A 72,089-nucleotide genomic window follows, 5' to 3' on the forward strand; every position below is an offset into this window, starting at 1 on the left:
AAACTGAAAAAACTGAAAAAAGGTGGGAATTTAAGGAGACGGTGCCTGGATAAACTGAAAGAACCAGAGGTTGTACAGAGTTTCAGGGAGAGCATAAGGGAACAATGGACAGGAATGGGGAAAGAAATATAGTAGAAGAAGAATGGGTAGCTTTGAGAGATGAAATAGTGAAGGTAGCAGAGTATCAAGTAGGTAAAAAGACGAGGGCTAGTAGAAATCCTTGGGTAACAGAAGAGATACTGAATTTAATTGATGAAAGGAGAAAATATAAAAATGCAGTAAATGAAGCAGGCAAAAAGGAATACAAACGTCTGAAAAATGAGAAGTGCAAAATGGCTAAGCAGGGATGGCTAGAGGACAAATATAAGGATGTACAGGCTTATCTCACTAGGGGTAAGGTAGCTACTGCCTACAGGAAAATTAAAGAGACCTTTGGAGAAAAGAGAACCACTTGCATGAATATCAAGAGCTCATATGGAAACCCAGTTCTAACGAAAGAACGGAAAGCAGAAAAGTGGAAGGAGTATATAGAGGATCTATACAAGGGCGATGTTCTTGAGGACAATAATATGGAAATGGAAGAGAAGGTAGATGAAGATGAAATGGGAGATGTGATATTGGGTAAAGAGTTTGATAGAGCACTGAAAGACCTAAGTCGAAACAAGGCCCCAGGGGTGGACAACATTCCATTAGAACTACTGACAGCCTTGGGAGAGCCAGGCCTAACAAAACTCTACCATCTGGAGAGCAAGATGTATGAGACAGGCGAAATTCCTTCAGACTTCAAGAAAAATATAGTAATTCCAATCCCAAAGAAAGCAGGTGTTGACAAATGTGAAAATTACCGAACAATCAGTCTAATAAGCCACAGCTGCAAAATACTAACACGAATTCTTTACAGACGAATGGAAAAAGTAGTAGAAGCTGACCTCAGGGAAGATCAGTTTGGATTCCGTAGAAATACTGGAACACTTGAGGCAATACTGACCTTACGACTTGTCTTAGAAGAAAGATTAAGGAAAGGCAAACCTACGTTTCTAGCAATTGTAGACTTAGAGAAAGCTTTTGACAATGTTGACTGGAATACTCTCTTTCAAATTCTAAAGGTGGCAGGAGTAAAATACAGGGAGCGAAAGGCTATTTACAATTTGTACAGAAACCAGATGGCAGTTATAAGAGTCGAGGGTCATGAAAGGGAAGCATTTGTTGGGAAGGGAGTAAGACAGGGTTGTAGCCTCTCCCTGATGTTATTCAATCTGTATATTGAGCAAGCAGTAAAGGAAACAAAAGAAAACTTCGGAGTAGGTATTAAAATCCAGGGAGAAGAAATAAAAACTTTGAGGTTCGCCGATGACATTGTAATTTTGTCAGAGACAGCAAAGGACTTGGAAGAGCAGTTGAACGGAATGGACAGTGTCTTGAAAGGTGGGTATAAGATGAACATCAACAGAAGCAAAATGGGGATAATGGAATGTAGTCAAATTAAGTCGGGTGATGCTGAGGGAATTAGATTAGGAAATGAGACACTTAAAGGAGTTTTGCTATTTGGGGAGCAAAATAACTGATGATGGTCGAAGTAGAGAGGATATAAAATGTAGACTGGCAATGGCAAGGAAAGCGTTTCTGAAGAAGAGAACATCGAGTATAGATTTAAGTGTCAGGAAGTCATTTCTGAAAGTATTTGTATGAACTGTAGCCATGTATGGAAGTGAAACATGGACAATAAATAGTTTGGACAAGAAGAGAATAGAAGCTTTCGAAATGTGGTGCTACAGAAGAATGCTGAAGATTAGATGGGTAGATCACATAACTAACGAGGAGGTATTGAATAGGATTGTGAAGAAGAGAAGTTTGTGGCACAACTTGACCAGAAGAAGGGATCGGTTGGTAAGTCATGTTCTGAGGCATCAAAGGATCAGCAATTTAGTACTGGAGGGCAGCGTTTAGGGTAAAAATCGTAGAGGGAGACCAAGAGATGAATACACTAAGAAGATTCAGAAGGATGTAGGTTGCAGTAGGTACTGGGAGATGAAGATGCTTGCACAGGATAGAGTGGCATGGAGAGCTGCATCAAACCAGCCTCAGGACTGAAGACCACAACAACAACAACAACAACAACAACAACATATCCATTAGACCCAATGCAAGTATGTGGTTGAATAGGGAGACTTGATTTCAAATCGCAGACAGCATTTCTACTAGAAAGCATAACGCTGTCAGCGACTCTTGTGTGTGTCGGTAAAACTAAGAACGCTTTTTATACAGGGTGACGGTAACATAGTAGCTCTAATCGTGTTATTAATAGTGAGGTCCTTACGCGAAATGTGTGTTGACAGCCGTACAATCCTTCTGTGTTTAGCTTCAAATGACGGTTCTCAATGATGTTCCTCAGAGAGAACATCGTCTTCCCTCCAGGGATTCCTATTTGAACTACCTGCTGAATGTAGTCCAACTACTGAAAAAGAAAAATTACTCGCCTTGCAAAGTGACTCCTTTGATCAATTTAAGTAATTAGCCTATCAATTTGATGTCCGTGACATACTGCCTGTTGGGTGAAGGCGATGTCTAGGGCACCACGGAAATGATTCGGGCGTGGGAGCGGTAATGGGGCGTTCTTTTTTTTATTGCGGCGATATCTTTTAGTGATATTTCAATCTCTCATCTACACAGAGAGTGACAAAAATGGTAATAAAATCAGATCTATTAGGCCATATTTATAAAGTGATACATAATATAAATCTTAAATTTACAATTTCTCTGTGCAGGTAGCTTAAAAGACTTGGTGATTTAAAGACATTTGGTTATCTTAAGAGAGAGTTCGAAAGTGAGGGGTTGTCCTGTGATGGAGGTAGATCTCAGCACTCCATTATGATTTAGAAATGACTTTAATATTCTCGTTTTGTGATGTGTGACGTAACTGACAAGAAAAGATTTCTTCGTACCTGGTGAGAAAATGCTTAGAGGAAATTTAGCCTACGCTATACTGTTACAGGATTTTCACAACAAGTAACGATACTTGTATTGGCGTGAAGAAGCGTGTATGGCTCGATTTCTTCTGTTTTCGAAAATAGACCCTCTAAAAGGAAGAAATCTACATTTAACGTGAGAAATTCGAGGTATATAACCAACAACAGCGCTGCCTCGGATTGAGTAAAGCAGATTTTATAAACTGGTGGATCTGCATCGGCGTGGAGATGTTTATAACTATTGTAAACGTCCAAGCAGCAGCTACCCGTTTCGCAGTGCACTGCGGCATGCTGCAGCGGCAGTCACAAGGAGTCAGCTATCGGAAGCAACGCATTAGCTCAGCTTGTGACAAGTACAAGGAATGCGCCGACCTGCCTGATCTTTCCTGTGGCAGCCAGAGCTGTTGAAGTGACCAGTGTGTTGTAGAGGTTGATCCAAACGGTTACCGTTATCACAGTTCCAGTTATTCTTTGATAACTGTTATTTTTAACGGTTATCAATAACTGTCAAGTTATTTTTCGCTACTGAATAACTAATACTCCGATGGGCTTACAGTTAAATAACGATATAGTTGGTATCCATTAGTTTAGTTATCAGTAAAATTGCGAGTAATGTGAAATGGGAGAAATGTTGTATGAATTGTGTCAAAACCTTAGCTAATTAACTCTGGGTACATTTTAGTTGATGTTAGAACGATTATTATATGTGTGTAGGTTATTGTTCGCTATTAGAAATATTATCTTCGCAGCTGCAACAGAAAGTATGCGCAACTTCGCCAGAGCACTGTTTAACTAAAATGTTAACAATGTGCATTTTAAGTATGAAGTAATATGTAAATTGAATACTGTAGGTTAAATTCGAAGCTTAATTTCTTGTGCTGCTCACTTAATAGAATAAGTGTACAGCCTTGTAATACAACAAAAATATACGTAATGGGACAGATTCGTTTACTCCTGTCCTGTACTAGATGTCCTATTGGGAAAAATGTGAGTATGCTAAACCAAGTTTTATGTGAGACTTGGAAAACCGCTAGATTTCTCCAGCTACAGCATATTTATAACATATGAAGACATGCAGATCGAAAAGGGTCACAGTATACATTTCTGGGGCTACAACTCGATAATAAATTCAGTTGGGAAGGGCATACCACACAACTGATGAAGCACCTAAACAAGTCTGTATTTGCAGTGAGAATGATGTCAGATGTAGGAGACATAAATATAGAAAAGCTTACATATTTTCATTCTATTATTTCACAAGGGATCATATTCTGTGGTAACTCATCAAAATGAAGCAAAAGTTTTTCGCATGTAAAAGCATGTAATAAAAATCGATTGTGGTATAAATTCAAGAACATCATGTAGGAACCCAATTGTCGAACTTTGTATTCTAACCACTGCATCCTAGTATATTTATTCCTTAATGAAATTTGTTGCAAGTATTTTCAACCAATAGCTCATTACATAATATCAGTACTAAAAATAAGAACAGCACTCTACATAAAGACCTAAAATCACTTACCTTGGTCCAAAAGGGGTCCAATATTCAGGAACATGCTTTTCCAATAAACTGCCAGCAAGTCAGCAACCATTTAAAACTTGGTTTTAGATAAATCACGGTTTACGGAGTGTTTGAAAGACTTTTTGATACAGAAGCGTCCAATTCTACCCTCTGCTTTCACCCAGGACGGCATCAATATGCCGGAAATTGCTATTTTAAGTGTGTCTATCACACATGGCAACAGACACAAAGATACATATAAATAATACAATAACATCTCCCGCCATAAATACAATCAAACCAGGGGACAACTGCGAGAAGTTGGGAGTTTTAGGGTGAGGACAAGCTAGTAAAAAAAACAACACACACCATTATCTCAAAACACAAAATGAAGAACAAAAAGAAAAAAAATACAGCATTACGCTACACCAACAAAAAAATCTGCAGGAATCGGACACTTCCCTTGAACAATATAGGTCAACCGTAGGTGACCATACCAAAACACCAATACCCACAACTAGAAGTACGAAAATTGGAATCGGACATTTCCCTTGACCTACATAGGTCAACCTCAGATGACGATACCAAAACATCAACATGTACTACTATGAAAATGGCAATCGGTCATTTCCGGTGACCTATATAGGTCCACCACAACTACTGATGCCAAAAAACCAACACCTACAACTGCGAAAAATGAAACCAAAACCACAATCTCAAAGATCCACAAATAAAACTTCCCTGCATAAATTAAAATACATTCAATACTCCAAAAACACAGAAAACATCACAACTAGAAAAAAAAAGGTTAGTTACCACCAGCAAATTCCAGCACACACACACACACACACACACACACACACACACACAACCAACTTATAAACACTGTGCTGTAATGACATTCCCACACCACAACACCTTTACATCAAAGCAGACGGGTGGAATCGGACGCTTCCATTGACCCCTCCTTCTACTCTGGAGATGAGTATCTTAAGAGAGACTCTTAGACCAGCTTAAGTAAATTTTGACAATCTCCTGACAAATGATAAGGATAATAATTATTATATTCAAATGTATTATGTTATACTTTCTGACATGTTATTTGTCATTCAGAATGGCCAGCAGCTATTTCCGAAGCAGTACGAAAATATTTGTTTGCTCCAGTAACTATCCTCTCTGGAAATATCACCGGGGCCTACAACTGGAGTCACTGAGTCAGGAACACAGACACACAGTTATTCCATTACCAACTTCCAGGTTACCTGTAGTGGTAGCGCGATAACTGCCAGAGAACGAGAACTGTGAGCCAATAACGATAACTGCCAGAGAAAATTTTTTTTCTCTTTATTGAGTTTCGATTCCCCCCGAAGGCGACGGACTGGCAGCATCTTAGTACTCCGCTCTTCAGCCTACAGAATTTGTTTTAAAAAGGTGAAGATAATAAGTAATAAAAGCAGGCGATAAAATCGGTGACTTAAATGGTAAAATGGCGGAAAATCGTGGAACTTAAAACATAGAACAAAGTGTTTTGATAATGTTAATAACATACATATGAAGCAGACAGGTAAAAGAATAGACATACAATTAAAAAAACATGGGGACAGTTTGGTTTCTGTTCGCTAGAGATATAAAATATACACCCAGTGACAGCATGGTTTTTGTTCGCAACACTTTGGAAAGACGAACAACACTGAACATTCACTTGAACACTTCACTAATAAAAAAAGTGGCACAAATATGATATACCACAGCTGAGGGCAGATGGTGGGACCCTGGACAGGTGACGGGAAAGGAAAGGCGGGGGGAAGGAGAGGATAAAACGAAGTGGGGGGGGGAGGGGAGATATAAAATATACACCCAGTGACAGCATGGTTTTTGTTCGCAACACTTCGGAAAGACGAACAACACTGAACATTCACTTGAACACTGCACTAATAAAAAAGTGGCACAAATATGATATACCACAGCTGAGGGCAGATGGTGGGACCCTGGACTGGTGACGGGAAAGGAAAGGCGGGGGGAAGGAGAGGAAAAAACGAAGTGGGGGAGGGGGAAATGAGCTGATGGAGGACAAGGACCCATAAGTGGGGGGCGGGTGCTGGGCAGACATGACAGGGAGTGTGGAGAGGCAGAGGAGAGGTATACAAAAGGACTCTGGGGAGGGGGGAGAACAGGATGGAAAGTTGGGAAGAGGGAGCCAGGGGAAAGTACAGAGGAAAGAAGTGGGGGTGAGGAACAGAGTTGATAGGAGGGATAAATGGAGGGACCGAGGGCATCATCCAGGAGGCCACGGAAGCCACCTTGGGAAGGGAGATGAAGGGTGTAGACATGAAGGGTAGGGGGGACACAACAGTAAAGATGTGGCAGAGGGTGGGGATTGGAGTGGAGAGGAGCAACCAGGGGGTGAGGGGGATCGAGGCGGGGGGGAGGTGTGGAGGATGTGGATATGTTAGAGGAATAGGAGCAGATGGCAGGAAAGGAATGAAGTGGTGGAGGATCAACATGGGGGACAGGAGTCCTATATGGAAGGTGAGGCGGAGTGCATAGCTCTCAAGGAACTGGAAGGACTTATAGAATTTGGGGGGGGGGGGAGATATCCAGGCGGGATTGGCATAACAGTGGATAGGACAGATTAAGGATTTGTAGGTGTGGAGGATGGTAGAGGGGTGCAACCCCCATGTCAGCCAGAGAGGAGTTTGAGGAGTCAGAGGTGGTTGTGGGCTTTGGATTGGATGGAGTGGAGATGAGGAATCCAGGTGAGGTGATGGACGATGGGAGGCCAAGGTAGGTGAGGGTAGGGGAGAGGTGGACAGGACGGGCGCAGATGGTAAGGGAGACATTCAGGAGCCAGAAGGAGCAAGTGGTATGACCTTTGATGATTACCTGGGTATTGGAAGGATTGATTTTCAGGAGCCACTGGTTACACCATGCAGCAAAAAGGTCAAGGTGATTCTGGAGAAGGCGTTGGGACCGTTGGAAGGTAGGAGCGAGGACAAGGAAAGCGGTGTCATCGGCATACTGCAGGAGGTGTACTGGAGGAGGGGTTGGGACATATCTGCTGTGTACAGGAGGTAGAGGAGAGGGGAGAGCCCTGGGGTACACCTGCAGAGGGGTAGAAGGTGTGGGAATCAGCAATATGGGTGGTAAAGTAGGAGGGGAGGCAGGAGAGGAAGGAGGATGTAGTTGACAGGAAGGGTGTAGGTTTGGAGTTTAATCAGGAGACTGGGATGCCAGCCTTGGTCGTAGGCATTTTTGAGGTCGAGGGAGACAGAAATGGCGGAGCAATGGGAGTTAAGCTGGAGGGAGAGGAGATGAGTGAGACGTAGGAGTTGGTCATCGGCAGAGAAAGAAGGTTGAAAGCCACATTGGGTGTTGGGGAGGAGGTGCTTTCGGCAGAGGTGGTGATGGATGCGCCAGATAAGAATCGATTCCAAGATCTTGCTGAACACTGAGGTGAGACATATAGGACGGTAGGAAGAGGCATCAGATGGAGGCTTGTTGGGTTTGGGGAACATCAGAATACAGGAGGTTTTCCACAGGTTGGGGTAGAAGCCGGTGGCAAGGATGACGTTGTAGAGGGTGGCAAGCACTGCAAGGAAGGAGGGAGAGCAGTATTTGAGGTGGCGGTGAGAAAAATACCGATCTTTGACAGTTATTTCCATAGTCGTTCGAACTCCTTATGGTAACTCTCTTTTTACTACCCGTCCAAGGTAAACTGACATATAATGCGGTGGCTCAAGGGAAAGACTGTACTTGTTAATGCCTGTACTGCAGCTCCTATCAGCCACCGCTCGGACATTAACTTTATTTAATTATTTGTACTAAAAGTAACAAAAGAGCACTAATTAGTACACAGTTCTTATCAATAGATGGCATGCAGTCTCACAGTTATTCCCATGGCCTATAGAACGCCTTCCAAATGGTCTATCCCTCTCCTTCGTTCCTAGCCAGATCTCCGATGAGTTGATGCGAAAGCATAGTACGATCTTTGGTCAACAGATGGCGCGAGGCACTGTTGACACTAGAAAGTTATTGAAATAACTACCAGTATCAGAGGAACGGTTATCGCAGTAACCGTTACTTCTCAGTAACCAGTTATTCCTATCAGTTACGTTATTTTTTGCCACCTCTAGTGTGCTGGGTGAGCGCGACAGAAACGGGTGTGTCTGTGTTGCTTGAGAGAAGATTCAATGTAACTGGTGTTTGCGCTGGATGTATTGATAATATCCGAATTCGTACCACTCCAATCAACTGCAGACGTCCTCCCTGGCCGGGGGTGGTGTACTGTATCATAGACACGCATCCACGACTGTGGTTGTGATCGCAGTGGTAATTTTCACCGACCTCTGAACGTCGGTGCTGATAGTATATGAGGGGACGGGCACACTGCGAGTGTTTTTAACGATCTCTAACGTCTACCCATGGTAACTACTGCTGCGGACTGGATCGTAGTTTAAGTGTGCCGTGTTTAGTGTTACAAAATACATCCAGTGTACTCTGTCTTACAGTGGTATTTGTTGTTGTCTCTATCCTTTCATACAGTAGGCCTCCCTCCTTCCGAATTTAGGAGTTCTATAGTGCTTTAAAAACCCAATCGCGAATCGCGACGTCAGGTTCCCTACTGACAGCGTTCTTGACATACAGTCATAAGTACTACTACTACTACTACTACTACTATTACTACTACTACTACTACTACTGCTATGTATTGGATTGCAGTTTTAAGAGTGTCGTATTTAGTGCTTCTCAATGCACCCAAGTGGACAGAAGCGGTATTTGCTGTTGTCTCTATTCTATCATGCAGTAGGCCTTCCTCCTTTCGAATGTAGCTGAGAGAACCAATTTAGGTATTCTGCAGTGCTTCAAAAGCTTAAACGCAATGTCAAATTCCGATTCATAGCGATTTCTGAAATCTAGCCATGAGAACTTCTTTCTGTGGATTGGATCGTGCTTTAAGTATGTCATTTTAGTGCTTCTCAATACCTCCCAGTGGACTCTTTCTTGCAGCGGTATTTGTCGTTGTCTCTATCCTATCATATGGTAGACCCTTCCTCCTCCTTCAGAACGTTGCACAGAGGACCAGTTTATGAATTTTTTAATGCTTTTAAAAACGTCAAATTCCCGATTGGTCAGTTTACTGTTTCCGATAATTGTAATGCGACCACACATCTCTCCAGCCCTCCCACAAATTGCTTAAGGACATAGCATGCAACTGAGGTGAAATCTGAAATTTTCAGGTACCTCCAACGTGTTGGACTTCCTGCCAAATGACCTAACTGTGTCAGTATCCACCGATAGGAGGTAAGGTGGGCAAAATCTGTAGGGTTTGGAAACCAGGTTATTGCAGGATCGCCAAATATTCCAGTCCTGGTATCCGCCATTACTAAGGAAGAAAAAATTGTCCCACACAAAGGATATCGATTTAATTAATTAGTCAGTCAATCTGATAGAGTGACAGGATATTTTCAAGACATCACAGCTGAGGGTTTACCAGGTAAATGCGGTTCGGTGCGACCACGACCGACAGAGCATGTAGCTCTGGCAGTGGTACAGATCAGGACAAGATAGACAGAGAGCAGACATTTCGACAGGAATTTCTCAGGTGTCAGGTATCAAAAGGGTTGTCACCACCTGATGCTTTTGTTTGGGGATTAGCTTAACGTCCAGTGTGTCAGTCGCAGTGCCCAAGCAGCCACTTTGGACACCAGCGCGTAGCGCAATTGCTGACGGGTGCATTATTCCGTGGGACCTCAAGCGGCCTGTATATGTGGTGGATTTAGCGTGCTTTGCAATTGAAAGATTTTTAACAGTGTAACTACATGCGATGACTGTTTCATGACGATATTCTTTGCACAATCGGAATAAAAAAGCGATCTATTTAATTACTTCTTTTTGATGTATTTTACAAGATCTACTTCTTTCCAAACAGCATAGAATGATGAGCAAGAGAGATCCAAGGCCTGCAAATTGATTTTTTTTTTATATAAATAAACGGTATACCCTCTGCTACATCATTGAATTTCCTGTCATGAGATTTTTCCTCTCCTTCACTGAGCCACCAGCTTCCAAAGGTAGTGGGGAGGGTTGGGGATTTACCAGAGGGAGAAGGGTTAATTAATTGATCAGTTTACTTCAGTAGTCAATCAAATTGATAAAGTGGGAAGGGTTATTCGAATAACTCAGGTCTGAAGGCGTACCTCTATCAACAAGGGGGAGGGGGAAGGGTTGGAGATTTCTGGAGTGGTTGGGAGGAGGAGGTGGAGGGAGGGGGGAGGTTTCTCAGATGAACAGATTATCCCTAGGGGACTATAATCCACTTCACAGAACAATAGGTTAAGAATCTATCAATGAAAGGAGAACAACAGGTTTGTCCCTGAATGTATACTTACCCCTGAATGTTGTCAACCTGCACTAGCAAAACACCCTGGAACGAACTTTGTCCCACTACTGATGGCCTCTGGGATCAGACTGATACTTCCTAACCATGCTGCCCCTATTCACCCTGGATGTAAAAAAAGTTACAGCATAAGTGAAATATTTTATAGTTTCCACAAGAAACGCAATTGTAGTGTAAATCTCTGAGAATGTGTCTTAGATATAGTAATTATATTTACCTGGAAACTTTTGAAACGATTCCACAAATGTATGTCACAAGAACAGCAAAAGTATTCCAGGCAAAATAAATACAACAAAAACAGCTGATGAGTTTGAACATGACTGTCAGCTTCTGAAATGACTCAGAGATGATAATAACCAACCATGTCAGAGAAACAAACTCATATGGTGTTTTGACACCAGATTTCATTGCTGTCACATAATTTCAAACTGAGTTAGTGACAAATAAAACTTTTTTTATGAACTGCTATCCCTATTCGTCCCTGTGTCCCTATACACCTCAATAAGTTACTGTTAAATGACTGTCCCCTCCAGCCCCCACACACACATCCCATAGGTTGGTGATATTTAGTACGTTTCTCACGACACTTCATTCCACCACTGTACAAAAAGATGCGAATATACGGTTTTCCCCCTAATTTTCGTTCTTTGACTGGCTGTTTCTAAGGTACCATTAGATGATGGCTAAGACCATCAGCCAGAGAACTTTATCATTCATGCTGAAATGGGAATGGGAAATGGGAATGGCTGGTTAACGACAAATCAGTATGCATTAGAGCGTCAATCTTGTTCTACACAATACAAGAATGTTGCTGATAGCATAGATGCAGTGGCACAGTAAGGCTGGCACCACGTACCGACTCCACAGGGGTCACATAACGTTTTTTGTTTCGTCGTTAGACTCCTGACACTCATGAGAGAGAGCGTGCAACTATAGACGTTATGGACGCAGCCTGATCCCTTTGCATGTGCGAATTTTACGGTTACAATAGCGTGTACACAAAACAGTATATATTCTTTAATTGTCTACATGTAATGAACAGTATGGTCAGAGTCATTGTTGGTATTATTGTCTCCGGCAAACTGCAATTATTGTTTACCTGACCCAACGCGACTGCTGCCATTTTTCTATTATAATGCATGACTGGACTTTTGCCTCTGATAGTGGAGATTATAGTTGACACAGCAGACAGTGTCAGAAGGGAGAGAATGTCGTTTCTATAGTAAAAACTGAAGCATTCTTTATGGATTCCGTTACACATTTTGTCAAGGTCTGCATTTAGACAAATTCAATCTCTTCTGGAATGACAGGAATTCCAATCAGGTAAAATAGTAACTCTATTAACTAATCTACATCTGGAAAAAAATGTCAGAGGAAAGAAATATTGTTGATAAATTAAAAAGGTATTAGCAGCGACTTATTACAAGTTGTATTATTCCACTTGTCTGGCATATCCTCAGCTAGTATTTTTAGGATCACCATTTCACTGTTGAAAAATTTCTAGAGCATACTTATATAAAAAAGTAAGTCCTAGAGTTAGTAATTCATATAATGATCTTTTTTTTAAATGGCATGGTGTGTGTCACAGAAACACTCAGCCTTCATTATTACAAAAGTTAAGTGAATTTTGATTAATGACAGTGGCTCCAAATCACATAACTTACGTCTGTGATAAAACAGAAAGCACCTTTTAACTAATATTAATTGTTTGGATTCTACATACATAGAATGTGGCACATTTAATATGTAATGTCAAACAGAGCTACAACAAATCACTGGAAGTGTTATTGACTTTCATGATGTTGCTGTGGGCAAAAATACTATTAGCATTTTATGGAAAATAAATTCAAATATTATTACCACTTATTGAGGGGTACAAATTAATTGAGAAAGTTAAGTGGTATGCAGCTGCACTTAAATGAAATATCAAACCACATCACTACCAGTTGGTCAGCAAGTCATACTGATGACAACAACTGTACCCAAATTAATAAGTGAATAGTGAATACCCTGAATATGAGAAAATTTTGTCTCATTCCTTAGAATTACTTCATTACCTACAGTAAAGTGGGCTCACTTGCCAGTGTGAGGAATCCCAGCCACCATCTGTTATTGTCTGCTCATAACATATTCTATGTGAAGACTGACTAGAAGTAAGATTTTCATTCGAAAGTGATTTTTACATAGGATCAGATTTCCCCTCAACTCCCTTTTCCTGTATTTGAAACTGACACTCCTTAACAGAATTGTATGTGCTTCTTTCTCCTTATAGGCATACAAATACTTTCTTTAGCTTTTCTGGATTATTTGTTTACCAAGCGTTCATGGCCTGGGTGAGTGCCAAAAGGACACAGGTTAAGCATGGAAACAGATGGGACGATGAATTTGTCTAATGCTGACCTGCAACGACTAGTGTTACTGTACCAGTTAGATGTCCTGAAGAGGAAGCAGCCAAAATTGACATGACAAGAAAAAGAAAATCAGTATATTAAATTGTGTAATGTTACAGTATAACACTGTTTTTACTAACAAAAAATATATTTTCTTAAGTACATGTTCATTTACATTCTGCATTGAACAAGTTCCATATCCTCTTAAGGAAATAATTCAGTACAAATTTCTTTCCAATGAAACAATAACAGTAATGTATTCCAGTTGTAAATGTTAAAGGTTAAAAAATGTGTGCACTTAGAGTCTTGACAGAAACCTTTGTATATTCAAGTATCTGGCGGCAAATTGCAGCTAGAACGCTTTTTAGCATTCTGTAGTCTGTAACTTACCTCACTATTTGCGTAATGCATCTAACGTATACTTAAAATGTTTAATGCTGGGTTTTTGTCAGAAAAACGTGAGTTTGGCCTCATATGCGTTTTGCAATGGCAGTAATTCATATTAAAAATCTGTTGGACATTCTGTAACCAATTATTATGCAAGTATTTACTTAACAATAATCTTGTTCTTTTCAAGAGGAAAAGTAAATAACTATGGTACCAGGAAAATATCACTCATAAGATTTGCAATATAGAGAAGAATTGTACACTCACAGCTCTAAACAACAGGGATTGAACATGACATCTATCGGCAGAACTTTAGCTACGGAAAATGGCAAGGGTGGAAAAGCAGGCATAAACAATCTTGTAGGCATTGACTGCAGTCATATGTGATGTCACAACCTAAATAGTTAAAATGTTTTGTATGTTCTATTGTCAGTCACAATTTTGCTCATACATGATGTTTTCCTTTAAAAGTAATTGACTTTGTCTTCTTTTCTGAGATCGTCAAATGACATTTTCCACAAATCTTACCTGACAAATGTATTCCCCTTTCTAAATGTAAATAACATAACAAGTGGCATTGTCGAATTTACTTAATGTTCATGAACTTTACGGTATTGGACAGTCAAATTTCTTCAAGAAAACGTTATGTCCGTTAAATACGACATATTTGTCAAGAAGTTTTAATTCTGATGTGTTGCTTTTCAGTTTTGGCAGCTGCCTTGCCGCAGTGCATACACCGGTTCCCATCAGGTCACTGAACTTAGGCGCTGTTGGGTATGGCCTGCACTTGGATGGGTGACCGTCTGGGCCGCCATGCTCTGTTGCCATATTTCGGGGGGCACTCAGCCTCATGATGCCAATTGAGGATCTGCCCCAGCGAATAGTAGCGGCTCTGATCACAGAAAACCATCATAACAACTAGGAGAGCGGTGTGCTGACCTCACGCCCCTCCTATCCGAATCCTCATCTGAGGCTGACACAGCGGTCGGATGGTCCCGATGGGCCACTTGTGGCCTGCTGACGGAGTGCTTGCTTACTTTTCAATTTTACGTCATTCCAGTGGTGGTTGCTGTAGTTCGTAAGATGTATCTTCTCTTCCAAGGCGTTCAAATCATCGCCATGGCTGCTAACTAAAGATTTTAGACGTCATATTATTACTTTTTCGTTATGTGTTGTCAGTTTTTGTTTCAGTATCCTCTATATTCGCAAACGTGGATCCACTGTGTTTCGTTATGCTATTTTAGACTGTTCGATTTTGGCCGTGTTTTCTTATTTATTACGGATTTATACAGTGAATATGGTTCAAAAATGGCTCTGAGCACTATGGGATTTAGCATCTATGGTCATCAGTCCCCTAGAACTTAGAACTACTTAAACCTAACTAAACTAAGGACATCACACAACACCTAGTCATCACGAGGCAGAGAAAATCCCTGACCCCGCCGGGATTCGGGGCGTGGGAAGCGAGAACGCTACCACACGACCACGAGCTGCGGAAGTGAATATGGAAAACTGTTAACATGAACAGGTATAGTTGCATTCGTTCACGATTCACTTCCGCGATGTTATTGTTGTAGTTATAGAAACTTTTCACTTTCCGTTTCCAGTAATGAAAACCCGAAAAAAGACTAGAAATCTGTAGATCCTGAACTGGTATCGATACTAACGTGAACATGTTTTATATTTATTATACGAACAGTTCTGTTCTTACCCACATAATTACTTATTTCCGCACAACACGAAAGAAGCACATGACTACGTATGAAAAGGTTTTTCAGAAACTGCTACGAGTCATAATACTGGTTGACATTAAAATTACTTAATGAAGTAAAAAGTCTCGAGGTCTTGCTTCATTAAATAATTTGAATGTCAACAAATTTTATCACTAGTTGCGGCCTCTGAAAAACATATTACACTTTTTAAACATATGGCTTTAGTCACACGACATTTACAATTTTTGACATGACGTCCTAAGCGTAATACGTAGCTAAATTTCTTACTGTTTTTCAACAAATAATAAGTTCTGTTATCCGATAAATTTAGGACGGGGAAAGCTTAATCTGAAATTAAAGATTTTTAGCTAGTCCCAAAATAAAACTATATGTTACGAGCAATAAAAAAACAGAGCGATATTTTTGTGGGGGTAGTGGAGTATCTTCCAAGTGTAATATTACTACGTAGGTGTCCTATCCTATGTTGGCCCGGCCGTGAACGAAAAGGGGCGAGGAGGTCAAAGCTGGGAAAATGTCAATGTTTCAGAGGCTTTCTTCAGTTCTGTGTAAGTATCGTGTATTCTGTCTAATAGTTAATATTTAAAGCCCAGGTTTTCAGTGTTATAAGATTTATTCGCATATGGCATATGCAATATTATTGAGTTCCGCAATGCGTTGCTCTAACAGAGATTGAATGGCCGAGTAGAAAATTTTCATGGTTACTTTAAGGTGGAGGGAGTCGTATATAGTTGTATAATAATATATCAATCTTTCAGTATTGTTTCATAAAATCATAATTCACACGATTCGTTTAATGGCGTTAGCAGTAAGTAATACTCCCAATTGACCGACATGAATAGATTTGAGTATACTGTTTCAACAAAGTAAACCCTCCAATGCAATGTAGTTCAGTAATGATGGGATTGCCGCCCCCCCCCCCCCCCCCCCCCCTCTGTCCTTGGTGAGACAGAAGATTGACAACTTCCACTGTGCTATTAAACCGTTTTGAAAAAGGGGGGAGGGTGGTCGGCAGTTCGTGGGAGGAAACGAGTAAGTTGTATATTTTTATATAATGGTATTGATGTGCGGAACTCCTTTTCAAAATTTGATGAATTTATCGGTTTGACTTCGGACATTTACTCAACTGAGTAAATTGTATGTCTCAGTTCAGTTCGGCACTGTTTTTGTTTCAGAGGGGTGGTAATTTTCTTTGTCTGCAATATTTATTTTGTATTTGGAGAAAGAATGACATTCCACTTCTGACGGGTCAGGTATTCAGTTTTCTTTCGTGGGGAAATAAGTTTTTAAATCAGCCAAGTCTGTCTGCTGTTAAATTTGTTATGGACATCAGTAAGCAACCCACCTTTTGCATTAGAAATAAAATGTGTAATGCTAGACACAAAGAGAAAAAGGTAGTTCATTATATTGACAAAAAGACGTTTTCAAAATAAGTATTTTGCATGCTTGGATTGCTTTGAATGCAAAGCAATAACATGTTCTTACTTTGTGTATGATTTATTTTACAGGCCAGAAGTCTCATGTACCATTATTAGCTAATGTGAGATGTGTACAGAAAGCCTCTGGACTTTTACCTGAAGCAAGAGACGATTACCCCGAGAGAGACCTAAAAAATTTTCCTCGACCCGTGAGGGCTGAATTTCCAGGAAAAGTCCGTTTGGGATTTATCCCAGAGGAATGGTTCACTTTCTTCTACAAAAAGACTGGAGTCACAGGTAAGAGATTAAATTCCCCTGTGTTCATTATTGGCTGGAAAATTTAAGTGATTGTGGCTGGTTAAGGCGTTTCCTGATTTAACACTAATTACATTGAAACAATTGTGTTGACTGAGTGCTAGTTTGAATGCTGCGGTATTTGTATAGATATTGTGCTGTTGTGTTGTATCTTCTTTCACTCTTTTGAATGACAACACTCAACTATTTTATTACCTACAGGTAGATTGATAGTGCCCTCAGTATTTTGCTTGTGCTGGCAGAATAGGTTTTAGTGGGAGGTCTATGGAATAGTGATCCAGGAGAAATAATTTAGGTTAGATTTGAAACTTGCATAGCTACATCAAAATCTGTTGTAATCTTCTCAGAGCATTTTCAAACAATGGAAAATCCTGGATGGGCTGTAACAATATTATGAAGAGGGTAGTTGCTACTCACCATGTGGCAGAGGTGGAGAGGCTGAGTCGCAGATAGTCACAACAAAAAGAATGTCGGAGAAAGTGAGCTTCTGGCTAACAAGGCCTTAGTAGAAATTACCCCCCCCTCTCTCTCTCTCTCTCTCTCTCTCTCTCTCTCTCTCTCTCTCTCTCTCTCTCTCTCTCTCTCTCTCTCTAACACACAGCCGCCATAAACTGTGGTCGTGTCTGTGTGAGTTGCGTGCATGCATGTGTGTGTTGTCTAATTTTGATGAAGGCCTTGTTAACCGAAAACTCACTTTCTGACAGTCTTTTCGTTGTGCGTATCTGTGACTGTCTGACTGTCCATTGTATGGTGAGTAGCAACTATTCTTTTATTACTATTGTCTGAGTATTTTATTGCATATTGTGCACACACATCATAGATAAATTACTGAAAATACAGGAGCTTTGCACTGTGTAACGCTCATTGTACAGTTTAACACGCACATCAAATTACAACATAATTACGCGTTTTTTCATGCCTACAAAAAGTTGCAAGAGGTGAAATATGCCAATAAAAAAAAACATAAAAATGTCAGAGTATTTAACCCTGGCCTGAGTATTTGTCATACTGACATAACCACAAAGCCACAGTACATGAATAAATTAGTATTTGAAGTAAGAGTTTTGTTACTGTTGGTTGAAAGAACTGTTAGTGTTTACATATTCACAACTACATTGATTTGATGTTAGTGAAGTGTTCAGTAACATTTGGATGGCATTAGGTGTTGGGTTTGCTGTAGAATGTACTATTATTTAAACTATGGTTTAACAGTTAAGGTATTTGCTATGAAGTTTCTTCGTAATTTATAGAAGGGGATACTGGAAGCAGAGAAAGCAAGACCAAGCCTGCACTAAAGACTGATATAGTGAGAATAGCAGTACAGTGAGTGAGCATGGTAGTTTCACCCAACAGCCACTATACCCATCATTATATACCCTTATCCTGAACTTCCTTTTCCAAGGAGTTGCATATCATCTGTTGATGATGACCAGGAACAGTTTCATTTATTACAAGAACTATACAAATATAACAGGGAATTTTTGCAAACTTTACCAATGGTTACTGTAGTGCTGTTGCCCTCAGTCTGTAAGGCTGTCAGTGACCAAAGCATGTTTGCATCTAGCAAGAATCTCTCTCTTTGAATTGTTTAAAGTAGGATATCAAGGTTGCTAAATCCATAGTAAAATAATCAGTTAACTGCTTTAAAAAATTGCTTTTAAATATCTCTGGGATTTTAAAATAGTGTTCTTGTAATTATCTGGAGGTATTGACTTTTGAGGAAAGCTAATTGTATGCTTGAATTTGGAATACTAAAGTTCTATTACAGACTACTGTTATTTACAGAAACTATTTATTTCCAGCATGCTGGATGCCAACAAGGCAACAACTTGAAATGATTCAGCAAAATTATAAAAAAAAAGCAAAATGTTGAAGTTGCATAGAAGTTAATGAAAATTAACTGAGGACTAATTTCAGACCTTTGAATTTCTTTTTCAAACCATCTGCATAAGTAAAACATCATCCAAACCTAGTTTTCAGTTAATAAAGACAAACTTCTATGCAACTTTGACAGTTTTTTTTATAATTTTGTCGAATTGTAACTTGAGAAAATTTATGAAGTGACACAATGTATTGGCACCTCATATGAAATTTTGGTTTCATTCGGTTTTAAGAAAAGTAAATTTCAGATTGCTCAGTACATTTTCTTAAATTGTGCACAGTTGTTGTATATTTGTAAAGGCACAACAATTGTAGAAGTTTGAAATGTGCTGCAGTGCGGCCAAAAATAACAAATATCCCAAGTGAGTCTTTTCTCATATGCAGAAAAGATAAGTCAACAATAAAATTGTTATATTTAAAGAACATTAGAAGGGCTTCTTTTTCATCACTGTATTTAAGAAAATGTTTATTTACCTTTTGCCGTGCAAAAGAAACAATGGAAGATATAAAACTTCAGAAACGATGTAAAAAATACATCTTTACCGTGTTGCCTCTGGTATATTACTATTGCTTTAAGCTTTATAATGTCAGGGATGGCAGTGTATGGACTGTGAATACAGATCTGATTGTCACTGTGCAGTTTCTAAAATATTTGTTTTGTGTTAATGTGAAAGATATTGTGCTCAGCAGGCAAAATAGATTATAGGCTCGCCTTTGCAAGCATTTGAGTGTTCAGTTCACAACAGTGCTGCTTTTATTGCAATAATTTCAGTGAACTTCCCCTCTTTCAAAAATTCAGAATATAAATTTTGTGGGGAAAATGGCTTCACACAGAAAGTGTGAGTAAGATAGGACCTAAAGTTTCTCTACTTCCACAACCTGATTTCAAAAAAATCTTAATTTATAATAAAACTCGATAAATAGTGCCCAGCTACAGATAGTGTCTGTTCAGAATTACTGTGGATTTTGCATACTCAGGACCTTTAAATTTGTTTCTCCAAAGGAATGTTCTGATTTGCAATACAGAATGACTTAGCTGACGTATTTTAATAAGATTGTGAAAGAGATGAATGTGAAGTGTAAGTTTTGTAAAGTGGGTAAACTTTAACTTGAGACTAGATCACCTATGTTTCAGCATTGAATGAGTATATTTAAATTGTGTACCATGATCTAATGGGACACAGATTCTTAGTGGTTTATAAAAAAATGTAAACTGTATTGATATGAAAAAATTAGTATTGCTGTCTAAGTATATATGATTTTAATTCAGAAAAAAAGAAAACTGAAAATAAAAACACTGAATGGTTGGTATTTTTATTTTGTTAATATAAAATCAGGCATATCATTAGAATTGTTGACCTAGTAAGTTGTTATATTACTACATTAAAGGAAAAATGAGGACAGTTACCATGCATGTTTGCAATTAAAATTACTTCTCTTAGACCAGTTATAAAGATAAGATTTTAAATGTATTTATTTTTGCAGGCATTGTACCAAAAAGTTTTTGGGGAAAATAAATTTGAAAAGGAGGGCCAAACAAGATGAGAAACCTGAATGTTTGTCATAATATTTGGTTTTGTAGGATTACTGAAAATTACTGTCTCCTTCAACTTTGGTTAAATCCACCTATCAGTTAAACAGGGAATGCAGATGTGAATCCAGATAATGTGACATTCTTCTTGTTTTGAACAGTTGTAGATGCAGTTAACTAAATTCTAAGAGAAATCATCATCCAGCTAAGGATCAAATTTTAAATAATCAAATAGGTGTAGATTGTTTAATGCAGTAAGGCAAAACATTTTATGTAAGAAATGCAAAGAGAGTAGAGTTCGCATTGGTCAGTGGACAGGCAGAGCAAGAAAGGTGTTTACTTGAACTATCTGGAAATGGATGCGATTTTGTTGGCTAAGGTTGGGCAAAAATTTGTTGTGGTGAAACTGCTTGAGTTGTGTTATTTAATCATGAATTAGTTTAAAGTAAAATTTATTACATGGCATGGGTATAACTAATTTGTATGCTAAAAATTTCAGGCCCATATGTCTTTGGCTTGGGTTTAACAACCTATTTGTGCAGCAAAGAGATATACATCATGGAACATGAGTATTACAATGGTTTGTCATTTGCCATACTCATTATTTTTGCTGTGAAGAAGTTGGGTCCAAAAATTGCTGCATATGCAGATGCAGAAGTTGATGTAAGTACTTCTTTTTGATGGCTGCTGTTAATTTGCTGGTGAAGTAGGGAATTTTCTCTATGAGCTGCTGTTTGAACAATGAAACAATGAGAAATTTATAGTTTCAAAATGGTGAAAAGTTATTACTGGTTTTTGAACTACACTATACTGTTGGAGTCATTAAAAAAATTAAGACAGTAGTTATGTTAAAAGAAGTGGGTTTCAAATATCAGCTGCCATATTCGTATTCTGTTATCTCCTGTATACATAAATAATGCCTTCAGGCAGATACCACAATGGTTTCTTACAGGCCATGGCTGGTTTCCTTTCCTGTTAGTGTTCAAAGCTGGCATTCATGTTATCGTGACCCCAACAACCTTCTTTCCTCTGATTATTACCTAAAATTGGTAAGCAATGTGTGTAATATAATTTAAAAAATGGTGTCATTCACTGAATAGCACTGCCAATATATTTGGAAAATAGGCTGGTTGTTTGACTACATGGGTGTTCTGGATCTGTTGTGATGATCTTTGATAGTTTTCATGTTGAATGTGGTGGTGTGGAATACTGGTTGACTGACAGCTGCAAACATTTTATAGGTAGGGTGTCACAATTACAGAACAGTGTTGTTCTGTCTTTGAGTAATGAGGTTTACTAAAGAGTAATGCCAGTTTTCTTTTTTGTCAGTATTTTATGTGAAAATCATTATTCTGAAATGTGAATTTAACTTGGATAAGAAAGTCTGTTGCATAAATATTCTCTTAATATGTAATAAGGTTCTTAGGTGCTTCAATGTTCAGAAACTTGTGTAAATCCTCATTTGGTCATCCAGTTTCAGGTGTTCATAATGTTACTAAATCCTAGTGTCCCTCCCTATCCTTCCCCAAATGGTTGGAACTAAATCTTTAATAAGTTTGTGAACAGGACATTAAACTCCGATCTTAGTGCCTTTAACCTTCTGCAACTAAATGTTTGTTGCAAAAGATTAGCAACACTTTTTAACCAAATGATGGATAGATGATTAAGATGCTTATTAGAATGGCTTATTTTCCCAATGAACTGTGATTTCAACACTAGGGTAGCATTTGATAAGTTCTTTTCCAAGTCATCTCTTGTTAATTTTACTTGCGTTTTTCCAGAAAGAAGAAGCAGAATGGAAGGAAGCAAGAAATTCTGGTATAAGAACATACGAAGAAGCAATTGAAGAGGAAAAGAAGGCTCAATGGCGTGCAGAGGGGCAGACACTTCTTATGCAGGCAAAGAAAGACAATGTTGCTTTGCAGTTGGAGGCTGCTTTCAGAGAACGACAAATGATGGTCTACAATGAGGTAAATTTATATTTGTCAGCTGTCACCATTAAGAACTACATACTGCCATAAGTTGAGTGCCAGGATGCAGATAAAGCACTTCAAATTAGTGCACAATAATTCGTAGAAATTGTAATTAGGTGTGCATTTTGAACCATGTGATTGGGGAGTTTGATCAGCAGATTTAACCTTGAGAAGTAGTTTCATTCAGAAATTGCTTGGGTAAATTTTATGTGGTGTTTGTGTCAATGTAAAGTAATAGTACAAGAATGTCATGCAATAATCTGTCCTGATAACTGTTAAAATTGAGCTGCCCCCTCAATGACGTGCACAATTGCTACTTCGGGAAATGAAAATTCATTTTCAGTTCTTCCTGGATCACAAGAAATTGCTACTTACAGCTAAGTTTGCAGTGGAGGTAACAGTAAATCTACATTGTCGGTGCAGTTCAGTAGAGTGCACTGTCTTTCCAATTGTGAACAGAGCAATGCAGATTATTTACACATTTCAGATTAATGTGCCTTGAAGGTCATATAAAGCTTAAATAGCATGTGCAGTGCCACTTAATGGGAAGAAGGGTTTACTGCAACTGCCCTCACAAGTAATTTTGGTGTCAGTGTTAAATATAGACTCAAAACAAAGCCCCTTGTACTGTGGTATGTGCAATAGATGAACAGGGACACCTGGAATGAAAAAGTCCATAGTGTAGGTTTTTCCTCAAATGACTGCAATATTTTTGTAATATGATGATTGCAGAAGACTGTAGAAGCTGCAAGATGAGTGTATCTCAGGTATGTAGTAACAAATGTTCACTGCATAGAGGTGGGTCTTTCATGGTTTGTCCTGTTATCATTTATGGGGCTTTGGGCCTATCTCACTATTTGGGAGATGTAAGTTTAGGGCCAAGATACTCAGCCCCACAGTAAACATTTTGGTGATCAAATCATCTTAAAAAAAGACACTGCTCAAGTACAACTTGAGCAACTTAGGACTAGCTACCTCCAGGAGGCAGGAATGCAGAAAATGTAATGGCTTGTGGAATCAGCTAACATAAACCCAAATGAGCGTGCTTGGGACAAGTTGAAATTTGCAGTGCAGTGCACTGGATCATCTGACAAGTACTGCTATTAGACTGTGTTAAGTGTGAACATCCATCCATCCATTGTTGCGATGTTGTGTAGAGCATGCTAAGAAATGTCCAAGCATGTTACAAATTACAGATTGCAGCAACATGGTATTAAATGTTTCTCAGCAGTATATTTTGATTTTGCAGATGTAAACCTCTCTTTTGCCCACAGAAAAATTAATCTAGTTTCATAAGGCTTATTTCATGGCCTGTTCCCCTTGAAGTTACATCCTCACACTTTTGCAAGAATGCAAGTGGTGAAAATACTCAATTCAGTATTCATATTACACCCACTGGCATTCAATACAAAGATAAATTTCAAAACAAAAGGAACAAGACTGATGGCACACACATCGTATAATTTGATGAAAAAAAACATGCGTTACGTGGAGTAATGAGTTGCATGTTAAATTCTGCTGGCTGTTGAACACATTGTCTTCATATAAATACAAGTGTGTGATATTGGACTTGGCAACTTTGACAGATTTGGATGGCACAAACACACAAAAATTAAAGATTTTTGTCAGCCAGTCAGATCTAGCAATTCTAAATATAAGTGTACAAAATATGTAGTGGGTGATGATGTTCCAGTCTTCACTTTGATTATGATAAATTGTTCAAACAGTGCTTTCATCCACTGTTCATTGCATTCAACACAAAATTGTACCAATCACCATGTTGTGGTTACATTCCACTAATATCCCAATGTGTCAATAGCCATGTTCAGATGAATCTCCTGGCACAAGTATGACTAATGCACCGAACAAAGTACAGTCCAGTATAGGGCACCGGCCACTTAAAGTGACTAAGTTTAGCATAGAGGTATGCACATCAATATGTCTCAATGTAATTGCCCTCCAAGTTTGGACATAGCTTTCAGTGCTCTTTCACAGATTGAAACACTGTACAACACTCCTGGTATTTCATACATAGTGCAGTGTTGACAAGCATGGTTCGTGCATACCTCTATGCTAAACTTAGTCACTTTGTGGCCGGTGCCCTATACTGGACTGTACTTTGTTCGGTGCATTAGTCATACTTGTGCCAGGAGATTCATCTGAACATGGCTATTGACACATTGGGATATTAGTGGAATGTAACCACAACATGGTGATCGGTACAATTTTATGTTGAATGCAATAAACAGTGGATGAAAGCACTGTTTGAAAAATTTATCATAATCAAAGTGAAGACTGGACCATCATGCAGGATTGATTTTAAACCTGCAACACTAGTGGTATAATTTGATTTAGATTGATTCATACTAACGAGCACAGCTCTGCCTATTGGATCACGCATACAGCACTGAAATCATTCAAATGTCTAGTATCTACAGATAATGTTCCACTCTCTCAGATGACATTGTAAAGAGTGAAGAAAAACCACAGGCCTGTGCTCTTAGCTATTCATGGCCACCTTGCTGATTTTTGTTCTGTTGCTTGCTGAGTTGTCTTTTTCTGGGTCCCACGTTGCGTGGACATTTTGAGGAATGAACTAGCAGACTGGATAGAAGAGCTTCTACTTACTCCCAGCTGTGGATTTCCAGGGGCACATGAGATCTCTTACTCATAAATAGATCATTGCTTGGTGGCTTACTGGCTCATCTGATAATCACTGCACAATTAAGGAGAACAATGCAGCATTGTGCTTTTCCTTCAACTGCTCCCAGAAGGAATCTATAGTCCTGTCATCTCTACATCAGTCACACCAGTTTAACTCATAGTTCTGTTTTGTATAATGAGCCCCCACCCCCATTTGGTTGTGGAGCCTTAGACAGTGGCTCATATCTTAGTAGAATGCCCTCTCTTTTTGGCCCCTGATGCTAAGTAAGGCTTTCTGGGCTCATTGCCTCCAATAGTGGTGAACAATTCATAGATGGTTCACCTGCTTCCTAGTTTTCCTTGAATGTGGTTTTTATTCTCAGTTAGCATGTTTTAATTTGCTTTCTCCAATTTGTGATTGATACAGCAACTAATGATATTCGTTTTGAAGAGAGAAACAATCTTAGCTGCAAAACATACTTTATTATTTTATATTTTGCTAATAATGTGTTCCACCTTGGTTGAGGCATCTCCAGATTGACTGGCACAATATGTGTTAAACCCACAAATCTCCACCAATGCATATGTCTTAGCAGGCAAACATCATTGTCAATATTTTAAGATCATTGTGTGGTGTCGTGAGATAAAATAATGTTGAGAGTACATGAGAATTCATGTATAAAATACATATACCTCAGTAGACAGTTGCCCTTGTTGAGTTTTGAGATTTCGTGCAGTGGCCTTGTAGAGCATATAGCATAGTCCAAAGGATACCATAAATTGGATCAGGCCTACAGAAATGTTTCACAAAAAAGTCAACATATAAGAAATGCTGTTGCACATGTGCTGGCCACACAATTATTTTAAAATATTGGCAATGGTGTTTGCCTACTAAGACACCTGCTTGGACTACAGCTTGTGTGTTTTGCAGCTGTTGTCACCCAATCTGAAGATGCCTTAAACAAGGTAAAAAGTGTTATTGGCAAAATATAAAATAATAAAGCCTGTTTTGTAGCCAAGAGTGTTTCAGCCAGCCTCCAGAGCTGGGGCAGGGTGGTTAGGGATGGGGTCTCTCTCACTATATCACTAGGTCTGGGGCTCCTGACCCCAGTTCCTTGACTTGGCTAATCTTTCATCCCTCTTCTACTCTGTTCAGTCAGTTTTGATTCAGTTTCCCTCTTTGTTGAACTCAATTCACTATACTAGGTATTGCACTATTTTGAACAGCGGACACTTGTGACTAATGGATCAGGGTGTGGGATTGCTGCAAGTAGCATATTGCCTTTCACATGCAGAGCCCTGGGGATGCCCTCCTGCCGGCTTCCCTATCTCCTTCATCTTGCTTTTTATTATTCATGACAGAAAAGATGTCCTTCATGTTTTTAGCTGTCTTACTTTTGCTGTTATGAATCTCGTGATTAGACGAGAAATTTCAAATAGTAAAGCGTACATAAACAAGACACAATAATGTTTATTGCATATCTACATTTTGTCACTGTGTGGCCATCTTCACTGCAAAAAAATGTGGGAAGAACCGATTAAAATATGGTAATATCGTCTCATATTAAATCTATAGTTACATAGGCATTAGATTAGAGTCAATCATAAAATACATGCCAGTAAATGTAAGTTAAAAAAAAACTTATAAGAAAGGACAGCTTGCTGCTTACCATAAAGATTACACAGTAGGTTGCAGAAAGGCACAGTTACTATGCTTATACAAAGCTTTCAGCCACAGCCTTCGTCAGAAAAAGAGAAACACACACCATTCATTCACATGAGCAAGTGCGTACACACACACACACACACACACACACACACACACACACACACACACACACACACACACACACACACACACACACAGCCATCTCCGGAATTGGTCGGAATGTGTTTATCATGTGAGAATTCGTTAATCATGCAGGATTGAAGCAGCAATTTGGAGGAGGTGGGTAAGGGGAAGAGATAAGAGTATATGCGTGGGAGGAGAGAGGAGTGCTGTCTGGCATAGTGTGCAGGGACTAGAATCCCAACAGGTGTGACATCAGGAGGCTGTGGGGTAGTGTGGTAGGGAAAACAGAGTGAAAAAGGGCAGGAGTAGGGAAAGATTGGCAGGTGTGCTGGCAAAGGACAGCAAACAGAGGGTGGGAGATGAAAATGGTGAGGTGGTGATAGGATAGATGGTGGAAACTACCAGTTGGAGTGTGTGGGGACAGTATATAACTGTAGGTTGAGGTGGGGATAGTTATGGGAGTGGAGAATGTGTTGCAAGGACGACTCCCATCTGCACAGTTCAGAAAAGCTGGTGGTGGAGGGGAGTGCCCAGATGGCTCAGGTACAGCAGCAACCATTGAAATTGAGCATTTTATGTTCAGCTGCATGTTATGGCACAGGGTGGTCTACTTCGCTCTTGGCCCCAGTTTGGTGGTGGCTGTTCATCCTGGTGGATAGCTAGTTAGTAGTGATACCAATATAAAAAGTTGTTTAGTGATTGCAGCCCAATCCACCCACCCAGCACTTTCTATTCCAGTCGTGTCACAGGTTTATCATATCCCATTAGGGGGAGGGCCACAAAACTTACGTTTGTATCACTACCAACCAGTTATCCACCAGTATGAATAGTTACGACCAAACTGAACAGGAGCAAAGTAGACCACTCTGCCATAACATGCAGCTGAACATATGTCAAATTTCAGTGGCTGCTTCCCTACCTGAGCCATCTGGATCCTCCCCTCCACCACCAGCTTTCCTGAACTGTGCAGATGGGAGTCATCCTTGCAACACATTCTCTGCTCCCATAGTTACCCCAACCTCAGCCTATGGTAACATACTGTCCACACATCTCCATCCAGCAGTTTCCACCCTCTGTTCTATCACCACCTCACCATTCTCATCTCTCATCTTCGTTAGCTGCCCTCTGCCAATGCCCGTGTCAGTTTTATCCCCTCCTCCTTTTTTGCTCCATTTCTCCCCACCACTCTGCCTCACAACCTTCTGATGCTGTGCCTGTTGGAATTCTAGTCCCTGCACACTCTACCAGACACTGCTCTCCCCCCCCCCCCCCCCCTCCCTGTCCATCTGTCCGTACACTGCTATCCCTTCCCTGCTGCCCCCCCCCTCCCCCCCCCCCCCCCCCCCCCGGTTGCTGCTTCTACCTCACACGATAGATGCATTCTGGCTCAAGATGCCAGTTAGCAGTCGTGTGTATGCGGTGTGTTTGCTCGTGTGAATGAATGGTGTTTTTCTCTTTCTTCTGAAGAAGGCTGTGGCCGAAAGCTTGATTGTGCATGTATGCAACTTAATGTGTCACCTTTAAGGTAAGCAGCACTATTCCCACACTGTTAAATCATTTTACGTGCAGTTCCCAGTGTTGGAAAATATTTGTATATGCACATAGTCCCAACTGGGCTACTCATGTCAGAGGTTGAGTCCGCACTGAGGCCACTGTTCACAATTGCAACACAGCTGGCTTCAGTGTACATAATACCATTCTAAAGTGCCATCCTTACATGTATGATACTTCGGCAGCGTATATTTACTTCATTTTATTCTTCTAGAAATGTGGGTACATAAAACAAATGAGGTGCCTGTAATGAAAAGTAGTGACAAATGTTTTATAGTTATACATGCTGGTAACTGTGTGAACTAGCTTTTCTGAGTTACTGCTGCATATTTTATAACTGAACATAATTTTTTAAATTGTGTCCAGTTGTAAAATGTGGTGTAACTATAGACAGTGGCCACAGTCTGAAATCAGCCTCTGACCTGAATAGTCCCATTGGGAAAGTGTGAAAATGTTTTTTTTTAATCCTTTAACTTAAATTTGCTGGTGTGTATTTTATGTTAGCATTTAAAGCTTACGCAACTGTAGATTTAATAAAACACACATATTTACTTATTGCTACTGGTTCTTGTCATACTTTTTAACTCTGAAGAGTTAGGCATCAAAATACTTGAGTATCTTGCTTATTATCTGATAAAGATTTATCTAATAAGAACCACTGGTGGAATGGAACTGAAAACCTCTGGGAAGTAGAAAAGTTTGAGTCGTTCATAATTGATGTTTAGGCAAGCCTCCAGCTGTTATTATTTAAATGATGAAACACTGTACCAGTTATGTATTTTTTTCGTTTAGCTCAATGCTTTTCACGAACTTTTTCTCATTGTCAAATGCGTATATTTACATAAGTATTTTGTGTGGCGTTTGCGTGTGTTCTGCATCTCTTGCACTGTGTCTTTTTGAGGTTATCAGTTAGTGTGCCACCTCAGTTATGTACATAAGTCTTACAAACACACAAACTATCACTGTGGTGCTGTATTTAAACCAGAAACATACTAGCAACGCAGAGCGAGTGAAGGTGTCAATTAGTGCCTAAAGTGGCCAAATGACAAAACACACTAAATATGATTAGACAAAGGTGTGATGGACAATCACGAAACTGCACATACACAGTAGAGACAATTTGTAAATGGTTGTGATTGGTCATGATATCTTTATTGTAGCAAACCTCAACCACCCAGAAGCGATATTGGGAAATTGGTTTACAGAGCTTAGTAGCGGCACGAAATGTTCAAACTTTACATGTTTACTGCACCACATTCTCTGAGCAGAGCACCCTGGTATCAAGAAGTTAACGATGTAATGTTTGTAAACATGACTTCATGGTCATTCAGATTTTTTCTCCACTAACATTTTTTAAGAAGTTTAAATTGCGGGAAAATTATAAATATGTTGATGCAAAATGACATTTTGAACATAGGAAATTTGACAGGAGTTAATCATAAATGGCGGGAGTATGCTAATTCTGGGAATGTAAAATTGGGGTTATACTGTAGTTAAATTTTCACCATGAGGTGCTGAATCTCTTAAAAATGTCACTGGAAACATCCAAACTGGTACAGCATATTATAGTTTGTAAAATATACAAAGAGAGAAATGGTTCTACATTTTTATAATCAGATGTGGCTGCCTGGTAACTTCCACAACTTGAGATGTAGGCAACCTCTTTCCAAATTGCAGGAAGTATTCTATATTGCCCAGTAATTTGGTTTTGCCTTCACTCAGTATGAAAGCCTGGAATGAGAGGTTGACTGGTGTGGCCAGCATATTACAATCCAGTAAGCACCTCAGTCACTGCATTCTGGATTCAGGAAGTATTACTTTACCCTTGAGAATTATAATAAGCCATAACATTTAATTATAATCATTCTTCATCCATTCATTGTCATTTGCCCGGTCATTGTCATCATCATTATCATTAGTCTGTTGGATTCCTATAACACTACTTAAGGGCTTTGTTTCCCCAGTTACGCAAATTCCTAGGAAATTATCCCAGCTCCATATGGTCCTTCCCAGTAGTTTTAGCATTGTTGGTGCTATCACACACATTCGCAAAAGTGATGTACCATGGTGGAATTTTTTGACAGCAATCATACATAGTCCATTGTGGGTTTCCCAGGTCACTAATTGCTGTATATAGGTGCTTTTCCTCCAGATTTGTAGCAGTTATTTGTTAGTTACATTTGACAGTGAGTGGGTAGAATTAATGTTAAATTTTCATCTGACAAATTTGTGGATGTATAAGTGCAGATAAAATTCACTCGTCAAGACTTGTCTACAGGAAGTATTTTTCCTAGTACTGCCAGTGGAGACATTGAAACTGAAGACAGCATTCATAGCATTCAATAGCTTCCTTTTTCAGAGAGTAAAGAGGAACTGGTGAAGTTTGAAAATGGGTGCAATTCATTGATCCTATGGTAAGAATAACCCACTTGTTACAAGGAAGAGAGGGGTCAAAGATTATGGAAAAGGCTTTCAAGAGAACAGCATGTCAGAGTTAATAAGCACTTGTTAGCTCCAGTAGAGTTACAATAGAAGGCACAGACTGAGAACTGTAGATGAATTAGAGGAAGAGAGAATGAAAAATGGTGATAGTGTAATGAAGGAATATGAAGAGGGTGTGATACATAACTAATAAAATTTTAAGAAGCATTATGTAAGAACAGGAATAAGGTAGTTGAAGCTTGTGTTGAGGAGGGTGGTGGGGTGACAGTGTTAAAAAGAAAGTTCCCATTTCTGGAGTCCAGGGAAATTAGTGCCAGGTGAGAAGCTCAAAATTATGTATTGGGTGTAGGAGGTATATGTCTCATTTCAAAGTGTGTTCATTTACTAGGTTACTGCACATCCCTGAGGTACAGTTCTTTGTCGATTCATGTTTTACACAATTTTGGTTATGTTCATCCCTATATAGAAAGCTGTGCCATGGCCACATTCCTGTTAAGAAACAGTAGTAGTTTCTTACCCCACTTTGTGTTTCATGATTTGCCATTGGTGGGGATGGACTAGACGACAGAGGATGTGTGCATGGTGCTGGTTTTACAGTGAGGATGGTTGCAGGGGTTACAGCCTTGGAGTAGGAATAGTGGTCTAAGAGAATATCATGTAGATTGACAGGGACATTTTGAAGCTGAGAAGGGTGGTTGAAGAAAACAATAAAAGGTTTGGTATGCCTATGCGGAAGATCTTTTAATACATTTAAGACCTGGGTGGTGATAAGTAATTAGGAACTGCATCTGATTTGGAAGTAGGCACTATGTTGGTCAGAGGGAGAGAGGAGATGTGACAAAATTTGTTTGTGGATGAGGTTAGTGAGGCAGTTACAGGAGAGGAGAGCCAAAGTGGCTGTTAGTATAAGTGTGAGGGATTTTCATTTTCTTTGCAAGGTAAATATGTCTGATAATGCACAAAACTGCTAAACTTGTGCACTAAAACCATTGCATATTTGCACCTAAACAAACTCTTGGAAACTTTCCCACAAATGGATCTGCTCGGCAGTCTTCTCCTTCGTCATTCCAAGTAGCATAGCTTCTAATTAATCACCACCACCCTCTCATTACCCATGTTTTTAATGTCTCAATAGATTGTTCCACCACGTTACCAGCTTTCTTAATACTGCCTTCTAACCTTCGCAACCACATTTCTAAGATAACAAAGGTTACCTCAGAGTTGCTGCTTTACAACTACACCCACTATAAAACCTACCCCATGCAACCACACAGCACCTCCTTCTCCAGCCCCATCACTCTGTCAGTTTGTACGTGATTAGAGGCAGAGCAACTTGTGAAAATACTCATGTTTATTAGCTGATGCTTTCATTACATGACTATCAGTATATGGAGGAGTATAATTGAAATGGTGTGATCTGTTAATGGACACAGAAGAAATGTCAGCTTTAAATTGCTTCAGTATTATCTGTAACTTAACTTGAGACCTTACTGCCTGCTATAACACAGAGGTCATTTAGATCCTCCCACGTAACACTAGTGCCTTGAACTTTGTGGATGAGATTTTTCTTTCAAACATATTTTTGTGTCCTAGTCTGCCACCCTAGCCTCTATTTCTTATATACTTTTAAATTTTGTAGTAGTTTCTACACATTTACTCTATCCTTGTATGCACAACCTTCCTCCTTTTTATTTTTTCTGCAATCTTGTTATTTAACTGTAGGATCATTTGTGCTATTAATTCCCTTCTATTTCTAATTCAGCTTTACTTCCATCCTATCGATCATATTTGAACTAAAAGTGGCTAGTTATTACTAATGGACTTTCATACATTCCCTTTCTCTAATTCTTATCTTTGCATCCATTACTTCATGTAGCAAGTGAGTCTGTTGCTTTGGCCCCCATAAAGTCGTGTGCACACAGCGATGTGCACACAGACGACATATCCCACGTCACGACACATGGCGCCGTCGGCACACACCACGAGTTGCTTAATGTGATTTAGCACTATCCACCTGCAGATGTGGGGTTTATTTGGCTCACAAACTGTACAGTTTCTATGTTAACTCTATTAAAATGCACATTTACTTTCCTGATCATATGCTAGTTGTTGTTCTGATATAAACTTCAAACATCACGGAACCTGTAATGTGACAAGAGAGATGTGTGACCACTCAGGAAGGTCATCAGCTTAAAGTTCACCTGATCAAACTAACCCCGACAGAGAGCACACTTGAATTTTCATAACATCAGATATTAGAGAAATTGATTCTGTCAGTTTTGTAGGAAATTCCCACAATCTTTCAGAAAATGTGAATTTTCTACTAATCCAGACCTCGGTTCCAGATCATGGTGCTTCACCCAGCTACGCTGCGCTAACATGTATCTTCACAGACCTTACATTAGACAGTTCGAAAAGCTTAAATTGCCAAAATGGTATTGATATTCAATTATAACATATGCTAGTAAGAATGACATTCTCGTGAAACGTCCTTTAATGTGCTATTGCCTTAAAACGGCTCTCTCATAACAATTGAATTATAACATGAATGTAACTAAATACGAAAATTCAGATACTAGTATGATGATTTCCATCATTTTATTACAACAAATCATATGAGTAGTGATTTGTTCTCTAGACATTCCATGTGCTGGTGCTTAGAAACAGCACATATTCATAGCATTCAATGTATAACAGAAACCCACTGAAAATGTGGTTCTTCTGAACATGACACATACAGTATGTCATCTTGCATTGTGCTTGTGACGTAGAGAGCATTCTCGCATCCTTTTGTTTCTTCTTTACCTAGCCTGTTGCCAAAATATCACAGAACTTATTTTGTTTCACGTGACAAAATGGGTGCTCAACAAGAAATATCTGTAAGACACATCAGAAAACTCACAGGGTGTCATGTCAACATTAGCTGACTCATTCTGTGTGCTGACGGCTTGAGGTTTTTTAGCAGATTATAGATTCACATTTTGGAATTGCCTTTCAACATAGTGGCAATTTGAGCATAAGTAGTTTATGAAAGTGAAGTATACACTGTTGATGGATATGTAAAACAGCTTTGAAATGTATTTTTGTTTTATGGAAGGAGAAAAGTGTGGTGAAGATAAGGATATCTAAAAAGGACAGTTCAGATAAAACTAAGAATCAGTGTGTTCTTCTAAGTGTAGCAACTTTTGTGTGGCAATATGCAGTCATTTATACGTACAAAAGTGAGACAAAAAGTAAGGTCTCAAATTTCTTTGTAAATAAAAGAAGTGAAAAACTTGAATTTGGCGCTATTCTGCGAAGCTTGTTCTCCAATCCGCCTGAAGTAGTAACTTTGTGTTAACAAATGCCAGTACTGCAATTGCTTCAGATGCCAGTCCTGCAGTTGCTTGCAAAGTGGTCCACATTGCTGTTTATATTAGATTGCCTTCTGTGATTGAGTACTTGACTGTAGAAGGTGAAGCACCGGTTCACATTAAAGATAGACTGAAAAAATGTGTTGGGATGCAACAGTGGATATTAGCACTGTTAAACAACAGGCCTGTCGTAACAAAGCTTAAGAGCAAACAGTATGGGCTGAAGAAATGTGGAATAGCAGACTGGTGTATGTAGTGACTCGACACAACATTCAGTCAATGATGTCATTTGTGGTGACCACCAGGTGGCTGCAGATTATTTGTGCCACATTACCTACCCAAGTAAAGGCAGTGTGGTGATCATTTCACAACTTGAACACAAAATATTTGTTCAACTTGCATACCAAGAATGTTAATCAACCAGAATAGAGAAACAAAGAAAAGCAATTGCCTTCCAGGTCTAGTAGTGTTTTTATTTGCAGGGGGGAAACTCACTGAAGAAGTTACTGCTATGGTATTCTGGGCTGCAGAGGGTGTGATTATGCTTGATTTTTTGGAGCAGGAATGGACAATAAATTATCAAATGCATTAAAACCCTTAAACAGCTTAGATTGCATCTTCAGCAAGTTGACTTCTATTCTTCTGCTTGATAGTGGAAGGCCTCACCAGCTGTCACACCACTTGAAGAGATTATGGAAATTGGATAGAAAGTGTTACATAATCCTCCATACAGTCCTGACCTAACGCTATGAGACTTCATCTGTTCTGACCACTACAAACAGCTCATCACAGGATTCACTTTGAAGATCAGAAGGTCTTTAAAAGTCCATGTGTCAATGGCTTCAGAAGCAGAACTGTGCATTTTACCTCACTGGAATACATGTGGTTGTAAAAAGGCAGACCAAAATTTTGGAAATGGATGATCATATTGAGAAGCTGTAAATGGCCAGTGTTGCAGTTTTCAGCCTATGTGGTTGCATTTGAAACTACTCTTCTTCCTCTTTTAAAAAGTCTGTTGAGGACTCAGCTCTTCCACTGCATTATTTACATTCTGCAAGAACTTGTACTACATTTACACAACTGTATTTCTTAAAGAGCTCAAGTTCGAATGACCTTGAATAGAGCACACATTTTTGTACTTACGGCATTGCACTGTGCTGTCAGTTGGAAAGCAAACAAGGATTAAACAGTCTATCGTGTCAACTGACTCTAATGTCTTGTTAGAATTTAGTGTTCAGTTATATCGAGACAATTGAAAATGAATACATTAGTTTTTGAATAAGTTTAAGGAAAATAAATTGTTGTGGAGTTACTGTAAGCAACTAGACAACTGTGATGAAATTATTAAAATGCATCCAATTAGTGGTGTTAGTAAACTGTCTTTTAAAAGTGAAGGCAATTTTTAAGATTTTTAGCAAATATGCAAAAACAGATTGAGGAAACAGATTATCATATGAGAAATATTCTACAGTGCCAAAGATGTTAAAAGTAAGGGAATAAATAAGTAAGTGTTGACAGAAAAGGTAAAACATTGGGGTTAAAACCATATCACTTACTAAATGTGCAGACTAGAAAGAGACCGGAAGTGACCAAAGAAAGAATGGTAATCCTACAGTAGTGGTCTATTCTGTTGTCAGCTTTGTTGACTAGAGTTTTACATTGTCATCTCCTACTTACTCACATGTTTCCTATAGTGCTATCAAAAGTTACTCACTATGCACCAGCATACAGAAACAAAAATTTTGCTGCTGCCAGCTTATGTTCCTAGTATACCTGTTCTATTATTAACACAGTGTTCACTTCATGTGTTAAATATCACTGCATCTGTAATTACTTATCATTTCATGATCTTTTTTTACTAGGTGAAGAGACGGCTGGACTACCAGGTGGAAAAAGATGCAGTAGACCGGAGGATTGCCCAGCGTCACATGGTCAGCTGGATTGTCAGCAATGTCCTTAAATCAATAACACCTGAACAGGAGAAGCAATCTTTAAGGAAGTGCATTGCAGATCTTAAAGCATTGTCTGTGCGACAGTAGGTGCTTACAGGAAAATAAGTATGCATTGTTGGTATTAAAAACGTCAGAACTACGCTCTGCATTAATGTAAATTCCTTTTTGGTAATTTATAAATGTATGCCTGTTAGTGAACAGGTATAGTTACATCATAGACCAGGATATTATGGTTGTAGTGTCAGACAAATCATATATATGTATTGAATTTGAGTTTCAACATAAGGTGAATAATGAGAAATATAAATTGTGTATGATGGGTGATACTCATTTACTGTATATGAAAATGTCCTCTAAAATTGTATGTTAACAATGATGAAGTTATTTATTGTTTGATAATTATTTTAGTTTCTGGAATGAAAATTAAGCCTGCAGATAATGAACTTCGGTTAATTGTTTGCCCTATACATGGTGCTGCATTATATCATTCTCAATTTGAAAAAAGATTGTGTTTATACTTTTTATTTTGTTGCTTTATTTTTATCCATGAAAAATTATTTTTGAGAAGTATCTGGTTCTAACAGTAGTTTATTCTTTGTCAGAATAAAAATAGAACTTGTAAGTTTATCATGGAAAATTGTTCACCTGTATGCTTCACTCAAATAAACCTGTTGTACATAACTGGAAGCATCATTGAAACCAGAAGCTTACATCTGTAATATTGTGTAGTATTAAACTTAAAGTAATAATGAAAGTTCACTTGAGATCAGAATTCGTAGTGGTATGCAGTGTAGTTAGCAGTTCCCAGTAGTGAATGTTTGAGTATTAGGAGGCACAATAACTTCTTGGTACACTTCTATTACATACAAAATAATATGAAATTGAATATTGCAACAAGTCCTGGTGAATGGTTTTGCTTCCTTACTCTCTACAACAAATATAAAATTTTTGTGGTAGGAGTATTTTTGAGGTGAATTTCCTTTCTGTGCATAGTATGCTGGATAAATCATTAATAAGGAAAAATATTCTGAAGATCCCATGATGCTATGCACTTAGTCATCAACCTACATCTATACTTCACAAGCCACCTTTGAGTATGTGGCAGAGGGTACTTTGTTTGGTTGACACTTCTAGGAAAGTACATTCTTGGAACCTCAACAGTAGACTACACTGATGCAGAATGCCTCTTTTGCAGAAACTGACACTAGAGTTGGTTGAGCATCTCCATGATACTTTCGCACTTAACTAAAATGAACGTGTAATGAAACACACTGCTCTTCATCTTCTCTCTCTCATCCAATCAGTCCTATCTCATATAGCTTCCATATTGATGAGGAAGTGTTTTGTAAGCTACTTCCTGTGTTGTTGGACCAATTTCCTGAGGATTCTTCCAATGAGTCTGTCTGGCATCTGCCTTACTTGCAATTAATTTTATGCTGTTCCACTTCAAATCACTCCATACACATACTCCTAGATATTTTATGGAGGTAACTGCTTCCACTGATTGTTCTGCAATTATATAACTATACAATAAATCGGCTTTCTCTCTGTTTTCACCAAGTGTCAATCCTCTGCAGGTCTTCTGCCAAAATTTTCTAGTGTTGTCTTGTCTGTTTTGGAAAAAAGACTCTCAGTATTTCAGCCTTTCAAATCATTCTCTGTTTGCAATTGTGGTCACAGTGTGTCTGGACAGATTCTATTGATCCATTTATTGATTTAATGTCGGACCAGAATTTCTTAGGATTTTTTTTTTCAAGTTCATAGACTGCTTTACTTTAGTATTCAGTGACTGCTTCGCACATGGTCTTCCTTAAGCTAATTTTTCACTTGATTAAATTTTTCTGAGGATTTGGATATATTTAAATTTGCAGTGAAGTTTTATGCTTTTGTAGCAGCTTCCTAACAGTGTTGCCAAACCATAGTGGGTCTTCCCTACTCCTCACGATGTTGCTTGGTACTTACTTGTATTGTACAGTGCTCTTGAACTTTGCTCATTGATGCTAGACATTGTCAGTGCTGGAGATGAAATTTTCATGTTGATGTGTAAGGCAATCTGAAATCTGTTTTGCTCTTGCTGAGCAGAACAATCTTCCTGACATTCTTTGTATTCCTATGTATTGGTGCATTCAGTGATGCTGTAATGAGCTTATGATGATAAATTCTGTATTCTATGCCGAGTTGAAAAGTTCCAGTCTGTCACCAACAAGTCTTCATGAGTAGGTTTTTTGATTAACTGTTAAAGATAATTTGCAGAAATGACACACTAATTTCATATGACTGCCTGTCCCTACTACCCATCCTAATCTCCTGACCCTTTGTCTCGTAGCCTATAGCTAGTACGTCAGAATATCCACCTAAAACGATAACACGACCAGAAAATTTATATGAAATATTCTCCATGTGACTTAGTTCGGTAATTTAACATCTTTCAACACGTACTTTATATGGGATTTGGATTATTATAGTCTTCTTGAAGTGTGAGGGTATTTTGCCTGTCTCATACATCTTGCTCGCTAGATGGTAGAGTTTTGTCAGGACTAGCTCTCCCAAGGCAATCAGAAGTTCTAATGGAACATTGTCTACTCCGGGAGGCCTTGTTTCGACTCAGGTCTTTCAGTGCTCTGTCACTCTTCACGCAGTATATCTCGCATTTCATCTTCATCCTCTTCCATTTCCATAATATTGTCCTCAAGTACATCGCCCTTGTATAGACCCTCTATATACTCCTTCCACCTTTCTGCTTTCCCTTCTTTGCTTAGAACTGGGTTTCCATCAAAGCTCTTGATATTCATGTAAGTTGTTCTCCTTTCTCCAAAGGTCTCCTTAATTTTCCTGTAAGCAGTATCTATCTTACCCCTAGTGAGATAAGCCTCTACATCTTTGCATTTGCCCTCAAGCCATCCCTGCTTAGCCATTTTGCACTGCCCGTCGATATCATTTTTGAGACGTTTAATAAGTCACAGCTACAAAATACTAACGTGAATTATTTACAGACAAATAGAAAAACTGATAGAAGCCGGCCTCGGGGAAGATCAGTTTGGGTTCAGTAGAAATAGTGGAACACGTGAGGCAATACTGACCTAACGACTTATCTTGGAGGAAAGATTAAGGAAAGGCAAACCTATGTTTCTAGCATTTGTAGACTTACAGCAAGCTTTTGACAATGTTGACTGGAATACTATCTTCCAAATTCTAAAGATGGCAGGGTTAAACTACAGGGAGTGAAATGCTATTTACAATTTGTACAGAAACAAGATGGCAGTTCATAAGAATCGAGGGACATGAAAGGGAAGCAGTGGTTGGGAAGGGAGTGAGACAGGGTTGTAGCCTATCCCTGATGTAGTTCAATCTGTATACTGAGCAAGCAGTAAAGGAAAAAAATGAAAAATTCAGAGTAGGTATTAAAATACAGGGAGAAGAAATAAAAACTTTGAGGTTCGACGATGACATTGTAATTCTGTCAGAGACAGCAAAGGACTTGGAAGATTAGTTGAACGGATTGGACAGTGTCTTGAAAGGAGGGTGTAAGATGAACATCAACAAAAGCAAAATAAGGATAATGGAATGTAGTCGAATTAAGTCGGGTGCTGCTGAGGGAATCAGATTAAGAAATGACACCCTTACAGTAGTAAAGGAGTTTTGCAATTTGGGCAGGAAAATAACTGATGATGGTTGAAGTAGGGGATAAAAAATGTAGACTGGCAATGGCAAGGAAAGCATTTCTGAAGAAAAGAAATTTCAGGTATAGATTTGAATGTCAGGAAGTTGTTTCTGAAAGTATATGTATGGAGTGTAGCCATGTATGGAAGTGAAACATGCACAATAAATAGTTTAAACAAGAAGAGCATAGAAGCTTTTGAAATGTGGTGCTACAGAAGAATGCTAAAGATTAGATGGGTAGATCACATAGCTAATCAGGAGGTATTGAATAGAATTGGGGAGAAGAGGAGCTTGTGGCACATCTTGACTAGAAGAAGGGATCGGTTGGTAGGACATGTTCTGAGACATCGAGGGATCACTGGGAGATGAAGCAGCTTGCACAGGATAAAGTAGCGTGGAGAGCTGCATAAAACCAGTTTCAGGACTGAAGAAGACAGCGACAACAATAATATCATTCTCCATGTTTCCCCTCAACTGTTCTGGCACTCCTGCTACTGAGGGACCACCTTCAACAATTTGCCCAATTATTTTTCTTTCTGAATCTGTACTAACCTCACTAGATATTATCATATTTTTTTAATAAACATGCATCTACCACTAATGTTCAACCTATATTTGCTATAAACATTCCCGTCAGAGCTTAAAATTTCATTGTTGTTATCCTCTGGCTTCAGCCAGCTTTCTGCCCCTAATAGTATGAGGGCCTTGTTACTGTTTGTAAATGAGATTTAGCCTGGAATCTACCCTGCAGTTAACAAATACATTTACATTCTCTTTCTCCTATGAGAAATGCTATTCTGTCTGGACTTGAAAGGCATCATATTTAGCTTGTGGATGGATTTCTCTAGCCCAAGAAACTCAAAGCTGCACGCTGGTTGAGTTACCTGTCGGGGGTTGGCAAACAATGCCAGGATCGTGAATCTCTGCGTAGAAGGGGAAAGGGGGTAGTGCTTGTGAGGTCTGACACATGCTGACTGCTAAAATTACATGTAAGACAGCATGGGATGCCTCACTTGTTGTGGCTGTGGTTGATGTTCCTGGGAGATGTGGACAAGCAGAGAGTGAGACTGTCATTGGAAGCTCCAATGTTAAACAGGTGATAGTCTCCCAAGGATATTGCAGGCTGGTAGGATAGCAGATAAGCATCCACTCTGCTTGCTATGAAGGGGAAGGTGGGGGTGTAATCTTCAAAGATGTGGTGGCACTACTGGCTGCGATTGAGCACTACTTGGTGCACCTGGCTGCAAATCGTGGCTCCAGTTGGCACGAATGACGCTTGCTGCTTCAGTCAGCTGTCCTCAGTTCTTACAGGCAGCTGATGGAGTTAGACATCTAGCCTCAATCCCAGTGTGGAAGTAGAGCTATCATTTTGTAACATTGATGCCATAACCGATCAGTCCTCTGATTTAGAGCAGAGTCGAAGGCTTAAACCAGATGCTTAGGACACTTCTGTGATGATCTTTGATGTTTATTTTTCTGCCTCTATCAGATGGAGAAACTTAGGACTGCCCTTAGAAAATCAGGGGTGCACTACATGGATGAAGTGGCTGTTAGGGTAGCAGAGTGTGTGCGGTGTGCAGAGGTGCCAAAGCGTTGAATGAAAAAGTGCAAGCTCCTGTATGAACTAAAGTGCATTGCACACAGGCAGACAACAAACCATTACTTCTCTTCAACTTATAAATAACTATAGCTACTGTTTTGTCACCGACTCACCCTATAGGAAGGACAGTATCAGTGGAGACAGAGCAAAGGGTGCAACTCCTCTCATGCCAATAACCATGGCTGTACAAACAGTTGTGGTGTAAAATCTCAGACCAGGTGTAAATCCTCATACCAGCTAAGATGACAGTGTGTGGTTTATATTTTATATCTCATGATATATTTAATGCATGTGCACTGACTGAGCTCTTCTGGGCACTCCTCCTCCTCCTCCTCCTCCTCGGTAACACACTGCATGCTGCATGCGGTAACACACTACATGCTGTTAAGCTGGGCTACCACTTGTCCCAGAGCCTGAATTACCCAATGCCTTGTCCATTTAGAACAGGGCTGGCCATGGCATGCAAAACTTCATGCATGCGTAGTGTGCTGTTGGTCTGCACACTGAGACTCAGCTTGTCTCAGTATTACTTTTAACATCTCTGCTTAGTCCTCCTTGCTGTAGTGCGACATTTAACAGTGCAGTGCAAAACTTTCTTCCAGAATTTGGTGTACCTTAGTTTGGTGAGAACAACTTTCTTCAGTTTGACACAATTGTGGTGTAAGAGCTATTTATCTTCTGCTATTTGTTCTATTATAAAGGAAGGTAGCAGGTCCAGTGGCTGTTGAGACAAGAGGCAACCTAGTGATCTATCATTGTGATCCCTGAAAGATGAATGAGAATTAGAGAGGAGAAAGATGACTAAGTATTTATTATATGGGTGTGTAATCGACAGGTACCACAATTTTGCTATGAAATGTCATTACACCACCATATGGAAAGAATTCTAAGATTTTAGTTGATGATGAAAGAACTTAGTCGTGACTATCATCAAATCATTTGTATAACACTCATTGTACACTACACGAAAAAGCACTTTGTGTTAAATATAGATGCATGGAACACCAGAGGGAATTAGTGGTGCAAATAGTTAACTTCCAAAAGTTGCTTGCATTATTACATTGTCAGTTGCAACAGTCTTTAATGGTATTGAATGCAGAATATGGAAATATTACATATTACTGCAAAGTATGTTGGTTAAGTCAAAGGACATGCGTGAATAAGTTTCCCATTTAAGACTAACTAGTGGTGAATTTTTTAAGCAAATGGGAAGCAAGAATGAAAATCAGAAAATATGGAATGTATTGCAGACCTAAAATTTTCAATAGTGGGCTGAAGACTACCCTCAGCAAGACACGGCAAGTTGAGAAGTAACTTAAGCTGAAAATGGGTGTGTTTTAAAAGAAAATGGCATTGTGGAAGGGAAGGTAAGGTAATGTAATGTTACGTTTGGTTTGTGGGGGCACTCAACTGCGCGGTCATCAGCACCCGTACCAAGTCCCAAATTTTTACTGAGTCCAATCCAGCCATTGTTATGGATGACACACGCACACACACGGCTGGGAATTGAACGTGCAAGGCCATGATCCAGAGGCAGCAATGCTAGCCACCAGACCACGAGCTGTGGACGACATTGTGGAAGGAACAACTTCTAATGAGCAACATTGTCAATTTCCCTAAGCTCACTGGCATTAAAGAAAACGAATTTTGGACAATCGGTAGTGGTGTTAAGTGAATTACAGGAATAGGTTTCTAAACAACTGAGGAAAATGCCAATGTAACCCCTTTTCGTGAGACTTTGCCATTTCTGCTGAAAGTTCCCCTGTGTGTCTGCATATGTAACTGGTCACTGTGGAGTATAAATCTCATTTAAGAGACAAATACTTCTATGTTCAAAATGTCCAGGAGCTAGAAGTTTTCCATGGAAAAAGATTGCTCCTCTCCGTAATAAGATTGCAAACATGATATCAATGTTCCAATCAACTTTTTTCAGTTATGAAACTAAATAAGTGAAGATCACTTGGCAACCTGAGCGACGATCTGTGAAACCATATGCCTTTGTCCATATGCTGACAGTTGGTGCAAGATGTAAGTTTTTCAGTGTGCCAGAAATAAATGAGTAATACTGAAAATTTGGCTTGTGATATATTGTGTTCACAAATGTGAAATACGAAACAAGGCATCATGTGGCACTTTCGCAATTTTTACCCATTAGACCCCTGTGCCCCCTTCCCACTAAGTGTGGCATTGTAAAAGAGATAGTGTGCATTCGAAGGGGGGGGGGGGGGAATTAGGGGATTAGCGTGCATGCCTGAGTGCCTCACATGAGCAGAGTTCTTGGCTGTCCCTGATTCAGAAAGTGCCTTTTGAAATCTGGGCAGATGACATACTCCTACAGCTATAAGGCTGTCTTCAGCCCTTGACCTTTGTCAAGTGCCTGGTAGAGAGTACTTCTCATTGTACCTGTTATTGGAACTGCTTTCTGTTTGATTCAAGTACAAGAGCACTGAATGATAGATTTTTTAAATATCTCTCTCTCTCTCTCTCTCTCTCTCTCTCTCTCTCTCTCTCTCTCTCTCTCTCTCTCTCTCTCTCTCTCTCTCTGCGTGCGTGCACGCTTTCATGTCATGAGTCTCATCTTCTCTTTGCCACCCCTTTTCAGAGCAGTACGTATGAGGCTATACTATATACAGACATATAGTTGTGCGAATTACTTTTGAACATGTTTTCTGAAAATTGTCTTCAGTAGCTACCTCGGTAGCCCACATGCAATGGAAATATCTCAGACCTTGTAGCTACAAATAGGTTGGACATTATCAACAATGTCAGTACAGAAATGGGGAAGAGCGATCATGTCATTATAGCAACTATGACTATGAAACTTAATCAATCGGTGAAGGAGGCTAGGAGTGTGTTCCTACTAGACAGAGCAGATAAGCATGTACTAGCATCTCAGAAAGTGAATTGGCATCACTTTGTTCCAGTAAGATGGATGTAGAGGAGTTACGGGCAAAGTTTAAGCATATTGAAAATCGTGGTCTGGAGAGTTGTGTGTAGTAAGTGGATACAGTATGGAAAAGACCCATCATGGTTTAATAATGAAATTTGATGGATGCTGAAGAAACAGAGGCTGTTGAACTCTCAGTTCAAAAGGGAACGCACAAATGACAAGTAAAGGTTAGTTTTTTTTTTTCCTTAGCGTGTGCATGCTAAAAATCTATTGGCAAAACACCACCACTGTGACACCTTAGCAAAAGATCTGGCAGAGAACCTGAGAAAATTATGGTCGTATGTAAAATCGCTAAGGGGATCTAAGGCTTCCATTCAGTACCTTGTTGACCAGTCTGGTGTTGCGGTGGAAGATAAGAAAACAAGAGCTGAAGTGTTAAATTTCAGTCAAGAAATCATTCACACAGGAGACTTGTACAACATACCATCATTTGATCATCGGACACACACTGATATGGACGATATAGTAATAAGCATACCTGGTGTAGAGAAACAACTGAAAGATTTGAAAGCAGATAAAGCACCAGATCTGGATGGAATCCCAGTTTGGTTTTACAAAGTGTTCTCTGCAGCTTTGGCCCCTTATCTAGTTTTCATTTACTGCAAACATCTCACCCAGCACAAGTGGGGTGTTATGCGGTGGCAGCAGGAAGGGCATCCGGCCACCCCTTCAAAGTAATATGGCAAATCTGTATAACCATGGCCGACCTGCACAACCCCGGGATAAGGCACAAGCAATTACTTATAACTGAAGCATGGGATACCACCTGTCTGCTTTTAGCCATGACATCAACATGTCGAACTACAAAAAAAGGTATTGGACTCTTCAGTTGTCTTTATTACAGCTTAAATGAAGCAGGCGATACTGAAAAAAACCCAAACATACAAGAGAATGTGGTATTGAACACTACAGTTCACATCACCTCAAATGAAGCATGTGATTCCCATCAACTCCTGAACAATGAAAGAAAATGGTATCACACATTTCATTTGACCTGTAAAACACCTATAATGAAACAGCCGAGTCCAATCAACCTTCTGGCATACAAAATAATACAAGGAAATATTACCGAACACACATTTTAACCTATAAAACACCACCAAAAGACACAATACAACAAAAAAACTTTGACAAAGTTTAGGGGTACGCATCCCCCATTGTTCCCCCAGAAAAACAGCACTGATCATATTTCTCTAAATGTAATAACATGCCCAAAATATCCTGTTTTGGGGCGGCGGCGGTATTTTATAGCCCAATCAATACTTCATTTTCAAAATAAGTATGTCTTCATAAAAAAGTAGGGCACACTATTTCTATGCATTAGGTAGCCGATTTTTCCCAGAAGGTATTCTGACAGAGAAATTATGCTGTAGCAGTCTCTTCAGCTTGCATTCCCCTGCCTGGGGATCTAGCTAAGACTCATGGATCCTATACTTCCTTTCAAATTAGCATCTTGCCTTTCTGTTCACTTGGCCTGCTCTGCCTGTGAAAGTTTCAGTTAATACATGCATGAACAATCTCTGGAAAAGGATGCCGCTGAAAATTTGCAATATATCTCATAATTCAATAATATGCTTTGAAGTTAAACATCTCAATTTGATTAAAATAATAGGTTTCAAAGTAACTAGACAACTACATTGATGAAAGTTCATTATAGACTAAATGCACACCACAGCAATTCCAACAGCTCCCTACTGTTTTGGCATGCAAGGTAGTGAATTCTGTAAGTCCCAAGGGATGTGCTGTATGAATGCTCTGGCCATGCCACATGTTTAATGGTCAGGTATTGACATCGACAGACCTTGCAGTCTGGATTTGCACCACTTGCAGGCAGAACTAGATGGCATCTCAGAAGCAGTACTCTCCATGGCCCACATCAGAGCACCCATGGAGATGAATAGACAGACACTCTGTACCCATTTATGGCTGCTGTGGTGGTTGATTGTGAGCACCCTCTTTGACCCTACATATCTACATCTACATTTATGCTCCTCAAGCCACCCAACGATGTGTGGCGGAGGGCACTTTACGTGCCACTGTCGTTACATGCCACCCCCAACCCCCCGTTTCCTGTTCAGGTTGCGTATGGTTCGCGGGAAGAACGACTGCTGGAAAGCCTCTGTGCGCAGTCGAATCTCCCTAATTTTACATTCGTGATCTCCTCAGAAGGTATAAGAAAGGGGAAGCAATATATTAGAGACCTCATCCAGAAACCCACCCTCTTGAAACCTGGACATCTAGCTACTCCTGCAGAGACTGACACTTGAGTTTGCTAAACATCTCCATAGCGCTATCACGCTTACCAAATAACCCTGTGACGAAACATGCCACTCTTCTTTGAGTCTTCTCTATCTCCTCTGTCAACCCAATCTGGTATGGGTCCCACACTGATGGGCAATACTCAAGTATAGGTCGAACGAGTGTTTCGTAAGCCACCTCCTTTGTTGATGGACTACATTTTCTAAGAACTCTCCCAATGAAGCTCAACCTGGCACCCGCCTTACCAACAATTTTATATGACCATAGCACTTCACTTCGTTCCGCACGCATACTCCCAGATATTTTACAGAAATAACTGCTACCAGTGTTTATTCCGCTATCATATAATCATACAATAAAGGATCCTTCTTTCTATGTATTCGCAATACATTACATTTGTCTATGTTAAGGGTCAGTTGCCACTCCCTGCACGAAGTGCCTGTCCGCTGCAGATCTTCCTGCATTTCGCTGCAATTTTCTAATGCTGCAACTTCTCTGTATACTACAGCACCATCCGCGAAAAGCCGCATGGAACTTGAGACACTATCTACTAGGTCATTTATACAGGGTGTTACAAAAAGGTACGGCCAAACTTTCAGGAAAAATTCCTCTCACACAAAGAAAGAAAATATGTTATGTGGACATGTGTCCGAAAACGCTTACTTTCCATGTTAAAGCTAATTTTATTACTTCTCTTCAAATCACATTAATCATGGAATGGAAACACACAGCAACAGAACGTACCAGAGTGACTTCAAACACTTTGTTACAGGAGATGTTCAAAATGTCCTCCGTTAGCGAGGATACATGCATCCACCCTCCGTCGCATGGAATCCCTGATGCGCTGATATAGCCCTGGAGAATGGCGTATTGTATCACAGCCATCCACAATACGAGCAAGAAGAGTCTCTACATTTGGTACCGGGGTTGTGTAGACAAGAGCTTTCAAATGCCCCCATACATGAGTCAAGAGGGTTGAGGTCAGGAAAGCGTGGAGGCCATGGAACTGGTCTGCCTCTTCCAAGCCATCGGTCACCGAATCTGTTCGTGAGAAGCGTACGAACACTTAGACTGAAATGTGCAGGAGCTCCATCGCGCACGAACCACATGTTGTGTCGTACTTGTAAAGGCACATGTTCTAGCAGCACAGGTAGAGTATCCCGTATGAAATCATAACAACGTGCTCCATTGAGCGTAGGTGGACGAAAGTAAAATGAGCTCTAACATGTAAATTAAGCGTTTCCGGACACATGTCCACATAACATCTTTTCTTTATTTGTGCGTGAGGAATGTTTCCTGAAAGTTTGGCGTACCTTTTTGTAACACCCTGTATAATTTGTGAAAAAACAATGGTCTCATAACACTCCCCTGTGGCGTGCCAAAGGTTACTTTAACGTCTGTAGACGTCTCTCCATTGAGAACATGCTGTGTTCTGTTTGCTAAAAACTCTTCAATCCGACACCACAGCTGGTCTGATATTCCGTAGGCTCTTACTTTATCAGGCGACAGTGCGGAACTGTATCGAACGCCTTCCGGAAGTTAAGGAAAATAGCATCTACCTGGGAGCCTATATCTAATATTTTCTGGGTCTCATGAACAAATAAAGCGAGTTAGGTCTCACACGATCGCCGTTTCCGGAATCCTTGTTGATTCTTAATGAGTAGATTCTGGGTTTCCAGAAACGACATGATACGTGAGCAAAAAACACGTTCTAAAATTCTACAACAGATCAACGTCACAGATATAGGTCTATATTTTTGAGCATCTGCTCGACGACCCTTCTCGAAGACTGGGACTACCTGTGCTCTTTTCCAGTCATTTGGAACCTTCCGTTCCTGTAGAGACTTGCGGTACACGGCTGTTAGAAGGGGAGCAAGTTCTTTCGCGTACTCTGTGTAGAATCGAATTGGTATCCCGTCAGGTCCAGTGGACTTTCCTCTGTTGAGTGATTCCAGTTGCTTTTCTGTTCCTTGGACACTTATTTCGATGTCAGCCATTTTTTCGTTTGTGCGAGGATTTAGAGAAGGAACTGCAGTTCGGTCTTCCTCTGCAAAGCAGCTTTGGAAAAAGGTCTTTAGTATTTCAGTTTTACGCGTGTCATCCTCTGTTTCAATGCAATCATCATCCCGGAGTGTCTGGATATGCTGTTTCGAGCCACTTACTGATCTAACGTATGACCAGAACTTTCTAGGATTTTCTGTCAAGTCGGTACATAGAATTTTACTTTCGAATTCACTGAACGCTTTACGCATAGCCCTCTTTACGCTAACTTTGACATCGTTTAGCTTCTGTTCGAGAGGTTTTGGCTGCGTTTAAACTTGGAGTGAAGCTATCTTTCCTTTCGCAGATGACAACCACCACATTGCAGGAGTGGTCCAGGCCACAGCAAACATCTTCGCCATTGAGATGCTCCATGTGCCATCGTCTCGAAGGCTTGCAGTAAGTCTTTTCAGCTTTCCACTGCTTCTATCACTAGAATGTCTAGAGATTCTGGAAATCTCGTAAAGCACCTCGGGAAGTGCTAACTGTACCGCCAGCATATGCAAATCAACATAATTGTGTTTAATAACTACATCCTAGGAGTGTTGCTATGGATTATGCCAAAAGCTGCCTGTACAGACAGAACTTCAGTGAAGCTGTGTATTGACCAGCCGCGGCCCAAATGCTGTTGACACGCGCAAAACGAAGAGGTTCCATTGCAACTGAACTCATCAACATTGCGCTTTAAATGGGCGGATTTTCGGTTGAAGTCAGAAGACGTGCTCATAGTTAATATGAAAATATGATTACATACAAAAAGAGATTATATAGAATGAAACTCAGTTTTTAGTGGGCCACCAGGAACTATTAAAATTAGTTTGTCCAAATACTTGTTATGCGCCTACAACTGACGATTGCTTAAAAGGGGTTTTTTATTTGATAAAATGTCTGTCTTTCTCAACATTAAAGACTCAATAAATTGAGACGAAAGTTATTGTTCACCCAAAGATTCGACGTCAGGCACAAAAGGTGAAGTATCCTAGTATGAATACATTTGAACCCTAACGTAAGTAAGAGAAAAGATAGGGCAAAAACTTCGTCGAAAATTTCCCAAGTATTTATTGACATCCTTGATTTATTTGTTCTGTTAACAGAGATAATACAAATTAGAAGTAACATTACATATAGTCTACGGTATATAACAAACTTTCCAAGTACAACAAATGCCACTGACAAATTTCCTCGTAAAAATTTCTTATGCCGATTGCACATATACCATCTGATCAAAAATAGCAAGACACCCCTATGTAATGCGGAACTGACAAGCAGCAGTCGAGAGAGGCAGACCCGCCACTACAAAAGGTGGCGAGGCGTGATGTTGACAGCAGAGAAGCAGCAACAGGAGAAGAGCTTAGTGGCTTCGAACGTGGACTGGTCACTAGATGTCATTTGAACGACTCATCCATCAGGTACATTTAAATCCTTCTAAAGCCATCCTATTCGACCCTCGGTGATGTGGTTGTGAAGTGGAAATTCAAATAAACAAGCACGCCTAAACCACGTCCTTGTAGAACTTATAAACTGATGGGCAGGGACCGTCAGGCATTGCGGAGGGTGGTTGGGGAAATCGGCGGAAGGGATCACTCTTGAGTTTTAAAATGTTGCCAGCAATCCAGCTAGGATAACGGACTATGCGTAGGTAGTTAAACGTAATGGGGTACAATGGTCGAGCAGCTTCTCACAAGCTGCATATTTTTGTTGTTAGTGTTAAGTGACAGACAGTGGGTGACTGGAAACGAGTTATTTGGAGTGACGAATCACGCTGTATTCTGTGGCAGTAGGATTGTAGGGTTTTGGTTTGAAAATAATGGAGAACATCTGTTGTCATCTGTTGTCATATGTTGTGCCAACAGGGAAGTATGGAGGAGGTGGTTTTAGGATGTTGGGGGTGTTCTTCGTGATTAGGCTGTGGTCCCCTTATTGCGCTTAAGGGAACGCTAAATGCGGTAGTATATCAACATATTTTACAGCGCTGTTTACTGTGTACAGTCGAGGAACAGTTCGGAGATGACTGGTTGTGATCAGCATGACAGTGCATCCTATCATAAAGGAGCTTATGGGGGGAAGTGGTTTGTGGACAACGTTCTTGAAATTTTCTGCCCTGTTAAGAATCACAACCTTAACCCAATGAAACAGTTTTGGGATGCGTTAGAACAGTAGTTGTCAAACGTTTTTGCTCGAGAGCCAATAGTGACATTGTAGGTGCCACCTCAGGCCGCATATGTACCGGTGTTATCATTGATTTGTAACCGACGTAAGGTAGTGCATTACGAGTATCCAATAGACTATCTACAGTAAGTACACGATAAGTTGGCCTCCGGGCCCCAAGTACTGATCCTTAAAAGTTGCCACGATCCGGGACTCTTCAGGTCGACTGATATCTGTTTCGGATTACTGCCACCCTCAGCGACTCCAAAGTTGTAACACTGTTATTGCCTGACAAAATGTTGTGTCGTCTGCATTAGCGGATAATTAGTTGAATAATATCAATAACTGTCCTTATATTTAAATATGTTAGGCAGTATGAGACACGATCACTGTCAAATGTTTTTTTCATTTTTCTTCTATTAATTGCGTTGTATTACAACAGCCTTAATTTAAATTTCTTGCTAGAAATATGTACTGAATTTGAAGATGACTGTTTCTATATGCGCGTTAACGAATCCATTTTATTTCCGTTTGAAATTTGTACGATAGCAGCAAATGGATGCAAGGCATACACGACCAGCACTGGAAGGCGAAAAAGGAAGCATATTTCCCCCACGTCATCTTACGTCTCTCCTGCTCCCAGCTTTGCCCCTGAGGTGATCGGATCATTTCTCGCGCGCCTACTACGTTTTCTTCAGGATATTTTTGATTTGGCGAAGGAATCCGGAACAGTCAACAATTAAGAATCGTAAGTATTTATCGTTTACCGGTTCTGGATACATAAAAGTTATCATTCAGAATTAATTAAACGTTAACACGAGCTACAAATGGAAATTTATTTTCGAAACTGGTTAAAAAAAAAACTTCGCAGCTTTTGGCTTAGCCTCACACCGTCGAATAAAATTGTTGTGCTGTTGCTAACAGTGATACTAAAATCCCTCAATATAGGGAATAAGAATTTTGAATTGCAACATCCTGTTTTCACAAAAATTAGTTTTTAGTGACGTATCCACTGGAGTTGAACTTTAGCAACGACTAGAATAATCATTGTGGTAGCGTGGCACAACGACGGGGATTCGGCACTGACTTTTTCACAGAATGACAGTGTTGCTGACCAATTTTCAATGAACTAAAAGAATTCAATGCGTCTGTCGGAGTCCGTCTACCTCATGCCTGTGACAATAAATTTCACCTGTTCTGCACAATCTTGATATGTTCATGTCGCTTGACGCAGGAAAGGAAGGGACTCAGTATTAATTGGATTACTTTGAGTCGCCATCAAAAACGGGTCTGGGATCAGTGTATTTTTTCGTGAAGTTGATTTCAAACTACTTTTATGCAAGATTAGCCAGATGTATCGTTAAAAGATTAAGTTGTATTATTCAAATAGTCACATAAACTTTATTCTAGTGCAATTAATCTCAAAGTTTCAAAATAACAAAAAGCCGACGAATATCTTTATTTCCTATATCAGTCACATCCCAAAGGCTATTAAAAAAAGCCACCGTTCTTGAAACTGGGTTTTTATTCCTAACTACAAAATAAACTTATGTACAAAAATAAAAATATTAGTATGACTTATTGTACATAGCGGCTGTTTCGTCTGTATGTTCGTCGTTTGGACTGCAAGCAGTCCTCATTGTGTGTTTTAAAAGACTGGACAACCGAGTACGAGATTTATTATTCGAGTAGTTCATTTTCGAAAAAAAAAAGCTTCAAAAAGGCAGGTTGAAGGAAATAGTGTTAAAATAAACTGTGCACAGTCTCATGACTTAGTATAATTGTTAGGCACTCATCTCCAAAATTCAACCTTCTACTGCGTTTCACGATGTTCTATAAATTGAACTTTAAGCTGTGTGTTGGGTTGAAGTTCGATTATTCATTTGTCAAATTAGTTTTGTGGAAACAAAATTGATAGAATAATTTGAGATCATCATCATTTTCACCACGCCAAAGGCTCTCTTCAAGAACGAAACATTAGACGCCACGTCTTGGTGAATACTTTCGGCGATAGTTAAGTCAAATATGACCATAACAACAGTTCGAAAAACAGACAAATGTTTTTTTTTTAAGTTCATTTATATAGAATTGCTGGTTGGCTTCACATGCAGATATTTTGTCAGTCATGTGCTCAATTATCTTTCTTGGTCTAGCAGTTCCAAATTACGTTCATTGTGTGATACTGGACAAAAAGCTGTAAGTAACTACAGGGTGTTTCAAAAATGACCGGTACATTTGAAACGGCAATAAAAACTAAACGAGCAGCGATATAAATACACCGTTTGTTGCAATATGCTTGGGACAACAGTACATTTTCAGGCGGACAAACGTTCGAAGTTACAGTAGTTACAATTTTCAACTACAGATAGCGCTGCAAGTGATGTGAAAGATGTAGAAGACAACGCAGTCTGTGGGTGCGCCATTCTGTACCTCGTCTTTCTGCTGTAAGCGTGTGCTGTTCACAACGTGCAAGTGTGCTGTGGACAACATGGTTTATTCCTTAGAACAGAGGATTTTTCTGGTGTTGGAATTCCACCGCCTAGAACACAGTGTTGTTGCAACAAGACGAAGTTTTCAACGGAGGTTTAATGTAACCAAAGGACCGAAAAGCGATACAATAAAGGATCTGTTTGAAAAATTTCAACGGACTGGGAATGTGACGGATGAACGTGCTGGAAAGGTAGGGCGAACGCGTACGGCAACCACAGAGGGCAACGCGCAGGTAGTGCAGCAGGTGATCCAACAGCGGCCTCTGCTTTCCGTTCGCCGTGTGGCAGCTGCAGTCCAAATGACGCCAACGTCCACGTATCGTCTCATGCGGCACAGGTTACACCTCTATCCATACAAAATCCAAATGCGGCAACCCCTCAGCGCCGCTACCATTGCTGCACGAGAGACATTCGCTAACGATATAGTGCACAGGATTGATGACGGCGATATGCATGTGGGCGGCATTTGGTTTACTGACGAAGCTTATTTTTACCTGGATGGCTTCGTCAATAAACAGAACTGGCGCATATGGGGAACCGAAAAGCCCCATGTTGCAGTCCCATCGTCCCTGCATCCTCAAAAAGTACTGGTCTGGGCCGCCATTTCTTCCAAAGGAATCATTGGCCCATTTTTCAGATCCGAAACGATTACTGCATCACGCTATCTGGACATTCTTCGTGAATTTGTGGCGGTACAAACTGCCTTAGACGACACTGCGAACACCTCGCGGTTTATGTAAGATGGTGCCCAGCCACATCGCACGGCCGACGTCTTTAATTTCCTGAATGAATATTTCGATGATCGTGTGATTGCTTTGGGCTATCCAAAACATACAGGAGGCGGCGTGGATTGGCCTCCCTATTCGCCAGACATGAACCCCTGTGACTTCTTTCTGTGGGGACACTTGAAAGACCAGGTGTACCGCCAGAATCCAGAAACAATTGAACAGCTGAAGCAGTACATCTCATCTGCATGTGAAGCCATTCCGCCAGACACGTTGTCAAAGGTTTCGGGTAATTTCATTCAGAGACTACGCCATATTATTGCTACGCATGGTGGATATGTGGAAAATATCGTACTATAGAGTTTCCCAGACCGCAGCGCCATCTGTTGTTGACAATTGTAACTACTGTAATTTCGAAAGTTTATCTGCCTGAAAATGTACTGTTGTCCCAAGCATATTGCAACAAACGGTGTATTTCTATCGCTGCTCGTTTAGTTTGTATTGCCGTTTCAAATATACCGGTCATTTTTGAAACACCCTGTATATCATTCATTGTTACCAAATTCAGCATTATTTTTACTTCTGCATTGTCAGAATAAAATAATTTCAGATTTAAAATTGACAAAGCTCTCCTACACTCTAACTGTGCTTAGCCATCTGCCAGCAGTAGGTAGGACATTATCACCGTAACAAGCTTGCAATTCGTACAGCAACTGTTTAAATTTTCATTGATTAAGTACACGTGCACTAATAAAATTTATAACGCTTATGTCGGTTTCCATAGCGTCGTTCAATCTGTTATTTGAACTTTCACCTGTCAAGCTTTCTTGATGCAGCAATTAGTGTTTGGAGAATGAATTTGTCAAATTCCATTCCCTTTTAATCAATGCTAATAAATGACTGTCTCGCTCTTAGTTGACAGACAGCCGTCTGTACACACTCATATTAAAGATGCTCACAGGTAAGCATTTTTTCTTACAAAATCGTTAATTGCATCCATATAATCACAACCTTTCGTATGACCTGTCATTGTTATACCGCTAAGAAGTCTTATACTATCTCATCATTCGTGCAGTAACGCACAGGTAGGCAATGAAAACTGAACCATCGAATCTCTGTCTGTACTGGAATCACATGCAAGACTAAAGAATATGCATATTTTTACATTTTACATACGTCGTATGATACTTTCCTGACAGCTTCATTTGGCTCAACTGTTACTGCCATAACGTTTTATTGACGACAAATTGCTGGTTTAAAACGCGCAATCTTTTCTTTCACTCGAATCTAAATAGCCAGAGTAAATGAACTATGCTTCCTTATGTAATGGCGAAATAAACTCTCTCTTCATTCAACCATTGTCCAGCGTACTAAGCAAATGACAGTTTCTTCCTTGTGCCCACTTACAAAACAAAATTGTTCTTCCCATTTTTCTTGGAAACTTCTATTCTCCTCACTTATCTTCCTCCTAGTGACTGTTTCTGGCGGTACACCAGACATTATTAATTCTAATAATCACAACAGGAACGAGTACACGTACACTTACACGCTACGAACGCAGCAACACCGAAATTTTTACTCTAAATAGTCTGTAAAAGTAAAGCTTACAAAATCTTTGAAAAGAAAGTCAAACTTTTTGTGTCATGATTTGTCTAAAAGTATAAAATAAAAAATATAAGGGAAACGTTTGGTGCACCTCATTTTCTGTTTATGATTTCGAGCATCAGTCAGAGGCACGTAGAACGTTTCTCTAATCTACTTATTTCTCTTACACAAATAATTTCATAAGGTATTTGAGTGATTTCTTCCATTTTTTAAAATTTCAAGTTTCATTCAGAAAGCATGATCTTACTGACTCCTCCTTTGCATTCTTGACGTACTTGATTCGAAGAAAGCCTTTTTGACATTAAATACCGCACCAAAGAATCTTTTTATTTGAAAAAAAATTGCTAGGTCTTAAACAGATGACATTTTTTGACACTTCATTTAAAGCAGCTTTCGTGAAATTTTTCAATTTTTCCCCAGTTTATTAATTAAGTTTTCGTTCATTACCCTGATTACTTTCAAACAGTTAAATATTTTCATGCCAAACTAGACCTCATGCTGGTCACTTTGATACCCCCATTTACCTGTTTCTCTCCCTTTGTTTGCCTATACAAAATTTGGACCCCTTATGGTGTAAGTTATAGGGAGTCTTGTTTTCACTCTACTCATGCGTTTAAAAAAACGTATCGAGTGTTAATCATTTGATAAAATAGTCCTTTCTGCGTGCTCTCATTTCCAAAAATCGTCGTTTCGATATCTTAAACCGTTTATGAGATACGACGATTTTTACGACCACTCGATTCCCGAAGAGCAGGAAAGGTTCGGACGCGATGTGAGCGACCCGTCCACGGATATAATACTCAAGAATGAAAAGAGATACCATTCCGGTCTCAACTTTAAATACAATTTAGATACAGTGGTTACATTTCATACGCAATAATGTATGGCCTTAAATGAACTATACAGAAAGTCTACACAATCTGATTCTACAATAATCTAGGTTTTGTGCAAATTCTTAAAAATTTCGTGCAGCCATATACTCAATTTCGTGCACCACAGTAACCATGACGAATAACGAAATAAATTCTGACCTTTATCATTTAAGGATATCAAGCTATACGTTGCGTAAGAATCAAATTTTTTCACCGAATAGTTTTCTTAAAATCGGATGTTATGTAATTCATAGCTGCCGTCGCATCCGCTCCACTGCTTTGCCAAGAAGACACGTGGCTGTCGCTTTGTGTCGCGCGTGCTGCAGCGACAAGATTAAAACACGTTTGAATACAAACGTCGCCAGTTGCAGCGGGAGACAGGCAGCGACACAGATGTCGCTCACGCAGGACACTCCCATAACTACACCTGCGGTTGTGTTATGTCGCCTGAAGCTGTCGCGCGCTGTCGCTCGCTTCTGTCGCTCACATAGGACACGGCCTTAGCGCGCGACTGCTGACTGCCAAGGCAAAGTTGACGGGGTCGCTGGGGAAGCCGACACGTACCCGTTCTTCGCGTTTTCCTGACACACTTCTCCCTATGTATGCCCATAATGTTAATGAATTTTCGTGGTGGCGATTCGAACTCGGGTCCTGTCTGTAACAGCACTCTTGTGAAGTTAAGAGCTCTCCCGTTGTACGAAAAATCGGAAAAGAAAACTGACATGCTGTTAGCTCATTGTAAGAGCGGTAATAGATTCTGAGCAAGAAGTATATAATGGATAAAATACAGCTGAGTACTGCGGGCCGCACGAGTGCTTCAATTGGGTCACATGCGGTCCGCGGTCCCCAGTTCGACGAACAGTCTCTTGAAGAAGAATGAGCTCCTCTCTCTCTCTCTCTCTCTCTCTCTCTCTCTCTCTCTCTCTCTCACACACACACACACACACACACACACACACACACACACACACACACACTAATGCAGTAGTTTCCATTTTTTTCTGCCTCCTCATGCTGTTGATCGTTACTGATTATTCCGCCTCTTACGAGCAATTTTCCACCCCAAGTTGGTCTCATAAACTGACATAAGGCGAGGTGAGCAGTGTGCCAACCACATGCCCCTCCATATTCACATCCAGTGATGCCTGTGGGCTGAGGATGACACGGCGGCAGGTCGGTATTGGTGAGCCCTGTTCGGGCGGAGTTTAGTTTAGTTTAGTTTTTTTTCCACCCCAAGTGCTAGAGAGTGCCCTGAACTTCTGTCCACCCAGTTTCATATGGCCATTGTCAGAATGAGGGTGACCTCTTATGCTGGAAGTCTTCGGCTGCCATTCCTGTTGATTATTATTCTAAGTGTAAGCAGTAGCGGTGTACGAATCCGGGACCGAGGACGTTTTGATTATTAATGAATGACTCTACCCCATTTTTTTATCATCAGGTTGACTTGGTACTTTCATGAACACTCAGACAACCATAGTCAAAATCATCATGTAATATTAGCTGAAAATTGAGAAACTAAATAACTGTTAGTAACAAAACAAAAGAAAGAAGCTGACTAACCAGACCTATAGTCTTTCTTATTTATTTAATTTCTAAAATTATTTTTAAACTGTTTTTAAGCTATTTTTTGCTTTTAATAATTTTTTATTTTTAATTTTTTTTATTTTGCATGTGTATAAGGAAGAAGAGTGAACAAAGTAAGACTTGGCGTGATTGGCCATCAGAAACAGACAGTAATCAAAGACCAAAGGCGAACTTAACCAACACCTTGTCGATTAAAAACAAGAGAAAGCATATCTGCCAAAGGCGCTCGATAACGTTGGAGCCGCAGCCACTTCCAATGCGCGGTCTCCAGGTACTGGCGAAAGACCAGGGAATCAGGTCCTTGGCCTCCTCCAACAACGTAATAATCGTAGTGATCCAGGAGGCAGACGATCGTATTCGTTTTCGACGGAGGAAGAAAAGGATACGTCCGGAAGAATAAGAAATTCATCCGAAAAACCGCATGCAGGCCCACCGAAAAGAAAAATGAGATTTCGAAAAGTCCAGAGCCAATGATACCATCCACAATAGACCAGACTGTGAAGTAAGGTATCAGTGTGATGATATTCCTCGCATTTATCAGTCATGCGAAGGCCTATGAGGAAAGGATGGACGCCAGTTGGTATCAAACGATGAGTGACCCTATGCCACGACGAAACAATCTCTATCGGCAATATAGAAAGACTAAGATGGCACCAGACAGTTTTCCAGGATGCTGAAGTTATTTCGACAGGGGATAAGGAGTCTCCGGTAGTGAGGTGCGTCTTTGAAAGAGTATCGGCACCAACGAAACTGACAATTGTAAAGTATTCGCGGATATGTCGCAATTTAGGGTTAATCCGTCCAACTTCAATGGGAAGAGTCAGTACCGGCTGGTGACAGGAAAGTAAACGAGATGTAATTTAATACGGCTCCTGTGTACATTTTAAGACACCGCGTCTTACAAAGAAGATGGACTCCTTCACTTTAATATCAGGAGGACCTAATTTTCCGAGCTTGTAGGGCCTGTCCGCTACTTCATACTGAACTCGAAAGATGTGTCGTCGCCGCAAGAATCGACCGGATAGTTGTTCGAGTCTGCGGGCCATCATCACGGGAAGCGGGAATATCTGTGCAATATGATACACTGTACTGAAAATATAGATGTCTAAGACCCGGTCATGGTGAAGGAGGCGGAGGGAACGGCGTCCGTGCTCAAGAATCGCTCCTTGAACACGAGTCGTAACTTCTTGCCAGTTAAGTGCCGCCATGTTGGTCGGGTTGCGATCTGCTATGATACCTACAATCTTGTGACGATCGACCACCGTCGGCCAAGGATTTATCACTCGGTTAAAGCCCCGCGATGGCAGGAACGTGCATTTGCGATCATTAATGTAGGCACCAGCAATACGACAAAACGAATCCAAGATACCCTTGGGCCCTGAAATGTCGTCGACATTTCGTGCTAAAACCATGACGTCAGTGGCGTAAGCTCAGACCGAGAATCGTTTTCCCCATATAGTCCAGCCACGTAGTTGCATGGCAATACGATGAAGGAAGGGTTTAAAGAACAAAATAAAGAGTGATACGGATAAGGGACTTCCCTGAGGTAGACCCTTCCTTAGACCACGGGTCATATGCATATATAAATCATACAGTCATATTATTATAAGATTATCACGAAATACCATCGTTGGTATGCACTAAAGAGCGGTACATACAAGGCACGTAACATTACGATGATATAGAAAACCACACGTGTCAAACACTATGTTCCATAAATAACATATTATCCACACATATTATAAAAGTGTATGATAGGGTGTGGCGCGAGAACTTCCTTATTTAACAAAAAACACAAAACCTAAATTATTGTAGAGTTTAAATCGGAAGTTTCGGCCCACTTCGTCCAGCACGTGTCTGTCTGTATTGGCAACAGCTGCACAAATATTGTTCCGCAGCTCACCCAGAGTCCGTGGACGATTGGTATACACCAACAATTTAAGATAGTCCCATAAGAAAAAGTCGCAGGGGGCTAAATCTGGCAAGCAAGATGGCCACTGAGAGATGGGACGGTCGGGAAGTGTTCGCCCAAGAGTATCATTGACGTTCATGCAGTGTGAGCCGTGGTGCCGTCTTGTGGGAACCAGACATCCCCCCCATATCGAATTCTTCTAGTTCGGGAAGAAAAAACTCCTCTGTCATTTGGATATAGCGCTCAGAACTGACCGTATGCTTTTTTTATTCAAGCATACAGACAAATAAAATGTGCCTCGCTACTGAAGAACACATGGGCGTCATGAGGCAGGTTTTCCATCATGGGTTCACATGCATTTTTTGTGAAACAGTCCTGTGGATTAAGTGTATGCACTATTGCCAGTTCGGATGGATGAAATATCAAGTCTTCATGAAGAATTCATCTCGCTGTGAGAGCAGTAATTTCAAGAGAAACTGCGTGATTGCGAGCAAATCGCAAGGGGGAATTAAAAATCACCAGACGTTTTCTGGTGTCCTGGCGGTTATTGAAGGTTCAGGCTTAATTTTTTTTTGTTGCACTCTATCAGTAACCATAAACGTGTCCACCCACATAACATTCGAGTTCCTATCAGAAACACGACCTGGAGGCGCGATATTAAATTTTTTCCTGAATGTATGCTGTTTTGCGATGACCGAACGGCCATTGGAAAAGTAAGTTGCTACGGCGAACGCACGCTCCTCTCTAGGTCCTGCTATTTCTAATCTTCTCAATCCCGCTCAAGAATGACTACCGGCGGCTGTGTGGCGCGCGTTTGATATTAGGAAGTTCCCGAGTCTCAATTTGTATGTATGTATATTTCACATCTCCTCCTAAACGGACTGATGACCTCAAATGTTAAGTCCCATAGTGCTCAGAGCCATTTGAACTATTCCTCCTAAACCACTGGACAGATTTCAACCACACTTGGCACACATATCACTTGCTGTCTGAAAAGACCTACTGTGGGAGTAAGAACCAGCTATCTTTTCAGAGGGGTGGGGGTGAAAAAAAGCGTAGCTCAGGACGCGCAAGTAGCGACTATATTCTTGCAGGATTTGAGAATAAGAGCTCATAGTGACTTGCAACAGACTTTGCACATAATTTCAAACTTTTACGAGACTTTTTCTTTTTCACACCCTCACATGATTACTAAAGGAAAAAGATAGCGCTTACTACATTTTCGCTGCTCAAGCAGTAAAACCGTCACACCAGGCGTGACCTTTTAATTTATTATTTCTTTTCAGCTAACTCTACTCACAATAGATTTGCCTTGCATTATTCACATATACCACTGAATGTACCTGCAGACATATACCATTGTACGCTACATACTTCAGAAAATATGAAGTCATAAACGGGGTGGCCGAGCGGTTCTAGGCGCTACAGTCTGGAACCGCGCGACCGCTACGGTCGTAGGTTCGAATACTGCCTCGGGCATGGATGTGTGTGATGTCCTTGGGTTAGTTAAGTTTAGGTAGTTCTAAGTTATAGGGGACTGATGACTTTAGAATTTAAGTCCCATAGTGCTCAGAGCCATTTTTTTTTTTTTTTGACGTCATAAACACCAAGATGCGTGAAAAACTGTCACGTCATCCGTGACGTTTTAATTTAGCACTTCTTTACTACTAACTCTATTCGTAACTCATTTCGAAGACAGTAGCCACATATATCACTGGATGTATCTGCAAAATTATATCATTATACGGTACATAGTTCAGGAGATACGACGTCATAGACATTGAGCCGCGTGAAAATGGCACTGCAGCGAGAAATCTAGAGATACAGGTGAAGTTGGTGTACAAATATGTGTTGAATGTGTGTAACATATGGTTAGTGCAATTCCCAATTACGACCCATATCGTCACCAGAACTATTCACAACAAGCTGAGTACCTGGCGTTGCTCGGGTATTTATTTATTCCAGTTTTCTATTTGTCCATTTTCTCTTCCCACCTCTCTTTGTCCACCACCGCTTTCCCGCTCTCTGTCTGTCAGTTGCCAGCTGGTAGTGAACACGAATCCCTGCAGTCGATGCAATATAGTTATGTTTACTTTTGTACATAATACTTTTATATTTGACATGTCGATGTGTAGTGATATTCACGGTAGTGGGAAGTGCACATGCAATGCGAAGCGACTTGCAACGCTGGCCGGCCGCTGTGGCCGAGCGGCTTTAGGCGCGTCAGTCCGGAACCGCGCTGCTGCTACGGTTGCAGGTTCGGATCCTGCCTCGGCCATGGATGTGTGTGATGTCCTTAGGGTAGTTAGGTTTAAGTAGTTCTAAGTCTAGGGGACTGATGACCTCAAATGTTAAGTCCCATAGCGTTCAGAGCCATTGTTTGCAACGCTGATGGACAATATGTTGTAAAAATTTTAAAGCATGAGATCAGATGATGATAGCATAGCTCTGTCGAAACCGGTCGTCGAATAAAATGCTTTTTTAGCCATCTTGGCTTGTAAAGATTTTTTCCATTAGCAGACAATTTAATGTTTGTTAATTTCTTTGTGTTAGTGGGCCAATAATATATTTGCGTCACGAATGGGTACCATAAAGTTGAATATGTATATACATTCTACTAACAATAGCTTGTAGTACGTTGTGATAGAAAATCCATGAGTGAAAGATTAAGAAATCAAGTCCCCTATATTACATGGTTACCTCTCAATCGTAACCGGAGTTGCATGATTTCAATAACTGCATTGTCTGTTGCATACCAGAAATGTTTTACTTAGCAAAATCAGCTATCATCAGTTACCAAGTAGTTCATATAGTAACTGAGAGGATTGCCCCATCATCTTAAAGTGTAAGAGAGGAGCAGGTGACTTACAGTTAATAATTACAGCAACACTCACACAGTCCTCAATCGAGCTTAGGAGAGTAGGTATGCTACAAAACGACGAATACGTAGGGCTGTGTTTTGTCCTTGATAGTTAGTTTTGCAATACACGTCCCTGTCAGCTGGACATATTTCTCACTGCTAACCTTCAGTACAATCACTTTCGTATCACGGAATACAGTGTTATTGAATTGGCGATGATAAGCATTCGACATTACGAAAAACGAAGCCCTGAGTTGACTGGCACCTAGACAGGTTTGCCGTCAACGATGACGTCGATCAGATTTCCCAACATAATGGTAACTGTCATCCATGGAGGATTTTCGTGTTTTGAGGTTTCACCTCTATAAATGGTTGCCTCGCTTAGTTTTCCTGAATTCGGTTGCTTGACGAATCGCTCGTACTTCTGTACGGTGACGGGGAACAGCTATGGCGTGTCAGGGAGCGACATCGTTCAGGTTAAGTCTTTATTCCACAAGTCGAGTATGATCGTTTGCAGTGGGCTGCCGTAAATAGGACTGTTGAGATGGTTAACGTCTTGTGGCGTCGAACACGCTTCTTTTTCTGCTGTAGTGTGCAACGTGCCCAGGCTGTTCATAGTGGACGCATACCTCTGTGTTGTCCTGCAGATATCTCTTCTTCTGCGGGACGTTATATTTGGCGGTGGAATTGGATGTACCTACGTTGATCGGATGCTGTATTGTCTTCTCCAACATTCTCTATTACCTCCTGACATATGGGTTCCACATTCATGGCTGCACTCTCTCTTGTGTACTCGGTCTGATATTTTCGGTCAATATAAACTGCTGTATCTCTTCTCTTACTGCAGCGCTGAGTGGCCGCGAGGTTTGAGGCGCCATATCACGGATTTCGCGGCCCTTCCCGCCGGAGGTTGGAGTCCTCCCTCGGGAATGGGTGTATGTGTTGTTCTTAGCATAAGTTAGTTTAAGTTAGATTAAGTAGTGTGTAAGTCTAGGGACCGATGACCTCAGCAGTTTCGTCCCTTAGAAATTCACACACATTTGAACATCTTCTCTTACTACTTGGCATATTGGAGAGGCCAAGTCATGGTGGTCTTCTACCATTGCCATAGGGATCATATCCAGGAGTCGATCATTCTTCCTTCGACCGACTGTTTTCTGTTATATTTCCTCAATACGCTGTGCACCACTTGATGAATCCCTCTGTTTTGTAAAGTGCTTTACCAGAAGAGCTCGGTACATGTCTTCTGCGACTAATAGCTAAACAACTAACTCAGAATTGGTATCACCACAAATATCCAGGATAACGTCTACAAAAACTTTTGGCAGTTCAGGAATGGGAAGATCTGATCCACGGCCGACTGGTCGAGTGGAAGGCGGACGATTGCAGAATCTTTTTCACTTCTTGTTGTTGTAACCAGTAACATCGACATTACAAAAGTAACAGCCATTAGAATCGTTTTTGGCTCGCTCCGTGGTATTGGAATAGGAAATATAGAGATCTTTGTTTCTGTATAGATGATTAGTGTTAACATAAATGAACCCGTTATTTTTTAATCCTAGTCATAAAATTACACTTGAAAACACCATTGTTTTCTTCAGTACAGTCTTGAATTAATCCCAGCTACTGAACTTCTCTTCATTGTTCTTGAACTACTGCTAGGCTGTGCTGCCCAAGTAAAAGTACAGGCTTGCCAAACACATCATGGCATCCGACCTGTTGTATTTGGCGACTCTGTCAAATATTTTCAGTCATTTTGTCGGGTCCTGGCCAGCGTTACGGAAAACACTTGCGGATGCCTTCATGTATAGCAGACTCACAGCTTCTGGGAATCCGTTAGTGTCCTGAAAATACGGACCTTAGGAACGATTTACTGTTTTTTTCTGGTTCCTGCGCAAAAAGCGGCGGCTTTTACGTTGCCTCATGGAGCCACGGTGATGTAGACACTTTGAAGTAGCCGGCGTCTTGACCAAACGTCAGGTCGTAACCACAGTTGAGTCCAAATCTGAAAGCAGGTAAGCAATGAAGTACAACACTTAGCACCGGAAGCAGTTTCTTAACTTACACCAGAGAGCAGATAGAACAACATTGCCTCCTGGACGGAGAGTACTGCTATGTATGCAAACCTCGAATATAACAGAATATGCAAACAGTACAAAAATAAGAAATTTCGAGAACCTTCTAGAAATGATAAATACTAAATATCAAACATTTATGGGTCATCTGCTGTGAACTGAAGACCTGCTGCACGAAGTCAGAGGCTGACCCACCTGCGGACTACATGGAGATTGACGTCTGTCAGAGGGAACCACAGAGCACCATAATCAATACCCCTAACGATACAATGATCCAAACTCGATGAAAAGACAAAGTGAAAGGAAGAGGAACCTTATAAATAAAATTAAAAAAGGGAAACAGTAGGAACGTTAGAGTTTGATATCCTGTCAACGATGAGGTCAATACAGAAGGAATGCAATCTCGAATTTCGGAAATGCAGGAATCATGCCTCTTTCAAAGCAGTCATTCCCTTTTTCGCCTTGTGGTCGATTCACACTGGATGTCAGGGAATAAAACGTCAAAATGTTGCAAACTGCATTTCAAGCCGCAGCACTCATACATCGGAGCGCAAGGTCGATGTTAAAGAATCTCAGGAAGAGAGATCTGACGTTGACTTTGGTAGGAAGAAAAATTAAATGAGCGTATATCATTGTTGAACGGGAGGTCCCGTCCGGGAAAGTTCGGCCACCAGGTGCAAGTCTTATTGCGGCTGACACCAAATTGGGTGGCGTGTGCGTCGGTGACGATGACATGTTGATGAGGGCAACACAACACCCAGTCCATGGGCGGGGAATCGAACCTGGACCCGCTGCATGGTAGACAAGCACGTTACCACTCACCTAAGCAGGCGGACTGGGAGGAGGAGAGTGGCGTCGTCTGCTGAGATCGGAAGTTAACTCATTTTCCCTGCTCTCTCTCTCTCTCTCACGTTGCAATAATGAATTTGTTTGTATTGGTGTCTCCCGAATCATTACTTTATGCTTAGCTCCTGTGTTTCGTGACACTTCGCGAAGGAACCATGGGACGTTTATATTTTTCCTGTGAGCGTTTCTCCACAGAAGAGGTAAAATATTTGAAAGCTAAAAAGATTTTATTTTTAAAGCACCTGGGAAAAAAAGAAACCAGCACTGTGCATAAATAAATGAAATAATGTTCATTAATTCCCAACTGACCTGCGAAGCTGCTTGGCTTTGAAGGAATTACCTCAAAGGGAGCAACCATACCGTTCTTCCACAAGCAAAAAATGGTTCAAATGGCTCTGAGCACTATGGGACTTAACATCTATGGTCATCAGTCCCCTAGAACTTAGAACTACTTGAACCTAACTAACCTAAGGACATCACACAACACGCAGCCATCACGAGGCAGAGAAAATCCCTGACCCCGCCGGGAATCGAATCCGGGAACCCGGGCGTGGGAAGTGAACACGCTACCGCACGACCACGAGATGCGGGCCTTCCACAAGCAGTTACGGTCCGAATGGAAAGTGTACACCGTGAAGCACGTCTATACAGGTTGTTTCACGTTTCCCAGTACAGGCTTCTAAGAGAGAAATCTTCCGCCTCATGGTGCGGGATACAACGGCAGAGCCACACAACGCATGTATCGAGAACATTTTCGGGTTCGCCCCAGCCTACACCATTTTCGTCCAACTACAACAATGAGTGCCAGAAACTGGTACGTTCACAGCTGAGAGGGTTGACTGAGGTGCTCCACGAATGGGATCAGACTTTGTGACTATGTGTACGAAAGCAAGCGTCACAAATACACCTTGTCGAACGAACAGCAGGATCAGCACGGAGAGCAGCTGCTATAGAGCGTTCGTGACATAGCTCATGGACTCCGCTGTGTGTGAGTACCATGAAACGAGAGATTTGAAAAAGATCCACTCTTCTCACTTATTTTACATACAAACGGTAAATTTGCGGTCATAGGTTTCTTATCAAAACTGTATACAACCCCTAGAATCCTCTAACATGAATTTTGAAACATTCTTATAGGCATATGCATATATCACTAAATTATTAGCGGATCTGTAAGGAAGTAATGTCCTGTGGACTGCATACAAATCAGGTGGACCGCTGTTCTTGTCGTTCAGATTCTTTTGTGTATAGTAAAACACCCTAATTATTCAAACAGTAGCATTTATACTTACATTCTAATCAGGGTGTTAAGATGTATGGCATTCACGAGACAGAACAGGCGTGAGGTAATACAGAAACAGATGTAACGATTTGTTTCAGAGGCAATAACAACGTCATTTTTAGTAATCTACAGTTGCAATTCAATGCTGTAATGCATTTATTGCAATTAACTTGACCTCAGAAGCGACTGTGTGAATTCATGATTATAGAATATGGAAAAATTTAGCTAGGTTTCATTCTTCAACTTGTGAAATACCTGTGAGGGGCAGAGCAGAAACAGGTGTACAATGCTTAAATGTGTCGAGCTAGTGAAAACTGTAGCTGCAAAGACTCGAACACGTGTCGTATGAGTGGTACGTGATATGTATGTACTACAATACGATGAAATCTAGTACGAACAGCATTAGAAATTGCGGAATAGCTGGCGTATTCAGCGATGGAAAAAACTTCATTATATAAGTTTCCCATGTGTTGTCACATTCTGAATACAGGTGAAAATGTCTGCAGAAAAATGTCTTTTTTGAAATGCCTTCTTATTACATGAGAGATTTTGATCCATGAACTTTTATTAAACACTACCTGACTAAATTTTTTTAGAATAAATTCGCATAGGGAATGCTCACTGCACACAACTTGTTGATCTATGCGCATCAATGAACATGTAAATGAAATCCAGTGATCCAGTTTCCTATTAGCAAGTTCATAATCTGACTTCGAAAATGTGTCAATACCCCATCATATAGACTCGGATTTTTATCTTAACAGTTTCTCCGCACTAAGTTGAGATTATAAGGTACTAGAACAAACGCTAAATAGAGTCCGAAATATTGTCCGCTGTTACGAATATCTCGACGTAACTTACCTTCAGAAACCTGAAAAATCGTGGAGAGGAGTTATTAACTAACCGTGCTGCAGAACAAGTGAGAGCAGCACGTTTGCCGAAGGCAAATGATCGTAACAGAGTCACTATTGCGGCTTAATTACGAAGTGCACAAACGCATGGTACGTTACTTAGAATCGTTATGTTTCAGTTACCTGTTTAACAGTGGCAAGTAAATGTAAACAAATTCAGAGATATCATATTCAAATTAATAATTATTTCAACTCTAAACAAGTCCTAGTACGAGGAAGGACACAGTTTCTCATGCACGAACCACATGGCATTCTATGCTAGCACAGGCCGGCCAGGGTGGCCGAGCGGTTCTAGGCGCTACAGTCTGGAACCGCGCGACCGCTTCGGTCGCAGGTTCGAATCCTGCCTCGGGCATGGATGTTTGTGATGTCCTTAGGTTAGTTAGGTTTAAGTAGTTCTATGTTCTAGGGGACTGATGACCTCAGAAGTTAAGTCCCATAGTGCTCAGAGTCATTTGAACCATATGCTAGCACATAATAAAGGATCTATGCACAAATTGTTCAAGAATCCTACGAAAACACCAAGTATAGTTAAATGATTAAGAATGTAGTTTACTTCGCTCGCCTACAATTGGGATGTACTATTGAGAAACCGATTTGCGACTTACGTGAGCCGAAACTGAGAATCTCAAAATAAAAGCATATTAAATCCTACCATTCGTAATGATTTGTTGCACTGAATTAATACACTAAGCTGCGCAGCGCTAGGAAGGAAGGAAGATTAGGATTTAACGTCCCGTCGACATCGAGGTCATTAGAGACGGAGAACGAACTCAGAATGTTTCAAGGATGGGGAAGGAAATCGGCCATCCCCTTTCACAGGAACCATCACGTAATTTGCCTAGAGAGATTTAGGGAAATAACAGAAAACCTAATTCCAGATGGCCGGACGCGGGGTTGAACCGTTTTCCTCCCAAATGCGAGTCCAGTATTGTAACTACTGCGCCACCTCACTCGGTGCTCAGCGCTAGGATTTACCTCACTGTAACTGATAGCTCGTAACCAGGATATGCAGAAAGCGATCTCATGGCAAGCTAGCACATCTATCTTCACCAAGAACCACACATCCAACGCCCAACCACGAACTTCTGCCTTCCCCCATTCGAACCTTGTCCGTACGTTACCTGCACCAGGCCGCACTGAGCTCCCATTGGTCGAGACTGTTCGCCAACGAATATAATCCAGACTGCCCTGCACGACTTCCCAAAGACTTTCCTCGCACGAGACATCATTACTGGGCACTGAATATATTAGTAATGTGCTCGCAACTTGTAGAACGTGGAAAATAGTAAACGCTACAAGCTGACATTTGTGACAAGCAACTTTCAAATTATTTGCCAAAATATGAATTTCCTACCTTTTCTACGTAGAACAAATGCCCTGTTTACTCCATCTTGGATTTCAACTAAACACAAGACAGCTACATTTTTCCCAACTGAACTTTGGCAGCATTGCTTGGGAGTTAAAGGGAGAATGGTAAATCTGACGACTATCTAAACTGAATGCAGATACCGAAATGGTCCGTCGTTTTCTGAAGTACATCTTGCGAAATGATCCATTCCACAATACACTGGGCACTTATCCCAGAAATCCTGCTGATGGTCTCTCATACAACTGCATTAATAATGGAACAGTTTAAGATGTTCAGAAAGTTTTGGCAAGGTTCTTTATGGGTTTCCTTAATAACTCTATTACAGTTCGTCTTCGCTGTCCGAATGGTTACGAGATTCTCTGCAGTTCTCAAACCTATGTAAAGCCGCTGCCTAATCCCTAAGGCGGGAGAAGTAATCAACACTTGCAATGGAAGTGCTAGTACAATCCTGTTGGAACAGCCCTATTTTTTTAACCACAGCACCATCATCAAAGAATAATGTTTAAATGATTAAACTTGCAAGATGCCGGTCGTGAGCATCGATAGAACTTGCCGATTTAGTGTCTCAAGCCAGCTGGACTTGCCGGTGGTCAGAACGCTTCCCATATATTTAGATACGTAATTTACAGTTCGTGCAACGGACTAAAAGGAAATAACCTTCGTAAGTGAATAGAAGGTGACGGCATTGCAAAATCACTAATAATAGAAACAGGGATCGTTTAACTACATAATTAATAAAAAAAAGTCCGGTCATTGCACAGGTTGTTTACTCTAATAAGCATAGACATGGAAAACTGAAGATAACTAAAACTTATATACAAATAAAAAACTACCATTATGTATGGGGATCATACATTAGGCACTCGAGTGTGGGCCGCAAGGTGCTGGAGAAACGAAACGAAAATTATTGTATCCAGGGATCGTGCTCGAAATTACATCCATGATTGTGTAGAAATAATTACAGTGAACATGCTTTGAGAGAGGAAGGGAGGGGTAAGTATTAGACATGCAAACGAATTAATGAAAAAAATGTTCAAATGTGTGTGAAATCTTATGGGACTTAACTGCTAAGGTCATCAGTCCGTAAGCTTACACACTACTTAACCTAAATTAACCTAAGGACAAACACACACACACGGCCGAGGGAGGACTCGAACCTCCGCCGGGACCAGCCACACAGTCTGTGACTGCAGCGCCTAGGACCGAGGAATTAATCATATGCACTTGGTACTGCAATGAGAAAACACATGGAAGCATGTGCACAAAGGTTTATTAAGATAAAACTCACTTGCGAAGCGACAAAAGTATGGAAAGCATTAATGCGGTAACAAACCAATAAAAGGTCGCCGCGAGGACCATAAAATGAACCGTTGCTTGATCGGAACTACATCCTCTTCGTTTTCAGTTAGAGCTAGCCACCGGAGCTAAGCAGCACTTACCGAACCAACCTACCACATCAGAGTGACCAAAAACTTTGTTCCTCTCTCCTCCTGACGTACCCGTGGAAAAAAAAAGAAACACGCCTAGACTTGTATCAGTTAATCAAGACACGTGGCCTGTTGTCAGTGACACGAGACGAGATCGCTATTGCAATTCCTGCTCCTAAGAGAAAAATTCAAAATAACCGACCAAATGTCCCCATGAGAGAAAAGAACGGTATTACTGATAACGGGGAGGCGAGGCGTCGAACTGTTGGCAAGTCCTTTGGTCCAGAAAATTTTTAACGTAAATAACAAGTCGCCCCCACGAAGAAAAGCACACACCTTGAACACGTAACGGCCAAGCAAGGAGCGGGACCGTCGCCACGTGAAAGGCAACTATCCTCAGGAGTTCCTCACGCCAGGAAAATTTGAAACGTGACCGGATAGGTGCCCTACTGCCTTCATACAAGACAGGATCCCGCCTGCAGGCAATGGCCAGGCTAGGCACTGAGCCGTCACCACCCTATGGCTCGAGGGACGACTGCACTCAGAAGTTCCTCTCGCCAGAAAATTTGGCTACATGGCAGAACTTATTACTTTAGTGGACATAAAAAAATTGCTCACAGATTGCCTCTGCAAGGAGTGCATTTAATTACCAGAGGAAGGCAGAATATGAAAGGTGCTAACTACTTGTCCTTTGCAATTATTTCTGTTACTCTTTGGAGTTACTCATTCTTTTCACTAGAGTGGTGGTAATTAGCACCTCATGAAACATCTTAGCCAGACAACTGGCGAACGCATTTCAAACGATCATTCAATTTGGAACAGGTGTCCGTTGTCACCACCACCACCACCACCACCACCACCACCACCACCATCACCATCACCATCATCGTCATCATCATCATCATCATCATCATCATCACTGTGATGTGTGATATAATGAACTTCAGCTTGATAAATTTTCAACAGTTTCTGAAACAACTGCTTTGTCAGTTCCTGAAGATTTCTCATTGCAGGCTGGTAAGAAAATAAACGTCTTTTTATTGCATTCCAGACATGCTCTATTGGTGACAGGCCAGTTAGGGATCAGCACATTCCACAATATGATTATGTTGAAAGCTGCAGTGTGGGGTCTTGCATTATCCTTTTGGCGAATGCAATTTGGAACACTGCTCATGAAGCGAGTGATAATAGCCTTTAACATTTTTTCCACAAACTGGCGAGCAGTGAGCTTCCTTCAGCAATTACTAAAT

The 72,089-nt window shown here is 40.4% G+C and overlaps 1 protein-coding gene across 1 annotated transcript; it reads left to right on the forward strand.

Annotated features, from left to right (window-relative positions):
- Positions 1 to 15,791: 15,791 nt before the first annotated feature.
- Positions 15,792 to 36,903, forward strand: LOC126298394 (ATP synthase subunit b, mitochondrial-like). The gene is made up of 5 exons (XM_049989702.1): positions 15,792 to 15,919; positions 16,880 to 17,086; positions 21,016 to 21,179; positions 22,298 to 22,486; positions 36,133 to 36,903. Exons 1-5 carry the CDS (start codon positions 15,886 to 15,888, stop codon positions 36,307 to 36,309), a joined length of 771 nt encoding a protein of 256 aa, XP_049845659.1. The 5' UTR covers positions 15,792 to 15,885; the 3' UTR covers positions 36,310 to 36,903.
- The last annotated feature ends 35,186 nt before the right edge of the window (positions 36,904 to 72,089 follow it).

The sequence above is a fragment of the Schistocerca gregaria genome, chromosome X, assembly GCF_023897955.1.
Source record: "Schistocerca gregaria isolate iqSchGreg1 chromosome X, iqSchGreg1.2, whole genome shotgun sequence".
Classification (NCBI taxonomy): Eukaryota; Metazoa; Arthropoda; class Insecta; order Orthoptera; family Acrididae; genus Schistocerca; species Schistocerca gregaria.

What these genes read in the sequence shown, in the direction of transcription:
- LOC126298394 (XM_049989702.1), top strand. Translation starts at nt 15,886, where the DNA reads ATGTCAATGTTTCAGAGGCTTTCTTCAGTTCTGT. An exon ending in GAGGCTTTCTTCAGTTCTGT is followed by an intron (nt 15,920 to 16,879) that starts GTAAGTATCGTG and finishes TTTATTTTACAG; the next exon opens with GCCAGAAGTCTCATGTACCA. An exon ending in CAAAAAGACTGGAGTCACAG is followed by an intron (nt 17,087 to 21,015) that starts GTAAGAGATTAA and finishes TAAAAATTTCAG; the next exon opens with GCCCATATGTCTTTGGCTTG.